This window comes from Alosa sapidissima, chromosome 20 (assembly GCF_018492685.1).
Source record: "Alosa sapidissima isolate fAloSap1 chromosome 20, fAloSap1.pri, whole genome shotgun sequence".
NCBI lineage: Eukaryota > Metazoa > Chordata > Actinopteri > Clupeiformes > Clupeidae > Alosa > Alosa sapidissima.
In genome coordinates this window covers 13,333,985-13,399,623 of record NC_055976.1, presented here as the reverse complement: position 1 = coordinate 13,399,623, position 65,639 = coordinate 13,333,985, and the positions used below count along the sequence as shown (strand labels likewise).

At 43.5% G+C, this 65,639-nt stretch overlaps 5 protein-coding genes across 7 annotated transcripts in view; 2 read left to right on the top strand and 3 right to left on the bottom strand.

The window, feature by feature from the left end:
• The first annotated feature begins 8,307 nt into the window (after window positions 1-8,307).
• LOC121693946 (integral membrane protein 2A-like) lies at window positions 8,308-15,716 on the top strand. The gene is made up of 6 exons (XM_042073820.1): window positions 8,308-8,487; window positions 9,139-9,273; window positions 9,578-9,757; window positions 10,630-10,740; window positions 12,324-12,468; window positions 13,352-15,716. Exons 1-6 carry the CDS (start codon window positions 8,416-8,418, stop codon window positions 13,438-13,440), a joined length of 732 nt encoding a protein of 243 aa, XP_041929754.1. The 5' UTR covers window positions 8,308-8,415; the 3' UTR covers window positions 13,441-15,716.
• Window positions 15,717-20,483: 4,767 nt separating this feature from the next.
• Window positions 20,484-32,796, bottom strand: gpr174 (G protein-coupled receptor 174). Its single transcript, XM_042074628.1, has 2 exons — window positions 32,307-32,796; window positions 20,484-23,090 (listed from the first exon to the last, which is right to left on the bottom strand). Exon 2 carries the CDS (start codon window positions 22,753-22,755, stop codon window positions 21,727-21,729), a length of 1,029 nt encoding a protein of 342 aa, XP_041930562.1. The 5' UTR covers window positions 22,756-23,090; window positions 32,307-32,796; the 3' UTR covers window positions 20,484-21,726.
• Window positions 28,699-49,687, bottom strand: p2ry10 (P2Y receptor family member 10). 2 transcript variants are annotated; one of them, XM_042074627.1, is made up of 4 exons: window positions 49,433-49,687; window positions 42,006-42,304; window positions 40,630-41,575; window positions 28,699-28,720 (listed from the first exon to the last, which is right to left on the bottom strand). In XM_042074627.1, exons 2-3 carry the CDS (start codon window positions 42,200-42,202, stop codon window positions 40,678-40,680), a joined length of 1,095 nt encoding a protein of 364 aa, XP_041930561.1. In that variant the 5' UTR covers window positions 42,203-42,304; window positions 49,433-49,687; the 3' UTR covers window positions 28,699-28,720; window positions 40,630-40,677. The 2 variants fall into 2 exon arrangements, with proteins under 2 accessions (XP_041930561.1, XP_041930560.1); XM_042074626.1 differs by lacking the exon at window positions 28,699-28,720 and adding an exon at window positions 28,982-29,009 and having other exon boundaries at window positions 40,631-41,575.
• Window positions 49,688-54,059: 4,372 nt separating this feature from the next.
• mccc2 (methylcrotonyl-CoA carboxylase subunit 2) lies at window positions 54,060-56,069 on the bottom strand. The gene has a single exon (XM_042074608.1). The coding sequence runs from the start codon at window positions 55,975-55,977 to the stop codon at window positions 54,277-54,279; it is 1,701 nt and encodes a 566-aa protein (XP_041930542.1). The 5' UTR covers window positions 55,978-56,069; the 3' UTR covers window positions 54,060-54,276.
• Window positions 56,070-56,115: 46 nt separating this feature from the next.
• The window catches only part of LOC121694436 (flocculation protein FLO11-like), a 12,091-nt gene continuing 2,567 nt past the window's right edge, over window positions 56,116-65,639 (top strand). The window contains exons 1-8 of one of the 2 annotated variants that reach the window (XM_042074605.1): window positions 56,116-56,244; window positions 58,522-61,275; window positions 61,607-61,655; window positions 63,264-63,386; window positions 63,958-64,083; window positions 64,316-64,369; window positions 64,643-64,765; window positions 65,056-65,103. In XM_042074605.1, coding sequence (XP_041930539.1) covers window positions 58,552-61,275; window positions 61,607-61,655; window positions 63,264-63,386; window positions 63,958-64,083; window positions 64,316-64,369; window positions 64,643-64,765; window positions 65,056-65,103 — 3,247 coding nt within the window. In that variant the 5' untranslated portion in view covers window positions 56,116-56,244; window positions 58,522-58,551. The remainder of the gene's footprint in view (window positions 56,245-58,521; window positions 61,276-61,606; window positions 61,656-63,263; window positions 63,387-63,957; window positions 64,084-64,315; window positions 64,370-64,642; window positions 64,766-65,055; window positions 65,104-65,639) is intronic. The other variant, XM_042074607.1, reaches the window with a different exon arrangement.

Genomic DNA, 65,639 nt, shown 5'->3' with positions numbered 1-65,639 from the left:
GGAGGTGTGACGCACACGTGCACTGATCACTCACACACACACACACACACACACACACACACACACACATGTATCGCACTGCACAGCTTTGATTGATCTACGATGAGGAAACACATCATTTCAAGCTCTTGGTGATGCTTTCCCCATCCATCAGTGGCAAGTGTGGCTAACAGGCCAGCTGAAGGAGGGCTGACCTCAAGAAGGATACACACATACTCTCTCTCTCTCTCTCTCTCTCTCTCTCTCTCTCTCTCTCTCTCTCTCTCACACACACACACACACACATTTCATGTTTTGAAAATAGGTTTTATTATTTTTTGAAAATATGTTTTCAATCAGTCATTGTTACACAGACACATACACATGCACATGTACAGCAGTCTCTCTCAGTCACACACACACACACACACACACACACACACACACACACACACACACACACACAGTCACACACACACACACACAGTCACACACACACACACACACACACACACACACACACACACACACACACACACACACAGTCACACACACAGTCACACACACACACACACACACACACACACACACACACACAAACTCACAAAGAACAGCAATGCAAGCAATGGATTATCAGCCTCTACAATTTTAGTCACAAACTTGCAAAAACTTTAACCTAACATATATCAACCTATTTCACAGAAACTCAACAGCAATAACAACAGAAACACCAAATGTTGCCTGAACCATGTGAGAACTAAAGAGCAGAAACCTGACGGCCATCGCCATAACTCTGTCCAGACCGGTGTTCCGAGGAATTTGATGACAGCCCCCTGCCCCTGAAATGAAGGAATTAAATTAAGGCCAATCGTGAGAGAATGGAGAATAGATTTGTCTGTTTTTCAGTCAAATTGCCACCCATCGCGACAAAGCTGGAGAGCTCTTAAGAGTGATTTGCAAGGGATTGTTAATGGGAAAAAGGCATGTGAGCGCATCTGTGAGGTTAACACTCATAAACAGAGGAGAGAAAAATAGAGAGAGAGAGAGAGAGAGAGAGAGAGAGAGATTAATTGAATGGATGCTGGCATAACTGTGATCTAAGAGAGACACATTTCCTGTCAGTGACCTAATTAAATGTTTTTGGTACTTAGTACATTATACTGTGTGTGAGCAATGCTGTAGAATAAAATCTGAAAATGATCATGATCAAAACACTATCAAACCATGAAAAATTTTCTAGCAGTCTAGCATCGGTTTAAGAGGAGAAGGCATTAATTCAGTTTAAATGGTGCATAAGTTTAAAGTTTGCATCTAACGAACAGGTGATAATCAACAAAATCAGTAAAAGCAAATGGTGAGAGCTCAGGTGGGAGCCAAGTTTTTATTATCGCCCCCTTGTGGTCATGGTGAGGCCCTACACATCAGGTTTATCAGTAGGGTGTCCACTCTCAGCTCCTGCTGTGAACCTGAACACGATGAAGTCAGCGCCTGCATCGTGGCCGAGCGTCCAGGCGAGCGAGTGGCGTCTGGAAATGATTTCGGCTGAATTGCGCAGATGGAGTTGCTCCAGCGGAGTAAAGTCAACACGCTTGTACGCGCACATGCGCGTGCGTTCGCCAGCCACGGCGGCGACCTAGAGGCTGGGATCCGTGCGGGCGATGAAGTAATTTCCCCCAGGTGTAACACTAAGAGAACGTAGGCCATCCTGCTAGGAATCCGCTCTCTTCTCCTGTTCCATTTTATGTCAGTCAGTCAATCAGTGTTTTCTTTTTTACTTTGGCTGTCTTCAGCCCATGTTTACCATTATTGGTGACATTTTATGTATCTCACGTTAATCTACTGGATGCACAGAAGTGTGTATCTCTCTCTCTCTTTCTCTCTCTCTCTCTGTGTGTGCTTATGTGTGGATTCCAATGCACTTTCTCTTCATCTCCCTCTCTCTCTCTCTTTCTCTCTCTCTATGAGTGTGTGCTTATGTGTGGATTCCAATGCACTTTCTCTTCGCCTCTCTCTCTCTCTCTCTCTCACACACACACACACACTCACTCACACAAAGAGACAAACTCATGTACACAGCTGGTGCTCCCATTATCACCCTTTATATTCAACATTCGAGGTCACTCCATCCCCTCCTCTCTAAGAGACCCGTATCCCAACGTATGGATCATTAGTTTTCATCAGCACTCATCTTTGTATCTCTCTGCTTTATGGGGCCATTTTCAAAGAATTGATTATAGTCATACTCTTAGAACTTTTATATGTATCACTTAGACAGAGCCATGTTTTTTGGATTGTTTTGCAGAGAAGACAGAGAACCTGCCAACTCTAAAGCATGACTCACACATAAACACACACACACACACACACACACAAAAAACACACACAACGAGTACACAGGATCTAACTAAACTGAGATGACAGAAACAGTGATGTCACAACCACATACACTCTTAAAAAGAATTGCTCTTCACCTTGTCCAGGAAGCCCCTACTTCAGTTCATGTTAATATTTTTATGCCACAGATTTGGATGCTTTCATGGGGGGAAAAACTTGTCCATAAAACTGACAACCAATATCATGTCTTTACTGGACCAACAGAGTTCTGTAACACAATAAGTATCCATTTGAGGTTCTCATACAAACTTGAACCAGTGTGGAACTTTTGGAACAGCACTATAAACATCCTGAACTCATGCATTCTCCAGAGTGCGCTAAGTAAGATATCAACACACACATAAATTAAGGCTTCCCCAACATGTGCGCTGCCAAAACCCATTGAGCATGCTAGGTGTGATGACAGAGCACAACAATGAAAACATACTGCAGTGCAGGAAAAAAGCAAGACTCTGAGAAAGTCATTAAGGATGATCATCGCCCTGTCTGGCCAACTATAGTAAATATGAAGAGTTGCTCATTATCACTATTTCAGAGACATTCATTTGCAGATCACTTTCACACATGCACACGTCTAAACACATGCAGTTATGAAACCATACTATTCTCCGAAGCACACACATACATGCACAGACACACACACACACACATACATGCACAGACACACACATACACACATATGCACACACGCACATACAACCACAGCTACACTCTCTCACTTTCTCATGCACACGCACACATGCACACACACACACACACACACACTCATATGCACACACACACACACACACACACACTCACACACACACACACACACAGGGACATACAACCACAGCTACACTCTCTCTCTTTCTCAGGCAAACGCACACATGCACACACACACACACACAAACACACATAACCACAGCTACACTCTTTCTCAGGCACACACACACACACACACACACACACACACTCACATGCGCGCACACACACACACACACACACACACACACACACACAGGCATATACAACCACAGCTACACTCTCTCTCTCTTTCTCAGGCACACACACACACTCACATGCACACACACACACACACTCATATGCACACACACACACACACACAGGCATATACAACCACAGCTACGCTCACTCTTTCTCTTTCTCAGGCACACACACACACTCATATGCACACACACACAGGGCAGTTGGAGGGTGCGAGCAGCTGCCTGTGGCCTCTGTAAGTCATTATGAGGTGGGGCGCTGATGGGAGGATGCTTTGCTTGGCGCGCCACTCTGCCTTCTCTCTGGCAGGCTCACTCTGGCTTCCCCAAACCAGTCAGCCAGCCTTTGATGATTCTCTCAGGACGTGCACACACACACACACCAGAGCACACATACATACCCATACATACATAGGATAAATGGCAAGACAACACACACACACACACACACACACACACACAAACACACACACACACACACACACACACACACACACACACACACACACACACATACATACACACAGATCTTCATATTCATCTTTATCCTAATTTATCCTTCTATTTTCCTTTACGAAATATTGAAATATGAGCTGTAACCCTTCCAGTAACTTAAGTTCCATCCATTGTACTACTGGTGAAATAAGGAAAACGTAAGTCATAACTTATCTATGAAATAAACATCCCTTAGAGACAAAGAATTATTTCTTGTGTTAACAAGCTGTTAACTTGTGGTTACCTCAGACTCAGCGCTGCATGTCTTGTGGCTTCACGGTTTGATATTGTCCCTCTATTTTTCAAATCCACGCCGCGGAAAGAGTGAGAATTCCTGCTTTGTAGCCTGAAGGGCAGAAGGGAGTGAGGGAGTGAGAGATCACAGGACCTGTCAGTCACGCCGGCGCCGCCCTGCAGTGGTGGAGGGTGAACCAACCGCGCTGAACCTCAGCTGCCCCAGTGCCCACCTTGCCCAGCGCGGGCCGCAGAGCTGTCAGGAGCCCTGCCCAGTCATGATGGATGACCGCGCCGGCCCAAAGTGAAGGCTAACGGGCCCAGGACTATAATCAGCTGGATCAGCAGCTGGAGGTGGTGGAGGCTGAGAGTGGACCACAGAGTACGGAGGGCAGATCGGTGCAGCTGACCGTTTTTTTTTGGAGGCTGGAAGGCCAGTGCTTTTATTTGGAGGCTTGGTTTGGTTTGGTGTCTTGGTTCGGTAAGGGGGAGCTCAGAGATCTGAGTCTGTGTTCTAACGAGCACAGGCTCAAGATGGCCTTCAGTACCGGAAAGGAAAGGCTGGGGGGCGGGGGGGGGGGTGTGTTTGTGTCTGCATTTCCTGTAAATAGTAGCATACTTTGAATGTACTGTATTTGTGTGTGTGTGTCTGTGTGTGTGTGTGTGTGTATGTGTGTGTTTGTGTCTGCATTTTCTGTAAATAGGAGCATAATTTGAATGTATTTGTGTGTGTGTGTGTATGTGTGTTTGTGTCTGCATTTCCTGTAAATAGTAGCATAATTTGAATGTATGTGTGTGTGGGTATGTGTTTGTGTGCGAGTGTATGTGTGCATGTATGCATGTGCTGTATGCATATATTGCTTGACCGTGTGCATGGTTGTGTGTGTGTGTGTGTGTGTGTGTGTGTGTGTGTGTGCAGGGTTGTGTGTGTGTGTGCTATTGGGGTCAGCAGCGGTGGACTAGAGAGAGAAAAGTTTAAAGGCAGTTTAATCAAGATTAATTTATTCCAGTTTGCCAAAATTCAAGCTTTTCCTGACATCGGTGGCACCCTCCTTAAGGATGAAATTATCAAATTTCCACAGCAATTACACACACACACACACACACAGATGTGCAGCAACATCTTATGAAAAGCCCCTATGTCAGAGGCAAAAGGAGCACATGGCGACATGAAGGATGGACAGACACAGGAACACAAAGGAGAGAAGATAAAACGAAAAGATGAGAAGAAAACAGACATGTCTGAAATACACATGACCCGTCAGAGGCCAAGCTGAGGCGAGCTTTGGTCTCGGCATACTTCGATGACATCATCCGCTTTATTTTAATACCTCTCTGTCACACAGACACACACACACACAATCCTTACATCATACATGGAACCATTGGAGGAGTCTTTGGAACTTCTGGTCATTTGGTCTGGTATACTCTTTGTATGTGTGTGTGTGAGAGAGAGAGAGAGAGAGAGAGAGAGAGAGAGAGAGAGAGAGAAAGAAGAGAGAAAGAGAGAGAGAGTGTATGTCTGTGTGTACGTGCATTTATGCATGCCTTTGTTGCTGTGTAGTTCCTGGATTGTACTTCTACCATGACAGAGTCATTTGTCACTTGTGGTTTGTGTGTATGTGTCTATGTGTGAGTGTGTACATGTGCATGAAAGTGTGTATGCATGGGTTTAAGCATATGTATGTGTGTCTGAGTGTGACTGTGTGGGTGTGTGTGTGAGACAGTTTGGTGAGCGCAGGGCAGATGTGTGTGTAGGGACAGGCGGCGACAGAGGACGTTCGCGGCCCTGACACCACTCGTGCAGGGTTTCACACACACGCTGGGTAAAGAAGGGGACTTTTTCACTGAGGAGGGATCATGAGGCATAACGCTTATAACAGTGTGTCTGTGTGTGTTTGTGTAGGCTAGAGAGAGAGTGTGTGTGAGCATGTGTCTTTCTGTGTGTGTGTGTGTGTGTGTGTGTGTGTGAGTGTGTGAGAGAGAGAGAGAAAGAGAGAGAGAGCGTGTGTATGTATGAATGTATGTGTTTGGTGCAAACCACAATGAAAAAAGACATTTCCAGACAGTGTTTAGCCAGCGTTCATTCTTGCTGTGTTGCCAGAGAACGCCAGCTCCGGAGGGTGTAGAGTTTCGCCATTGGTGGCATACAGTCATTCTCGTTAAACAGAAAGACAAAGAAAAAGCAGTGGGGGAGACAGAGAGCAATAGAGTGGCTGAGGCAGAGGGAGTGCTAGAGTGTGTGTGTGTGAGAGAGAGAGAGTGAGAGAGAGAAAGAGAGAGAGAGAGAGAGAGAGAGTGGGCCAAACATAAACAAACACAGTGCATTTTCTCAGTTTGAGCTGTAAACCAGAGTGGCAGAGAGTTTAAGCTGGCGCTAATTAACTCCATGGAAAACTAAATCAAGCATCAAAACCCACAGATTACTCGAGGTCCCCCCGGCTGGGAACGATGAGGCCTCGTGGCCCACTCAACATTATCACTGCTGACATAGCCACGGAGGGAGCCAGGATTTGTCCGTGCACTGTAGAAGAGATGATAAGGTGCTATGTACCATGGCTATTGTCTTAATTCTCTCTCTCTCTTTTCTCACCCCCCATCTCTCTAACTCTTTCCTCTCTCTCTCACCCATCCTCTTTCTAAATATATCCCTCCCTCTCTCACCCCTCATGTCTCTCTCTCTCTCTCTCTCTCTCTCTGTACCTCATTAATTTTTTTCAGGCTGTTCACCGTAACTGCTTGTTAATCCTTCCTCTGTCTGTGTATGTAAGCAGGATTATAGAGTTCAAACAAATCGTAAGATGAGCCCATACACAAGCTTTCAGGACCACTTAGGCCTGTCGGCGATGGATGCGGACGCTCTGGGAGAGCAGGGCCCCGACGGGCCGGTACAAATCAACTGTGCTGTTTATTTACAAGCCAGGAGTGATTACCGGTAACAATTTGCCTGTTAAACTTAGGAAACGTCAAAGCCAAAAGGGGCGACTGTGTGAAAAGATGGGATGGTGAATGTACAGTAGAAGGTTCTGGAACATAGCCATCCCACCAGGTTTCTTTTTTGGAACTGAAAGGGAAAAAAATGAAATAAAACGGCGAGGCACTAGGCAAGTTGTTTATTTACCTTCGGTGGAGTCAGTGAAGTCAAACCAGCAGACCACCTTGAACCTAGCAGTAACTTCATATCAATGTCTAAGAGTTTAGGACTGTTTTATGGGCACAGCCTTCCCTCGGCGCAGCTCCCACAGGAAACGGAGGGGAGTGGAGGCCAGCAGATCCCTTTACATTATTCTGGGAACAGAGAGGCACTCAATCAGATTTAAAAAGGGGAAAATCTTCATCATGTTCGGTCTCATTTCACCACAGAGTTGGCTTGGTGACGGCCGCAAAAAACTCCCAGTGTGGTAGGGCTATTTCCACAGGGGCCTGCCTTCACAGATCTGCTGCTGAAAAGAAAGGGAGGGAGGGGGGGGGTGACAACTCTGTGTGTGTGTGTGAGAGAGAGAGAGAGAGAGAGAGAGAGAGAGAGAGAGAGAGAGAGAGAGAGAGAGAGAGAGAGAGAGAGAGAGAGAGAGGCAGTGTGCACTGACTTTAATGAGAGGCAACATATGGAAGCCAATACAGTGTATTATAGGGTCCCAAGTTTTCCTGCTGAAGTTGAAGCAAACTGCCGAGGGCGTTTTGGGAAAGGCTGGCGTTACTGAAGCTTTGGCTGGACATTTCTCCCAGAGTGGTGTTACCATTTGTTTAGTTTTGGGGCTATGTAAGACTGTAAAATGTATCTGATATCTTTTTCGATACTTAAGAAAGTTCAGAGTTCATAGCAGCCTTGTTGTATTCATTGTAGCCACACAGCGGCGCCAAATTCATTCATGAATTTATAATATTTGCGTCGCATTTATCCATTAACCCATTGTAGGCTATTTGAAATCAGTTGTAGTCTTTGTCAAAAGAGTAAATATTCCAGGCACTTGTCATTATTTTAAAATAATCCCTTCTTTTGTACGAGGACTACACGTTTTGCATGCTTGAATTTACGCATTGCATTTAGGAGTAGGCCTACACGATGTTCATCGCCAGGAATATAAAGTAGGCAAATCTGTTGACATTAACCTACAAAAACATACCGTTGGATGTTTATTTTCGGCTCTCTCCGGGCTACACCTGCTTCACCGCACGCCTATCTGAAGTCACGTGACAGGAAATCCAGCGCGGTCCATGTCGGATACCAAACAAAGTGCGTCACTCATCCTCCAGTCAACTTACAGCTGGAAGGACAGGCATTTGTTTTGGAAATTTTAGCGAGCTACATTTTTATCACTGGTGAAACATGGTGAAGATCGCCTTTAACTCAGCTTTGGCGCAGAAGGCGCTGGGAAAGGATGTCCTTGTCAACGACAAAGTAAGTATTGCATGGTTTTTGTCCGTGTCTAAAGTGAAGTAGCCCGTTGCTGGCCAGTTAGCCCTGCATGCATGCTCTGGCCAATGCTAATGTCGTGAAGTTAGCCGACTAGCCAGCTAACATTAGCTGAAGGCCCTTAGGATTGTAGCCAGCCACATGATCCGCAGCTAAATCTCCCCAGTTTATGTAACATCATGTAAGCGCATTAGACACAAAGTAAAATTGGTATGCTAACGTTTGTTTGCACAAAACTAGCTAAATGAATTCTAAGATTTCACAATTGTGGCGTCGACGTATATATATATATATATATATATATATATATGGATGGGGTGATTAACTCATAGCTTGAGCTAGGATGTAAGTTAACGTTTAACGTTACATTAACCATTCTATGAATGCCATGCTAGGCTGATAGACTTATGTGTGGTATCTATTTACAACTTATGCTCACTGCATTATTGGTTTTGTTAGATAGTTGTTGAATAGACAAATAATATAATTTGTTTACCGAACTTTCCAGGATGACGTATTGCACTAGTTCTATTTTGATCTAGTTCATTTTCGTATTCTGTTCATTGTTCCTTGTTTGTGGGTGGCCAAATTTCCCTAATTCCAACCCTTCCCCTTTTTTTTATTGTCCCCGGAAAGGATCCAGAGACTGCTTCGGTGTACCGTCATGAGAGCTCCACAGGCCGCTGCCTACTCACCCTGCTCGGTCTTGCGTTCATCCTGACCGGTCTCATCGTTGGTGGAGCCTGTGTGTACCGTTACTTTACCCCAAAGGTAATGACGCGGAAAGATGCACTTTTATTTCCGCTACTAAACATGTATAAGCCCCCTCAGTTTTATTTAGCTGGACCATTCGTTATTCCTTAGTTGCATTTCTCAAAATTCACTTTAATCAGCCTGTCTCCAGCCTGTGTATAACAGAGTATTAAGGTATGATTTATTACAAACTTTTTCAGCTAATCAGTTCTGGCCTTCCTTTGTCACTTTTTCTTCTAGTCATTTAAAGGTGTTTGAAAAAAAAAAGTTAAATATGTATATCTGGCCTAACTGTGCCCACCTTCCCTATCTCAATGGCCAGAAGCTGTACCATGGAGCCATGCACTTCACCGAGATGGACAACGAAGACATCCGTGAGCCCTACTACCTGCCCCGCATTGATGAGGAGGTGGAGATCCGTGATAACGTGGCCACCATCAATGTCACCACACCCCACTTCAGCGATGGGGACCCAGCTTACATCCTGCATGACTTCCAGCGGGTAAGGGGGAACCTCAAGAAAAGAACAAGGCCAACTAGGGACCAGTGTGTTCAAAGTAGGCCAAATGGAGCATTGTGCAATCTAACTGACAAACCGGAATTGCAAATTCCAGTGTCAGCAAACACAACTTTTGTATGTGTGTGGGTGGCAGAGGAGAGGGTTGAGGACAGAATTGATAGTTAACTTTAGTAATTATAGTTAACAGTATTTGAATATATCATACGGTGGTGGCCCTGAAAGACAGCTTATCAGTTTTTTTTTTTTTTCCCTCGAAGCTGTTACCCAAAGTCTGCTGTCGTTTTAAGAGATATAAAATGGCCCCAGGAGGAATGTTGCCGTGGGTGTTCAAATGGTGGTGTGAACTGGAAGAATTGTTTATGGTTTGCCTTCTCCACCACCACGCACTGCTGACTTGCCTGCAGTTTTGTGCACAAGGCTTCTGCAGTGTGCCCTGCAAATTGAAGTGTCTGTCTGCACTCCTACAAACTGTAGCTGACGCCACAATATTGTCTTTACTCCTCACCACACCCTAATGGTAATTCACTTATTGCACCTTCCCTGTAAATGCCTGTGTGTGGGTTTTGTTCCGGTGTCAGATCTGAATCAGTGTGTACAGACAGTGTGATCAGTTTTGTTTTGCATCTGCGCTCATCTCATGATGCAGCCTAGAAATAAAATGGAGTCACTGATGCTCCTGTTTTATCAAGTATTCTCCCTTGAATTTCCCCTTGGGGATCAATAAAGTATCTATCTATCTATCTATCTATCTATCTATCTATTTATCCATAAGTAAATAGCATAGCGATAAGATTTGATTTGTTTGTGGGAGAGGAGTGAGCCTGGATGATGAGGTGTTGGTTCTCTTTGAGCAGAAGCTGACAGCGTACCTGGATCTGACCCTGCGCACCTGTTACATCATCCCGCTCAACACCTCCGTCGTCATGCCGCCTCAGGATCTCCTGGACCTCTTCATGCAGCTGATGGTGAGTGGCACAGCTGCCCTGACAGACGCCTGAATGAAACTAAACCCAGGGATGACTACATTTATGCCCCTTGATGAGAGAATATTGTGTACTAGCAGCCTTAAAGGGGACATCCGGCGATTTTTCACATAGATCTCCGTTTCTCTAGGTTACCGAGTACTGTCGGTACGAAAAAAATAAGTTGTACCTAGCTCGAGTTGCTGCACCAACAGCTAAAGTAGCCAGGCAGCTACAGCGCTACACTCTGGGGGCATGTTCCTGAGCCCCCATGTTCATGCCCCCAGAGTGCAGCTGGATTTCCCCTTTAATAGCATATTACCACAAAGTTTAGTATGTCAAATCTATGCATGCACACACAAGAAGTAAAGCTTCATTAATGCCACGGTGTGATAATAAATGACACTGGATTCTTTTCAGAAAGGGTTTGTTCAGTTTTATTTATTCTTTGTTTGTTTGTTTTGTGAACTTTCATTGAGTATCAGCTGGTAGTAGAGTATGAAGTTAAAGACTCCATGCTTGAAGGCAAGGCAAGTTTATTTATAGAGCACATTTCGTACACAGGGGTAATTCAATGTGGTTTACATAAGCAAACGCAAAGAATAACAGTAAATAAAAACATGAAGGAGCATTAGTAAAAATGTTTGAAAAGTAGCATTGATTGAAGCATTGTACTCATCACTCTTCCCTGCTAATGTGCTTCCGTGCTAATGTCCCGTTGCCATCTTATGTGTGCTGTTCTAGTGTACTGGCTGACATTACTGAGCAATGTTGCTGGCACAGAAGCTGATGGGGGTCTGTCTCGGAGGTTCTAGAGGAGCACAGCCTTAAAGGGGAACTTGGCAACTATTTCAATGTAATAAACCCGTTTAGAAATAATTTGGATGGTTAAATGACCTGTTCCGGTGAAAATGGTGACTTTCCCCGCTGCGTCTAGCGTCCCCAGGCAGAAAACCAACCTTGCAACATTGAGACTACCGTCCCGGAAAGTAAAGTGAGAAACAAGAAACTCGTTTTAAATCGTGTTTCTTACCTTGTAACATCCACATAGTTCTGCCAAACTTATGCTAACCGTTCGCTAGCTTGTAAACAAATCCATGTGCTTTAACGTTACCTTTTCCCACAGTTTGAAATGGCATAATGCACAATTTCTCCAGCAGAGGGGGAAATCCTGCCAAGTTTCCCTTTAAGAGTATCTGCTACATGTTGAAAAGTCTCTGTGATGTCATTGCCCTTTCCCTCTAGTAGGGGGCTTGAAGGATTTATTGGATCCATCTGTGTGTGTGTGTGTGTGTGTGTGTGTGTGTGTGCTTATGTCTGCTCGTAGACCTTAACTGGTCTGATCTACTTTAAATTTTTATACAAGGCAGAGGGTCATCATATGTCGGTCCTCCTACATGACCATCTGGATCCAGTTCAGAATGCAGATGCTGGAATTTAGTTTCACTTTAGCTCTATGACATTGGATGACAGGGGTGAGGGTATGCTCCACACAGTCACCTGACTGTGCTTGTTTTGTTTTGTGTTGAGCAGTCTAAAGAGTCTTGAGTGTCAAGTGATGGGTTTTTTTGTGGTGTGTTGTGCAGGCCGGCTCCTACAAGACCTACCTGGTGCACGAGGACCTGGTGGTGACGGAGCGCATCGATGACCTCACTGACCTGGGTGTCTACATCTACCGCCTGTGCGACGGCAAGGAGACCTACCGCATGCAGCGCCGCTCTGAGATCTACGGTAAGCCCGCGCTCTTCCTGTCACCAGGGAGACGAAAGCAGACATGCGTCATGTAGAATCGCACGCAGATCATTTTGAGCTGTGTCATCAACCTGAAGTTATCTTCCTCCATCACCACATCAGAGCTTATCTGTGTGGACAACAAACAAGGAAGCTGTTTTCTGTAACCGGCAATCTTATGATCAGTCGCACAACGCAACATGCAAGCGTTGTCCTTCTCACGCTCAAATTCAGCCACCCATAACCCTTGGCGATTATAATTTATTTGCCTCGGGTGTACTGTGGAGTGGGTAAGACTGTTTTTAGTGGCAGGCTAACACATACTGATGACTTACGCTAGCCTAGCACCTGCGAACTCTGCGAACTAGAAGGACTGGATGAAGCGTGTTGAAAACGGTGTCCACTGATAAATATCACACTTGCTAACTTGGAAATGAGGTCCTATGTCCAAAATCCTGAACCACCCCTTTAACCGCAGCACTAGTGGAAGATATCTTTTAATTTTTAACAGTTGCTATTGCAAAATCTGTTATCTGTCCATATTTACCACATGCTGTTGCAAAACTGTCCACTCAGTTCCAACAGCAATCAAATTAGAAAACACACACGAAAGCTAATACACCATACCACCGCATGTGTGCAAGACGTGTGGTTGAATTCAGTTGGCAACAGTTGACTAACAGACCATAGTCTTGTGTCATCACTTTTTCACACGCATTCTACATAGAAATGCAGAAAGAGATGCAGATTTGTTAATTATGGTAATTTGTTAATTAATTAATGGTATTTGTTAATCAGTGCCCGTGGAGTTGTATGGTTGGCAGTTGCTCAGCATTTCTCGTGTGTGTGTGTGTGTGTGTGTGTGTGTGTGTTGCTCTTGCAGGCATCCAGAAACGGTCGGTGGAGAACTGTCGCACCATTCGCCACTTTGAGAACAAGTTTGTGACCGTCACCAAGATCTGCCATGACTGAAGCGGTGGACACGCCTGCAGGAGGGGGTAGTGGAGGAGGGGAGGGGTGACTGCAATTACCCCCCACCCCTCTCTCCCCCACCCCTCTCAGTGGCCCTGGTGTTTGGGAAAGGGGTTGGGGGTGGGGGGGGGGGGGGGGTGTGGGAATGTGAGGGGGTGGCTGGGATGAGGAGTGTGGCTGCTGTGACCTCTGACAAGGCCAGAATCGGTCAGCTCACTCTTTGTTCTCATTTTTGTGTACATACAGCAAACTGCAAATCCTCTTGACTCTCTCTCCTATTCGCCGTTTTTGCATAGTAGTGAGAAGTGTCTATTTAATGACGCCAACAAAAGCGACAATATATATTTAAAAAAAACAGCCCCATAGTTGATCACTTCCCTCTTTACTCCCCAGTTGCTACTGTATGTAACTAAATGACCGTGCTTTCGCTTTAAGCCCCTTAGAACTAACCCCTAACTTTTGCTGCTGATCTCAAACTCTGTGCATATAGCTCTGTGTATACCATCACCGCAAGAGCATCTTTATTTAAAACAAAGTAAAATAAGTAAAACTGTGTGTGTATTCTACTAACCCTATTGGGATAGCACTGTCGCTTTGTTGGAGGAGAATACTTTTTCCCTTTATGATATATGTATTTAAGTCCGCTCATGTTTGTGATTATCACTTGTTGCTCTTGTTTTGTTGTTCATTTAGTTTTTTGTGTATGTTTCCAAGATGACAGTCCTTAACATTTCTCCTTTACTTGACAACAGTGCATGCCGTGCGTGTTAGCGCTTGTGTTAGGTAGTGCTTGTTTTTTTTTAGACTTGTTTAGAGAGAGGAGCGACTCATTTATGCGTTGTGAGCACAAGAAGGCCGCCAAGGCTGTGTCCACCAGCACCCTCTAGTGGCCAATGTGAGGTAGTGCACTGAGGTGCTCCCCGCATCACAATGGGAAATTGTTGGTGTGAGGGGGGCGGGGGAGCCCTGAGATGTAAAGTATTGTTCCCATGGGATAGTATCTATACTGTTATGCTGGAGCTGTGCAGCTAACAGCATGTACAGACATTTATTATAACACGACTGAGAAAATCGGGGCCCAATTTGGTGAGCAGGAAGTAGGTCAAGCAGAATTACTTTGCCATGTCTGATTGGTAGGAGATGAGCATCTGTATGTAAACCGTGGCATTTGACTGATTTCACTTTTGACTGATTTCACTTTTGATGCCCACACATGCACGTACACGGTGTAGGCCGCCCCAGTAGACCGACCCAGGCAGGTGCTTCTAGAAGCTTTGTAGACTTGGCGGGCCATCTACCCCGCCTTGGTCTTCAAATCGTTCTGCATGAATGAGGTTCTACCGAACACCACTGGGCTAAGATGCTTCTCAAAGATGGCAGAAACACACACACACAAACACACACACAAACACAGAGGACTGTGTATCTGCAGTACCTCTGGGCGCTGTGCATAAGCACGCTTGCGATTCCCCTCCTTGTTGCTCACCCTTCAGCTAAAGGATGCAGCAAGTCTCCTCACGTGGACCAAAGTTAAAACAAACTCGATGAGTAAAATTATAATGAAGGACGCTAAACCCACCAACCAATTCATTGGAAGATTAGCAAATGTTCCACTAGTGAAATTCCCCTGTTAACGTTTTTAGGTGGTAGGTCACAATTTGGGTAAAGGGATCTGGAGCTGTGGTAGGAACTGAAGTTACAAAGTTTCTGTCAGGGCCTTTATCTGTAGTTTGCACATAGAAAGGAAGTAGGAGGCTTGTCCAGGGAGCCTGTGGTATGCCACATTTGGGTTGATGCAAGCAGGTTTCTGTGACGAAAGGCCTCTAACTGCTGTAGATACAGCTGTGTTTTAGATGTTAACTGCTGTTGTCATTTATTGTGTGTATGAGTTTTTTTTTTTTTTTTCTACCCCTTGTGTAACCAAGACAGGCGCCAATTGTGTTTTTTGCTGTTACTTTAGCTTTCTCTGAGTCTTGTTGTCAAAATCTCCTCCATTTTGGGATGAAGTAAATTTTGAGGTGTGTGGAGAGAGGTGTTGTTACGACTGTGTTCCCAGCAGGACAATCAGGAGGCGTAATACACAGTGGGGCGGATGAAGGGATGAAAAAGTCACTGTGTTTTTTATTCGCTTACGCTCTGCATAGCCCTCAGCATTTTAAAGATGATGACGGGAGGTCTGTGAACCCAACTGACAAAATTTCACTTTGTAAGATCTGTTGTTTTTTTTTTCCTTCTTTTTTTTTGTGTTGTGGTTAAAATAAAGATTAATTTCTTTATGTAAGCAGTGGCGTGTCATGATTCTCTCTCTCTCTCTCTCTCTCTCTCTCTCTCCCTCTCCCTCTCCCTCCCTCTCTCTCTCTCCCTCTCCCTCTCCCTCTCCCTCTCCCTCTCCCTCTCCCTCTCCCTCTCTCTCGCTCTCGCTCTCTCTCTCGGAAGTGCCCCTGTTCTCATTTCCCTCGCAAAGAGAATTTTCACATGTTAAAAAAAAGCTGGTGGGCGAGTCTAACTGTTTTGCATGCGTGTTTAAGAAACCGATTGCTCCTGAACTACTTATCTGCGGTGAGTCATAGGGCTTGTGTGTCTTGGCTTGAATGCAGTATTCTCAGTCTTGCCTCATGCATGTATTCATCCTCTAGACAGGATGGAAGTCCTCAATGACACGTTTGATTAGCTGGACACACTTAGATGGACAACTGCCCTATCATTAATGGATGATCAGATCTGTTGCACAGTTGGGTTTGATTCAATTAAGGGGTTAGATTTTTTTCTTATGCCATTTAAATCAGTGTTAATCCCAATCCCAATCCCAATGTCCACAGGAAGAAAGTTTCAGTTAAAAGGGAGAAAAAAAACTGTTTGGATAATAGATAGTATCTTTTTGTTCTGATGTGATATCTCGAACATAACCTGCTTAAGACCTGAAGGATAATTCCAAGAACATAGATCAAAACCCCCCTTTATGCAGAAGCAGCGACCATTGTTCCATTGAAGTCTATGGCCATATCTCAGAATTTCGCCACATATGCTAAGATCTTGGTTCTATAGAGTAAGGATTGTACATTTTGGGCATGTGTCATGATCCTTAAACCCTTCTGACCATTTCGGGTTCATTTTTAGCATTTTTGAGCATTCCATTCTAAGTGATAAGCCATGTTAACTGAGGAAGTGATAAATCTCTTAATAGAAGAGCCACGTGGCTTTGCAGGGTGAATAAAGCCATAGGGCTCCTATTAAGAGGAATACCACTTAAGCCGGCCTTACATTGTATGATTTTCGTGTGATTTCACAGTCGGCGACTAAATTTCCAAAGTCGGACGGAAATCATGGAAGTTGTATTGGAGTCGTGTTGCGCTCCCGTCAACCAAATCGTTGAGTGTAATGGTCCATTCATGCCACCTGGGAATATCAGGGGCCGCCCCGTGATTGCGTGGTTTTTCCCACTGCGAGTGTTCGTGTGCTTTGCCGTCGGAATGTGTCAAAAGCATAGATGCCACAACAAAGGTTAAAACATACGCTTACTAATCTTAAATAAACAACTGTATTTGCTCAAAGATATGGTGTAAGATGCTTCTGAAAGAAGGATATGCAGCTTTCAAGTGACAAACGGCAAATTCCCAAGTTCACATGAAAATTGTTGGACATGAAAGTCCACATGGACTACAAATGAAGTACAACGTGACGACAAAAGTGATGATGAGCCCACAACTGGGCAACTCGGGTAGCAAAATCTTCCCCCAGTTTCCCACTTCTTATTTCCACATGAAGTGACGTGAGTGAAGATGTTTTCACTGGGAAAAAATGTTTTTTTGTTGTAACACACACACACACTTTACGTGAAGTCACTATGTTTACCACCCCTGATATCTGAATAGGGCCCCTTAGTCAAATAACACGGGTAATGTTATGTGATTATGACTTAATAGGGCCCCTCAATACTATGGGTTATGTTATTCACCCCTGATATCTGAATGGGGCCCCTCAGTCAAATAACACAGGTCACACTATGTGTGATAATCATGCTTTGTATTTGGCATTTTTTTCACAGCAAGATGCTTTAAATCTGTTGATGGTTATGTATTTGTAAGTCTACATAATTTTTTTCTTGCAGAGGTGGGCCCTTTTCATGTCTGTGCTCAGGGGCCCCAGTGGCTTATACATAGCAAAAGAATCAGGGGACAGACATTTTTAAAATTAGGTTTAGGACCGCGCAGCGAAGCGGCGGTCATATAGGTTTAGACAGATTTTTTTTTCTTTTTCGCATGGCCAATTTTCTGTCAAGGATTCCCGGGACACTGAAAGACCGGGGTGTACGAAACTTGGTGGGCATGTAACCCCACAAGGATAGCATGGAACCATTGTTTTTCGTTTTGATCTGTAGCCCCCCCGCTGGATTGGACCCCCGAAAGGAGGGTAGGGCGGACATTTTCTGTGAATATCTCGAGAACCATAGGGTTTAGGAGGACCACCTTTTTTTTGTATGTTGATCTTAAGGGGCCATGTCAATTTATTCCATAACCACTCATTTCATGTATAGCGCCACCTAGTTAAAAACGAAAAAGTAAAAAAGTAGGTGTTGTAATCACAATATCTCTGGCTGACATGGTCAAAACTGCAAGAAATTGAAAGTGTAGGATCATTATGACTGAATGCTTTCCAAGTTTCGTGGACTTTCGTTCATGGGAGCCATACAATAAATTAATTTATGTGTACATTTAGTGACCGTACACCAACAGAGTTTTCTGTGAATATCTTGAGAACCGTAGAGCCTAGGATGACCAATTTTTTGCGTATGTTTGCCTTCAGGGGTCATGTTAACCCATTCCATATGCACACATGTGCATAAGCAGATATTCACACGCACACGTACATTCACAGTAATCATACTTATGACACATACACACACAGTAGACATATGTACGCATGCATGCACATGCACACACACACAGGCACACCCACAAGCACATGCACGCACACACACACACACACACACACACACACACACACACAAACACTAACACGCACACATGCACACAATTCAAGAATTTCTCATTTTGAATTGAGTGTGCATAAATAATGCAATTCAGTGAAACAGTTAGAATCATATATGCCTTTCACCTTTTGTTTTTAGCCACCTGACTTTGCTGAATTACTGAAGCTAAGCAGGCTTAGTTAGAATACCCAATGTAGGTTAAGTTTGCAGCATAAGTAAGGATGGTGATATTTGTATTCATTTAGCAGACACTTTTATCCAAAGTGACTTAGGGTCTTAGCTGAATGCACTTACCAACTTGCTGCGTAGTCTTGTTTGTGTGTGCTACAGTATATGTTTGTGGCCAAATATGAATTTCCACAGGAGTGAACAATAACGATGACTATACCCTTAAAGCAAGAGAATAGATTTCAGCAAAGTCCTTTCAGCAAGTCCCTCCACGCGGTGGCCATATTGCAATGCACTTTGGGCACTTATTGGGCATCTATTTCGGACAGAGCTGCGCATGCACAAGGCTTCAAGACACCAACCTCACTCCAGGCATGATTGGTACGATGTATTCACACAACACACATGATTATACGATTCACACGTCGACTTTTGGCCACGGAAGGGGCGGGATATGTGTAGACAACTGCCATATTGGCGTTACAAACTAACCCCATGTGTTTCTATGGCAGATTTTTGGAGCGCTGTGTCTCCTCATTAGAAAACGCTATAGTGCTGCTTTAAGAGTAGAGTTAAAGCTGAAGGAAGGCTCTTCTTGCTCATATTACTGTTAAATATGGGATGGCTACAGTCTGAACAGGTCTTGGTGTTGAGAAACATGGTCTTAGTCAAAGTACAGTAAATCATTGGTGTTTGTCTTGTCATTGCATTTTAAAATGGTTGGTTTAGTCATTTCTGTTGCACCTGCACTGGGTAAAGAATAGGAAATCTCCTATTCTGGTGCTGTTTCCTGTGTAGACTTGTGTAACAGCTTTGCACAACACAATGCAATCACTGAGTATCCAGTAGCCTACTTTATGTTCTCGTTCATTTCAGAAAATGATTTACATGGATACTTTATTGACCTTAATGGAATTGTATGTGTGTGTGTATGTGTGTGTGTGTGTGTGTGTGTGTGTGTGTGTGTAAGAGAGAGAGAGAGAACGTGTGTGTTTAAACCTGTAACCTTGATTAGTAATTTCCTACTTCTGTACACAACAGGTACAGTCCCATGATGCTCAGTCTACAAATGGGAAGATAAACAGTTGCTGGTTTTGCCAACGGCCTGCTAGAACATGAAGTGGCTTTCCACTTCCTGTTAGAATGTGCAGTCATTTGTACTACAGAGAAAGAGAGAGAGAGTATCATGTATATGGGGCAGTTTCTGCTTGCTTCTCTTTATATCTGCGTGTGTCCTTTAACCTATTTAGTATATCACCCCAACCACCCACCACCCACCGCCTCAGTGGAACTTGTGCTTCAGTTGAAACTAGAGCGCTTCACTTCGCCTCGCTCTCCCCCGCATAGCCTAACTAACGCTGCCGATGCCTGCGCCTTACTAGCTGGAGATTGCAACACCTGCCTACCCCACTTTCCTCACACAGACTGACACAGGATATCACGTGAGGCTCTCCTCTCTCTGTGTAAAAAACAAAGGTTTTTTGTTGATACTACTACCGAAGTTAACAACAAATCCAAATTGACCTCATAATTTTTGCTATTATTCTTTGTGCATATAATCCTCAGATGTATGTATGTTTTAAAAATAAACATTACCGTAATTTCCCAACTATTAGCCGCGGCTTGATTTTTCGAAATTTCTTCAGCTACGAGGTTAATACATGAGAGCAGTTAATATGGCATTAATATGGTTTTGTTTCTTTTAACTTGCATAAAACACTGTCCTGCGACTTATACAGAATGTGGGTAATACACAGGAAATTACTGTATATAAATCATTGATTTGAGTAAGTAATGGAAGCCGGAGGTGTTAGCAGTCAGGGTGACTTCTCCATTTTCTAACAGAATCCAACACTAGACAGAACAAATGACAGTCAGTTCCTAGTACAATGTAGAAAAATAGATGATTTAATGTGCCTTCATTATGGCCAATAGCATACAGCTCTATTAATTGACTCATCACACACACACACACACATACACACAGACACACACACACACACACACACATACTGCATGTGATATTTTTTCCCTGACTCTTTGGTCATTGACTTCTTGATAAAATTAGTTTCGGTATATTTGGTCCTGTCCTGTCACATGTGCACGTGTTCTTGGAAAGACTAAACTGAACTCAACATTTCCTGATTTTTGTGTACCGCTCCTCAACTTCCCCACTGTAGGGAGTTCACGCACAGACACACGCACTGCAAAAGCAACATTCTCATCCACACAACCTGCTTTGGTCCACTTTGCTCCTCCACAGTGGCTCTGTGTTCTATCACAGTATATTGAATTAATTTAATTCAGGTGCTTCTACTGTGGCACTAATCGCTCGCCGCTCTCACATTTTCAAAATGTCTCCAATAGCACTGTGAAGACTTTTCACAGTGTTTAGCAGTAAAGGCATTCTTGTTTCCTCCACTACTGTCGACGTTCCGCAGACCAGAGTTTCTTTGGTCATGTCATTCTTCTTCGGTTCCTTTCTCAGATCTCCCCTTGCGTGAGTCTGTCCTCTGATAACCTTTCTCTGCAAAGAGTGTTACTTCAGTCCACCCTTCCCCCATCACCACATCCTCTCACGCAACATTGCGTGGGGCCTCTCTCGCCCTGCTTCTTAAGCACCACTCTACCATTCCACCATCAATACCCACTTGCGCTGATGGGGGCATTCCTCAGCTCCTCCTAAAGCCCTGACATCAGGGTCCAGAGGTGAGCTCCGTCATGCTTTATGGCTCAGGTGATACACTATGGAGCAAAATCTTAGCATCTCCTGCCAGACTGAAGGGCTGACAGTTTGCCTGGGTGCCATTCTTCCTGTGGAGTTATAGCATGATTGTTTTTTCGGCGTCTTTGCACTTTGCACTTTCACACCTCCCCAAGCCAGAGGCCTTGACAGGAAGCCAGGACCCTTGACCATGGTGGTGTTACAACTCCATGGCTCACTGGAGGTTAAAGGTCAAGGCTAGAGCTTAAAGGCCTAATGTTTGCCTGGGTGCCATCCTTCCTTTTGAACTTGTAACAACTGTTACTGAGCTCTGCAACTCCATGTTGCTCAGTTGTTCAGAGGCTTAGTTCAGAGGTCAGACCGTTGATTGCGGTGGTGTTGCAACCCCACGGCCTGTTGTCGGTCAGAGTGGTTCGGAGGTGAGGGCCTTGTCCTCGGTAGTGATGCAGGAGAGCCGTCGCTGGAGCTGCAGGCTCTCTGTGAGCTCAGGGCGCGACAGCCGGCGGCGGAACTCCTCGGTGGTGAAGTAGTACATGACGGGGTCCAGGCAGCAGTTGAGGCTGGCCAGGCAGAGCGTGACGGGGTGACAGCGCATGACGGTGGCACGGAACCCGCAGCTGACCGAGTCCCAGCGCGCCTTGGCCACGTAGTGCAGCGGGAAGGTGACGTGGTAGGGCAGGAAGCAGAGCAGGAAGACGCCGGCGCAGCTCAGCACCATGCGCAGCGCCCGGCGCTTCTCGCCGCCGTCCTGCGGCATGCGCCGCCGCCGCCCGCCGTCCTCCCGCAGGTTCCCCGCCGTCAGCAGCGTGCACGTGCCCACCACGCCGAGCGGCACCAGGAAGCCCAGCAGCTCGGCGCCCACCATCAGCGACAGCCCCGCCACCGCCGACATCGGCACCAGCGGCAGCTCGGCGAAGCACTTGTCCGCCTGGTCGCCCACGTCCCCCCCGAGGCGCAGCAGAGGGAACGGCAGGCAGCAGAAGCACACGAAGAGCCAACCGGCGGCGCACAGGCTCCGGTCCAGCCGGCGGCGGCACGAGGTGTACTGGAGCGGATGCAGGACCATCATGCACCGGCGCACGCTGATGCACACCAGGAAGAAGATGCTGGCGTACATGTTGACGTACTTCAGGTAGAAGCAGAACATGCAGAGGCCGCGACCAAACGGCCAGCTGTCGTTCAGGTAGTAGTAGATGCGCAGCGGCAGCGAAAGCACCTGCAGCAGGTCTGCCACTGCCAAGTTGATCATAAAGATGACCGCCTTCTTGGTCTCCTTGACGTACATGTGGAAGACCCAGAGCGCCAGCACGTTGCCGATCAGCCCCGGCAGCAGGATTATGGAGTAGATGATGGCGTAGGTCTGGTGCTCATACCGCTTCAGGGCATCCACTTCGGTTTGACTCCAACACGACACGTTGGCACCGCCATCCATATTCCTGTCGCCGAGGAGCGCTAGGACTCCCGGAGGTTGATTTGAATGAATGTTGTTGTTTTTTTTTTTGTTTGTTAATTATTTTTATTTGATTTTTCTTCCAAGTTGCTATGAACAACTGTGTCTCTTCTTCTGTCCAGACCTGGTCAGAGTGACGATTGGCTCGGTGGCGTCCCGTGGCAGACCCGTCGTCTTTGCCTGAGGTGCGAGGAAACGTGGTACTTGTCCATGCTGTTATTCATGATGGTGGATGGTCATAGAAGCAGTAGTCACGTGTGTGGGCTTCTTCTTCCTCCTCTTCTTCTAAAGGCAGCTTGAGGAAAACGGATCAGTCTCTGAGGAGCACAAGAGAAGACAAACGGCAAGAGTGTTAAGAGTTGGGTCTTGTTCCAGGCTACACGCACCATAACACGCCAGGCTATACACACACCATACCCTCTCTCTCTCTCACACGCACAAACACACCACACACACACACCATCATGTACCCTTGCTGCACACGCTGTGTAACCTCTAGCCATGCAGTGTGAATTTGGCTATGTAGGCGCATGCTTACTCAACCTGCTGCAGATGAAAGGTTGCCTTTGTCCAGCTGATGGGTGAAGCCATGAGTCAACATCAACACACCATTTTATTTACCAGTACTTTCTTCTTTTTTTGACGAGGTGGTTGTATCAGTTACACGCTACTGTTTTGCATCTTTTTTTCATAGCTCATAGTTTATTGGTTCCTAAGGGGAAATGCAAGTGAGAGAGGAGCTAGAGCTCAGATCAGCAGGTCACAGCTGAACCCTCTCTGCTAAGTTTCTACACTAAGTTACAGTGTTTGCTCAGTCCGTAAAAAAAACTGAACAGCTGCACCTGTGTTCATAATCAACTGGGTTACACCTGCTTTACATACAGTAGCAAAGGTGACATGCATAACATTGAGAGACTGTTAGTTATGTGAAAGCAAGTGTTCAGGTCGGCTTCTGAAGTTGGACAGTGGTATTAAGGCTTCTCTTTTTTCATTTCATCATTTCCTTTCATATTTCACCCATTTGTCTGGTACAGGATACTTTACTGTTTTGTCCATTAATTATCTCTCGGATTTGTTTCCATCGTGTCATTAAATCGTGTAAGGTGTCTTTGCCCTGACAATTTCTCTTACTCCCAAAATGTATTTACAAAACCTGATCCTCAAATGTTTTTTTTCTACACGAGCCATCGGTTAGTCATGAAACCACTTAAACTGTTCAACAAAATGCTGCATGCTATATGGTTGTTGGGCTTTGTTTTTCTAATGGCAAAAGATGTGGCCACGCACCATGCAGCGTGTTTTTGTTTTTTTTAGAAGTGGTTTAACACATTTGAGAGCACAGGATCTCTCTCTCCGTTCTCCAAAACGAAAACTTCCTACATATGTCTGAAAATGAACTTATTAATTCCCTTAAGTCTTTTTGAGACTTTTCTCATTGAGTAAACACGTTAGCCACCGTTCTACTGCATCCAAAGAACATGCAGTAGCAGTAAGACATTTTAATCTAGCTCTCTTTAAAAACCAAAAAACTTTGTTTGACAACACAAACAAACACACACACACACAAACTTTCTCTGTCTTTCTGCACATCAATCATCTACAGAAGTCATTTGTATGTCTTGGTTTGATATCACTGTTATGGGCCTATCATTTTTACATAGATAGCACAAATGGTTTGCATCTTTTCAACAGGCCCATAGCACTGAGGTCATAGTGAAATCATCCCCATCTGTGTCAATTCAATAGTTCTTCACTGTGATTCAGACTGGGCTGTATGTTTTCCGGTGTGTGTCTAATGGTCATCACAGCTTCCAGAGAGCTCCTAATGGGTGTGCCCTCGTGTGTCTGCAAGAACAGACCTTACTGAGTCAATCTTGAGCAAATCTAGAGCAGAGCAAGATGGAGTGTCTGTGCACTCACAACTTCTGTCAACTATTAAGACGTACAAAAACCTTGCTCCCTATTGTGTGCGTGTGCGTGTGCGTGTGTGTGTGTGTGTGTGCGTGCGTGTGTGTGTGTGTGCGTGTGTTTATGTGTGTGTCTGTGTATGTTTGTGTGTGTTGTGCTTCCCAATTCCATCTATCTTTGTTGACCCTTGCTCCCATCCTCCCTTCATCCTGTCGACTCCACCTCATCTTCATTACAGCCCTCATTCTCTCCTGTAACATGTTCACTAGACTCCCCCTGCAGAGAGACAGAGTGGGAGTGAAGGCCTCTCTTCTTACAGCGTGTCCTAACTGCAGCAACTGCAACTGACGAGCACTGACTGCCCTCTGTCCACATTCATTAAAGGGACACCAGGCAACGTTTTCGTGTTAATTACTCATCTTCGTAAGTCGGTATATGGTTAAATGACTCATTACAGGGCGAATGAAGACTCTCTCACCCGCCCCTACTGCCTGTAGGAAGAATATCCCGCTTGCAAGTTCAGTGTATCGTACCCGGCGACCGAAGCAGTTTCAGTTTCCATCCTGCATCCACAGCACAGAGGCAGGCTAACGAAACGCTAGCGATTGTTGCAAACGTGTGTATAATGGCAGAGCCGGCGAAGAAGCAGCGAAAACCCTTGACGGAAGATGCAAAGAAAAGGAAAAGAGCTTCAGACCGAGCGAGGGGGAGTTTCGTAGAGAAAAAGCATCAGGCTTGCCTGGTGTCCCTTTAAACAGTCATATTTGTCCTATTTCTCGTTAACAGAGCAATGTGAGCGACAGAAAAAAAATACAAGTCCGACTAGCCTGGGAATACCCACAGACCTTTCAGCAAATTTGGGATTTGCTCTGCAGGTCAGTCTGACCAAGACGCCATTGAAGCCCATTTCCTATGTCCCTAAAACACAGGCATGCAAATGCAATCGCTAATCCGGCATGGACTTGTATTTCAATTTGGTAAGAGTTTAATGCACCAATTTAAGTTTAATTTCACTGCTGGAAGTCGGGAACCTTGTTGAAGTCAATGAACCTTTTCCAGACCCACTCCCAATTGTACATTTATGAAGGTCTGGCTAGCGCCCGACAGAAGTTCAGCTCAAAACGTTCATTTTTTGTAATCAAATTGATTTTGTCGCTAACATTTGCTCGCACCGCGTGCAGTTAGGATATGATGTTAAGGCCACTTTGCTAATGACAACTATTAAGATAAACTGCAACAATAATAATAACAACAACCACAACCAACGATAACTAGGGATAACTATAACGATATGAACGTCCAAGCTGCCAAAGATAAAGACAACTATAATGATATGAAAGTCCACACCAGGGGTGTCCAACATAAGGCCATAGGATCATGCCCCCCGATGTTTTGGGTAGGAAGGGAAAATTAGAAAAAAAGATATTCACATCCAGTTGATTTCAACAATGTTTAATAAGAAATATTTCTTCTATGATAATATCTCTATAAAAAACTGAAATGGAAGTATGGCATTTCAAGAGAGAAAGAGCAGTATATGGCAACAGTACATAATGTGTACTTGTTTGCTCATAAGGAGTATCACCAAACAACACTCTGATACCCATGCAGAAAAATGATAATGACCATGATTGTGACAGCCTCCAGGAAGTCTTGTTCCAAAAAATCCAGCCCACTGCCTATTATGAGTTTGACACCCCTGGTCCACGCTGTCCACCGATAACAATACAAGACAACTACAATGACAGGACAAGACAACTACAACTATAACTATATCTATCGTGATATGACCACCCATACTGACCAATGATAAGGAAAGCCTCTCACAATATCACCCGCTCTGAAAGTGATCCTTGATGGTATCATTCCACGTGTCGTTGATGCTATCGTGTGCGGTGTGGCGAAGGTCTCATTATTAAACACAATAATGTTTAAAACTATCATTTAGCGTTTTTTTTTCCAGCGATATTGTCATCATTGCCTGTGTAGACAGGCCTTTCCGTTGGCCAGGTCCTCTCTGTTCCCTCCACTTCCTTGCAGATCTCTGGGAGTAGAGTGAACTTTGAGACACTTAGTGCCCTGGGAATGTTCCAGGGAGTCAAAAAAGCCTCCAAGCTCGTCTTCCCATCAATGTCTGGCCTCAGCTTTGTCTTGATCTGTGCAATGGAATGCAGGACGCACTGGCAAGCCAGCCGTGCACTGGTCAGGCAAGCAGAGGTATGGGCACATCTTTAAAGGAGAATTCCGGTGTGATATTGACCTAAAGTGTATCGAAACATGATACTGAGTGTGAACGTATGTCTCATAGCCCATCTCGGCTTGTCCCCTGCACTCCAAAATCTGGCGCTAGTTAGCCGATGCTACCAACATCTTTTTCAATAGTGGTGCTTCGGCATCGGGCTAGCCATGCAAATAAATCACTGTTTTACACCCATTTACGAGGCTCAATGTATCTCCACACTTCATTGGTAGACTTCCGAGGGCCCTGACATTTAAAACGAGACATTGAGAACTTTGAAAAAGCACTGGTAGTTTACTTACAAGACGATTTATACAGACAGTATCTTCACGAAGTTTAGCGTTTGCAGCCATCTTGAATTTAGTCACGATAAGTCGAGCAACGAGTAAGAATGAACAGCTATGATAAGGGATCAGATTCCAAAAATAATTCAGTGGAAATGCATGGATTCCAGTTGCTGCTACTGGAAGAAACTGGAATCCATGCATTTCCACTGAATTATTTTTTCTGTTGGACTTCTTAAAGGGGGGCTTCTCCACGCTCCCCAGGGCCTTCTCAGCCCTCTGGTGGCCCAGCCAACCCCTCCTGATCTGGGCCAGAAGGCCTGGCCTGGTCTGGGCTGCTGGGGTCGGCTGTGGAAGAGCTAGCCAAGTGTTATATCCTTTGACATGAATCTCTGTATACAACAACCCATTTGTGTACATGGAAGCTTGTCTGTGTGTGTGTGTGTGTGTGTGTGTGCGAGAAAGAGTGAGAAAGCAAAAGAGAGAGTGAGAGAGATGAGAGACATGAGAAAGCCCTTTTCTGAACCATCCTATCGATCAAAAGAGAGAGAGAGAGAGAGAAAGGAAGAGAGAGCCAGAGAGAGAGGGAGATTTTCATCTAATTATGAGATATCACACTCACTAGGAGCTGAGATACTATGTTTATCTATAGTCCAAAAGAACAGGGTTAGGGGATTTAAGTGATTGCGTTCGTAACACTCACCACTGGGCGTGTATGAGGCTGGTTTGACCTGGACAGGCTAACACTCAGAAAACTGGGTGTTAAAACGGTGGTGGACAAGAGACAAGGAAATGGCATGTCTGTAAGTTAACTGTGAAGTGGCGCGATGTGGCTGAAGAGTGATAGTGATTTAATCGTGTTATCGTCCTTATCTAAGGAACATGTCCAATTATGGAAATTAACACTTTGCTGCTTGTGGACTCGTGCAAACACACAAGACACAAGCGATAATCCGACTGTTTATGAACCCACAATAAATCTCACACGCACACACACACACACACACAGAGACAGACACACACACACACACAGACACACACACACACACAGTCACTCTTGGTCTGTCTTCGGTATGGCTGTTTTGGCTTCATTTATTCACCCATCCTCCTTTTCTGTCGCTGTTCCTCACACACAGAGACTGCTGCTCTTTGCCCCTTCCCTTGGTATGCTGTGGCTGATGGTGGTGATCTGTCCAGGTCAAACCAGCCTCATACACACCCAGTGGTGAGTGTTACGAACGCAATCACTTAACTCGCTTAAATCCCCTAACCCTGTTCTTTTGGACTATAGATAAACATAGTATCTCAGCTCCTAGTGAGTGTGATATCTCATAATTAGATGAAAATCTCCCTCTCTCTCTGGCTCTCTCTTCCTTTCTCTCTCTCTCTCTCTCTCTTTTGATCGATAGGATGGTTCAGAAAAGGGCTTTCTCATGTCTCTCATCTCTCTCACTCTCTCTTTTGCTTTCTCACTCTTTCTCGCACACACACACACACACACACACACACACACACAGACAAGCTTCCATGTACACAAATGGGTTGTTGTATACAGAGATTCATGTCAAAGGATATAACACTTGGCTAGCTCTTCCACAGCCGACCCCAGCAGCCCAGACCAGGCCAGGCCTTCTGGCCCAGATCAGGAGGGGTTGGCTGGGCCACCAGAGGGCTGAGAAGGCCCTGGGGAGCGTGGAGAAGCCCCCCTTTAAGAAGTCCAACAGGCTCTCTCTCTCTATCTCTCTCTTTCTCTCTCTCTCTCACTGTCTTTTTTGTTACACACACACACACACACACACACACACCACTACACTGCCACCTAGAATGAATGTCAATACAGTTTTGAAATTGATAGAGGCAGTTCATAGAAAGACAAATCAAATCAAAAATAAGAAAAACAAAACAAGTGAAAAGGCCTGTGTGAGACTGCTAGCACTAAAGAGTTGAGGTGAAAGGTGACAGCTGGGAGGTGGACATAGAGGAGCAGTCCTGCCAAGGGTCATCTGTCTTCCAACTGGTCAGCCTTTGTCCCTCTTTATCTGTTCAGCCTCCATCATGGACACAGCCTGTCAGGCACCCATGACAGAGGTGTCCAGAGATGGACGCACAGCATAACACTGCACCACACAGCACAGTACAAAACAGCACAACACAACACAACACCACACCACACAACACAACACCTCAAATTTGACTCCCTGTCTGTTTCACCTACCAGGACTGCAAGAAATCTAGGAGTTGTTCTCGACAACCAACTAAACTTCTCAGATCATGTTGCCTCAGTCGCCCGGTCATGCCGTTTCGCACACTACAACATACAGAAAATCAGGACTTACTTGACTCAAGATGCTACCCAACTTCTGGTTCAGGCAAAAGTCATCTCACGACTCGACTACTGCAACGCCCTCCTGACAGGTCACACACAGGTCACCACACAACACCTCAAATTTGACTCCCTGTCTGTTTCACCTACCAGGACTGCAAGAAATCTAAGAGTTGTTCTCGACAACCAACTAAACTTCTCAGATCATGTTGCCTCAGTCGCCCGGTCATGCCGTTTCGCACTCTACAACATACGGAAAATCAGGACTTACTTGACTCAAGATTCTACCCAACTTCTGGTTCAGGCAATAGTCATCTCACGACTCGACTACTGCAACGCCCTCCTGACAGGTCTCCCAGCCTGCGCAGTGAAACCACTTCAGATGATCCAGAACGCGGCGGCGCGCCTGGTCTACAACCAACCCAAAAGGGCACATGTTACCCCGCTGCTCATCCAGCTACACTGGCTACCTATGGCGGCCCGCATCAAATTCAAGGCTCTAACGCTTGCCTACAAAGTAGTCTCTGGTTCTGCTCACACCTACTTGAATGCCCTCATACAGACATACGCTACCTCCAGACCGCTGCGCTCCTCAGACGAACGACGTCTAGCTCTACCACCAGTAAGCTCAGGCCAATCCAAACTTTTCTCATCTGTTGTTCCTCATTGGTGGAACACACTGCCAGTTCCTACAAGGGCAGGGACATCCCTCTCCATTTTCAAAAAACTCTTGAAGACCCAGCTCTTTAGAGAACATCTCCTCTCATAGCAACACTTACAACAAGTCTTGCTGATCCTAGCACTCACCAGCCGTCTTAAACTGACACGTAACTGTTAAAAACAGCACTCACTGATGCACTTATTTTTACTGTACTCTAATGTTTTTTAAATTGTCCTAAAATTGTTGAGAATTGCTCTAAAACTTAAACTGTTTACCATGTTGTTAGTCGCTTTGGCTAAAAAAGCGTCAGCCAAATGTAATGTAATGTAATGTAATGTAACACAACACAACACAACACAGTGTGCTCTTTCTCTGTCTCTCTTCTAGATCACCTGACCCTGAAGGGTCCATGCCAAGCCAATTGTCAGCCTTTGTCCCTCTTTAGCTTTAGCTTTAGCCCTCTAATTTCATACAGGCCGCCTTACTGCGGCCTCTAATGCATTCACACAACTGAATGTACAGTATATAGTATATATACACAACCACATTATACAACAAACTTCATTTATTCTCGTATACATTTGAGGAATGTCACACCGTCACATCAGCATGTTCACGGTTGATAACTCCAGTGAAATGCTCACACAGGCTGCCCTGCTGGTGATGTTTCGTTTTGTCCACAAAGGTTGCTTGGTTGGTGATTTTGTTTTTGATGGTAAATAGGCTCGGTTGTTGATTGCCCACTGTGGGAAGTCCCCCACCTATAGCACAATGTATCATCTTTCCTGTTTACATGTGAATATATGGAGATACTTGACATACGCTGTATGACCTGTATGTACAGTATATGGTCTGCACCCATAAGGCAAGAACATACCAAGGGAACTCCCAGGTGAGACACATGGGTTTTCACCTTGCTCACAAGAAATGATTCATTTCTGCTTTACACTTTTTTGTTTCCCCTCTCTCTCTCTCTCTGTAAAAAGAAACTTAGAGAAATATATATATATATTTCTCTAAGTTTCTTTTTTCACCCATTAGTGGAAGGTTTGCTGTTGTGGGCAGTTTTCCCCTCTGTCCCAGTATCAGCGAGCGCCTCTGGTCTTCATGTGACCGTTGCACAGATACAGGTCGCCACATGGAAACTGACGTCACACCTCTCACTACTGACTCACCCCGAGACTTTTCTCATAGCAACATAACGTTTACACACACAGAAAACATCTCCAGCAGACCCCTAATAATGCCGTTTAGATCAGATAGATTAAAGTATTTTCATTCAAAAGAGGTCAAACGTTCAATTAGCAATCATCTTGAAACCACACCCTTATTTAGCTGTCCTCTATGCCCGTCATAACAGAAATATGTCAAACCATACCATGAAATTCTGCTGTGCTGTCACACATCTAAAGCACATGATATAGGCTACCGCTCTTGATAACTGTGCGATACAAATGTATGTTAGCAAGAGCCAGTAAACAGTAAGGGGAACAAGAAATGTCTTTCCCCCCACTAGCAACGCTGCCGAAGCGGGGCCTCCATAGATCCCCGTGGGGGAGGAGTGGGTGTGGGCAGAATGACTCTGCTCACAACTCACATGTGTAGCACCATGTGTTCATCCACAGCCAGAGAGGGGGGGGGCAGGCGAGTGGGGGTGTCTCAGGGGCCAAACATCAACATGCTCTTAGTTTCCTGGGTAACACAGACAAGAGGTGACCCCCCCACCCACCTCCCCCACCCTCTATCTCACCCCTGTTCCAGAACACACCACACACACACACAAACACGTACATACATACATTCACTCAAACATACATACATACATACATTCACTCAAACACATTCACTCAAACCTTACTCCTACATGACCACATTCGTCAGCAGAACCCCAAATGTTTCGCATTCTTCAGTCTGCCAGAGGAAGCCCAGGAGACCTCACATGGAGTGTGACTCCAGGAGAGAAGCATTTCACTCTGAGTTCACCTCCTCTCACACACTTACTTACTTATTCAGACACACTACACACAATGTTTCTCTCTCGGTGGTTCTCTATCAGGGAGATCAACGCCTGGGAGCTCCCTGATAATGATCGATAGCAGTTGAAGGAAGCTGAATTACCTGGTGCCATATGACTGTGATCTTGTCCCATCTGAACGGAGTGCGGAGAGGAGAGAGATCAGATCACACATGTTCCTCTCGTTGACAGCACTCATGCTTACAGGAACAGACGTGCTCTGCTGTCTCCTCTCTGTGCTTTCTTCTTCTTCTTCTTCTTCTCTCTCTCTCTCTCTCTCTCCCTTGACTTCTGTCCGTTTATCTCTTCTCTTCCGTTCTGTTTGTTATTCGCCTTACACGCGTGGTATCTTTATCGCTCTCTTTTCTCTCTCTCTGTCTTTCACCTTCCCTATGTCCCTCCTTCTCTCTGTCTCGCCTCCTCTCTCTTTCTCTTTCTATTCTTGTCTCTCTCTCATTTTCTCACTCTCTCTCCTCTCTTTGCTGCTGCACACTGTCTTACCTCACCCGCTGTAGTTTATCGCCTCAGATAGAGTTTCCTGTCCCACTGTGGGGGCGTGGGTGGCTCGCTCTCTCTCTCTCTCTCTCTCGCTCTCTCTCTCTCTCTTTCTCTTTCACAGCACCGCTTCTTCTATTTCCCAGTTTCATGCAGGCACACACACTCTTTGTTGCCCTCATTAACTCTCTATATGCCTCCCTCTCTCTCTCTGTCCCCCACACACACACACACACATCCTATATGACAGCTCTCTGGCTAGAATGGCATAAAGAAATGAAATGCATTCCAGTAGAAAGATGCCTTTTATGTTTCCTTCTGTTGGCAGTATGTTGTCTGTCCTCTGAAAATGATTTAATATGTCTTGGAAATCAGGGAAGGATTTGAATTATGCATAAATGAGTGAAAACACATTGTAGACTGATGTAGAAATCCATTACTCTTATATTTTAATGTTTATAGACTCCAACAGAGATACATGCTACACTTTGCATTTCAGAGGATGTGTTGAATGTGTGTCTATGTGTGTGTGTGTTAGTGTGTGTGTGTGTGCGTGTGTGTGTGTGTGTGTGTGTGTGTGTGTGTGCATGTATGTATGTATGTATGTGTGTGTGTGTGTGTGTGTGTGTGTTCGTGTGTGTACTGTATGTGTGTGTGTGTGCATGTATGTGTGAGCACGTGCCATGCATGCACGTGCGTGTGTGTGTATGTATGTGTGTGTCGGTACGTGTGTGAGAGTGAGTTTCCCTTCTGTAAGTTGTATTTGTCTGGGTGTGGGTTACAGCTTGCGTGTTTGTGCAGCATGTGCGCACACCCTTCTTTCCCTGCAGTAGCTTTGTATCACCAGCAGAGGACAGTGAAAGCAGCTCTGTATCCCTTTCTACCTCACCCTTACAGGGTAAGAGAGCAACCCTCACAGACAGACAGCTCATGTACTTCAGAATCATAACAGAGCCTTCCCCTGCCATCGGAAGAACATTTCATACATAACGGACCAAGCATAGGATGACGTGCATCACTGAGGGTAATTTTGCCCCTGTTGTATGTCCCAGCATGGCCATATGGTGTGCATGAGAGATGGTGGTTTGACTGTTGCTCTCTCTCTCTCTCTCTCTCTTTGTTTCTCTCTCTCCTCTGAGGAGTGGGCAGTTTTTCCTGTTACCTTGACGAGTGACTCATTACCTAACTGTCACCATAGAGACAGATCAGTCCGACCTGGACTGTGTGTGTGTGTGTGTGTGTGTGTGTGAGTGGGCTAGGCTAAGAAAAACAAAAGTGCTAAGAAAATAAGCACAGAAAAGTGGACTTTCAGTCGATACTAAAAAGACTGTTTTGAGGGATAACATCTCGTTAGATGTTAGATATCATTCCCTTGTGATGGCAACATATTAAATTTGACAGTAATATGCTTTCAAAACCAAGACTTTGCATACACAAATCCCCATGAAAAACTGCCACAAATCCCCTGCTGTCATAACCTGACCCTCGCCAGATGAATGTCGTTCCGCTTAGCTCCGCCTAGCTTCACTCACATCCATCTGGGACCTCTTCCATTGAGAGTGATTTCTGCAACCGACTTTATGGTTCAGCCAATCAGGACGCAGGGCGGGAGTTTCATAGATGTGACGTAGCGGAGAAGCGACCGTGAGACTGTTATCAGCGTCACGGGTTGGCTTCGATGTGAGGGGTTGAAGTAGCACGTCAATAGATGATGGACAAGTGGCTTATTCAATCATATGCAAGCAATTTTTGATTAGGCCCAGCCTTCTGAAACACCATTCCAATGGATCGGTTCCAGATGGATGAGTGGAGCTAGGCAGAGCGAAATTCATCTGGCGAGGGTCAGGTTACTGCTGTCATCCATCTAGCTAAAAGCCACCTCCGTCATATGCTACAATGTTGCCATGTTCTGAACGTCTGCATTTTACAGCTCGGATGCAATGTGGCGGTTCATTTAAACTTCACGATGAGTTTGGCGAATTAATATACAAGTGTGATACGGCCAAAAAAATGAATCTACTTCATAGGTGTGCAAATAACATACGGTTAATGGTCGTTCTAAATTACGTAGGACAATGGGAAATTCAACCAAGCAGTGGAATAAATAAATATATAGTATACAGTATATGTGCTGTTCTGTAAGTTGCTCTGGGTAAATATGTCTGCTATATTAATATAGTTTTTCATAATTGCTTAAACACATTTTTTTAAACCTGCCACCCTTTTCTCTCAAAATGATATAAACACAAATCCCAAATCTCAAAGTACATTCCCAAAACCTTTGCCAACCTCTGCAAAACTGAACAATCACCTCAAAACAGTTGTACCTGTGCTCAAAACCAAACCCTGTCTTCAGATCATCTCACACAGCAGTCAAAAATGAAAATGCAAATGAGCAGTCACTAGACACTACATCAAAAATGGAAAACAGTGTTCAGGGCAGCTCATATAGCTCCAGGAGAGATGTCCATTGTGTACAATACAGTAAATGCATTTTGCATCTAAAAAACAAAACAAAGCAAAATTATTTCATAACTCAGTGGATTCAACATTTACTGTAAATCCAGTAAACTTAAAGTTTTGAGAATGGGGGTTTGTGTTTACAGTTTTGAGAACAGGGTGGAAGGTTTAAAATAAAATGTATTTTAGCAATTGTGAAAATATGTATACCGGAAAAGACAGGCATTTCAGTACTGTAAGTGAGAAGTAGTCTACAGCCTTCTCTGAGAATTTGGTTCAGAGAATAGAGTTTAGTGTTTTAGCAGTTGTGAACAACTGTGATATGAACCTCCACTGTTCAGCAACCTGTTTACTAGCGTATATTGGTTGTCACATCATTTGAAACAAGTGTGATCAATTTTGAGTTGTGTGTTCAGGCAACTGAGATTTTTGCTCATAGTATGGAGGTCAGTGTCTTAGTGTGAAAAACTGTAAATAGTTGTAAAGGAGAATAAAAATCAACTGCTGAATCAACTTTCTGAAATGTGTGTATTACACAACAGAACTTTGCAATCACCACCCAAATGAATACTTCCTCATTTTCATACATGTTCATTTCATCATTCTCATTGTGCACCTTTAAGCATGGTATTGAGTTATGGTTGCCGTGAACAAAGAGACAAAAGATGGACAAAATTTGGCACATAAATACACAATCTAGTTATCTAACGTCTGTGTGTGAATATGTGCGCGCGCGTGTTTATGCGCGTGCATGCGTGCATTTGTGCACTCAGGAGAGAGAGAGAGAGAGAGAGAGCGCTGTATGCTAATAATTACACTCTCAGAGGAAGAGACACAGCAAGGAAGGGAAGCCATTATCCTAATGTTCAACTAAAAGTTTCACCCCTAAGTTGCATTCAAAATATATTTAGAAATGTAGAAGACAGCTACGCATTTACAGGAAATGTTTTTTTGTTCCCAGCACATTTGGCCATGATAGCGTTTACTTCCACTTCAAAACGTTTATAGACATTGTAATTGTCATTTCTATTGACATTTACATTACATTCACCCATTTGCAAGATGCTTTCATCCAAATGTCCTGGTAAGCACTAATGCAAACTCTCACCATTTCCAGAAAGCCCTAATGTGTAATACTTGTGGGCAGCTTGTGCCATCCTTTTGTAACCCTTGCAACCATGAGGTGAATATTGCATGCCTGGTGGTTAACGTTATTTTGTTGAACTGAAATTAGGTTTTTAATGTGCTGTTTGCCGGTAGGAGGGAATAACAGTCATGACATGAAAATGCTTAGAATGTGCTGGCTACTTCTCATTCCCACAGGGGCCAAACTGGGAAAGTCCAAATGGTGCACCTAATATGAGAGAGTGGCTGTTATTTTTCATCTATTCAAAGAAAGTTAGGAGTTCAGATTATGTAAGCACAATCTTTCATCTCTCTCTCTCTCTCTCCATCTGTTAATATGAGGAACGCTATTATTGCATTTACTATGTCTGTGTTCCAGGCACTTTCTCTGCAGTCAAAAGCTGCACATAAAACACATAAAACATTGTGTGTGTGTGTGTGTGTGTGTGTGTGTGTGTGTGTGTGTGTGCGGGCGTGCGTGCATGCATGTGGCAAGCCAAGAAGCGTGCAAAGCACTGTTCCGTGTCAGATGTAAATAAGTAGCATCCTCATCTCAACATAGATGCCACCTTTACCCTTAATAATGTCAACATGACACATTGAAGCTGTTGCTGTAAGAGCCTTTTCAAAACAACAATAATTTACAAATTCAAACAAATTATAATTGTGTGTGTACTGGGTCTCTGGAGGACCAAACCTCAAGCTTGACGGTTGACTTGTTGTTGGTCTGGTTGTCAGGGGACGCACTCATGTGAAATGTGTGAAAAGATTAAATATATTATTTGTCTTCAGCATCGAGTGACTATAATGTGACGGAGATCTTTGCAGTTGTCGAGATTAGCCAAAGACATAGGTTACAGACACGAGGTAGGCCAGCTCAGACCAAACAGGAAAAGTGACAGTTTAACTGTCAACCCTAAAATGTGTGACACAGACACATTTGGAGAGAGAGGAAGCATCATGACACAGACACACTTGGAGAGAGAGAGAGACCACCATGACACAGACATACTTGGCACTCTTTGAATTCTCCTCTGGCCTACTGGCCTACTGGTTAGGACTTCAGGCTTGTAACCGAAGGGTTGCCCATTCAATCCCCGACCTAGTAGGAAAAATGTGGGCGGGGGAAGTGGTTGAGCACTTCTCTCCCATGCCCACATCCACGGCTGAAGTGCCCTTGAGCAAGGCACCAAACCCCTCACTGCTCCCTGAGCGCCGCTGTAGCAGGCAGCTCACTGCTCCGGGATTAGTGTGTACTTCACCTCACTGTTAATTCACAGATTGGGATACAGTAAATTCAGAGACCAAATTTTCCTCATGGGATCAAAAGAGTATACTCATACTTATACTTATTTGGCAATGCATTGTATTATGAAGACAGGGTATTATATTTCATGCCAATGAAACACATTTGCTTTTGAATTTGAGAGAGAGAGAGAGAAGCAGGCAGAGAGGGGAGGGAGGCAGGCAGAGAGAAAGAGAGAGTTTCAGTTTGTTTGTCCTCACTCTCTGCAATAGTTTTGTTGGTGTGTGTGCAACCTAAACACCTCAACCACTCTGCTAGCACCTTCTCTGTCTTTTCTGACTCACTGATCTCTTCACTCGCCAAAGTGCCATCCGCCAATAAACCCTCCTCGAACACTGTCAAACCACAAAAACAATATTGAACCACTGCTGACAACAGTACACTGTGGTAGCCTCTACTAGGGCCAAACCTCTCCAACTGTCACATCCCACCATCCTATACCTACATGCCACATCACCATCACTGTATTTTACACTATAGCCTACTGTGATCCAGGCATGGCTGTTTCTTTTTTTTTCTCCACTTCACACGTTTGGATCATAGGTTTGGATTCAAACTGTGGGTGTGAATTGCCTTCTTACGTTTTTATAGGCCCAGTAGAGGTTTATGCTCATATTCTTTTGCATTACTGTTCATTAGAAATAATATTAACATAAAGATAACTTAGAGATAACATAAATAAACTGGGAGCTTATTTTGCTTGTTTTAATTTTCCTTTGGATTTAATACATATCTTTCTTTTTTATATATATATATATATATAAAAAGAAAGATATGTATTAAAAAACTAATATATATATATATATAAACTAATATATATATATATATATATATATATATATATATATATATATATATATATATATATATATATAAGAGATAGCTAAACATTCAGTAGTGTTGAATGAAAACCCCGACGTGGAAGTAAAGTTGACTCTTTACTTATATAAGGGCATTGATACAGGTAACCACTGAATCTGTGAAACTAAATACAAAATAATATTTAGCATTAAGCTAGTACAGCCTGTTCAAATAAAATCACTTTACAATCAGACTGTCTGACACTGTAAATATTGTAAATACAAAGTATGAAAATACGAATTAACTACAGCCTCTGCTGCATTACATAGCTAGTGACTGAGCTAAAAGACTGCATAGTAAAAGCATTGGTTGAGCTGCTTATGTTACACAGCATCACAGTGTAAGAATTCACAAAATACACACGCATATACGATCATGAAATATACGTTAACAACATTACTTACAAGCAAAGCTTCTCCATGGCTTTAAACACATAGATGAAACAGATTGCAGAAAGAAAAATCAGCAATGCTTTCTACTGTAAATGCTGGTCATAAAATGGCTGAAACCTGGGAACCTAGCAACCACCAGACTGTTTACAATCAAAAAAGGAGTGACATCACACAGACCAGAAACTAGCTATCCTGCTATATCAGAAATGGCCAGTGTGTGTCGCTAAAACACAGATTTGTTAATACATGACTATATATATATATTATGAATAGTGAAAGTCTCGTTCAGAAAACTTTGTGATAGATAGTGTGCATTCAATGAAGTGAAGAATTTACAATATACCTTAACATTTGTCTTTATTTAGTCCATACCACTGTTACCATCAATACCACTCAATACAAACACACAAATTGGTTATTTATTAGGTCTTCAGTGGAGTACTCAGGCCATCATATTTAATGCTTGGAAAGGCTTTTTTTGCAGCAGCTTATTTGAACAGCCTGTATAAGGTCATTTTACATAAAAAAAGAAGAGTGACGACATGGCAGTATAACAGACAATATCAACTTAAAAAAAATGTATATAAAACAAGATGTGATGATGAATACTGAATACAGTAGTACACCCAACCAACCTACAGAGAGAGAGAGAGAAATTTCTATTGTATCTGTTGATATGTGTGATATGCTCTATTCTTCAGGGAGATGATTTCCTTTAAAATGGTCATGCCAAGCATAATGGATTAGATTAGAGATAGAGTGTGTGAGAGAGAGAGAGGAAGAGATACTAACTCTCCAGAAGGAGAGAGAAGAGAGAGACTAAACCATAAACGGATAAGAATCAGAGTGTACTGTATGTTCAGTGAAACCGGAAGGTTTATCTGCCCCAAACAGAATGAAACGAGAAGTACTTTTCAAAATGGCAATTTATCTTGAGCCCAGAAGAGAAGTAGATTCAAAGTCATTTATACTCACACATGGTACCTGTTGCCAGTCATGACTGTACATATGATTTGATGGTCCAAGTGTGCACTTGCCTTTGCCCTATTTGGCAGTGAAAGTACGGAGATAAATAAAGGTACCAGAAGGACTTCCTACTGACTTACTTTCAGATAGTTTAGCAGATAGCAGCAGTGCTTAAAAGCTCAATTTGGAGGGTAAACATTATTTTCTGGGGTCAGCAAATGGAAAACCACAAAAAAAGTGTCGTTTTTAAAACTATTCATCTTCCAGTTTCCCCTCAATCTCGCCTCTCAACTCTAACTTTTTTTTTTAATCCAAAGCCTTTAGAAGGGGTGGATTTTTTGTAGACATTGCTTATTTATCTTAAAGGAAGTTTGTTTAGTGCAACAACACATCAAGGGAGCGTTCTCCCAGGGTTCATGTTTACAGATACTGGCTGTGTTCCTTGCATCTGTCCTTCCTCAATTAGGAAGCAGAGTTCAACCCTCCTCTTGTGGGAAGCAGACTTTCTCATCCACTTTTTGCATTCACAGTTTGACCCCCTGTCAGAGTAGGGGAGTCTTCGCTCTGTAATAATTACAGAAAATAACACCGTGGCATTTTGCTTCATTTTTGTTTGTCTTTGTTTGTCTCTATTTTAACTCACTGTATGTGTATGTGTGTGTGTGTGTGTGTGTGTGAGTGTGTGTGTGTTCGTGTTCTTTTATTATTATCATTATTATTATTATGCCACTATTTCTACATATGTCTACAAAATTGAGTATTGAATTAATTCCCCTGTGATGGGGTATGGATGGGCAAAGTCATTTGTTTCCAGAAGAGGTGCACACACACAAAGAGAGTTCAGTTTGTTTGTCTTGTGGAAACTGAAGGCTAGCCATGTGCCGTGGAGCTGCTTTCCAAGCTCAAGAGCCGGCCTCTGAGCACGGAACTGCCGTGGCGCGCCAGCTGCGCTCGGAACTCGGTGGTCAGGAAGTAGTAGACCAGTGGGTTGAGACAGCAGCTGAGACTGGCGATGCACAGAGTGACCGGGTGGCAGCGCTGCACGACCAGCACCAGGCCACAGTGCATGATCAGTTTCTGTGACACCATCATGTACAACAGGAAGTTGACGTGGTACGGCCCAAAGCACACCAGGAAGACAGCGGTGCACACGTGCACCATGCGCAGCGCCCGGCAGGTGTCGGCATCGGCGCCGGCGCTTAGGCCCTTGGCGCGGCGCAGCGAGCGGCGGATCAGACACGCACACGTCAGCACGATGGTGAGAGGCAGCACGAAGCCCACCAGCTCGGCGAACGCCATCATGGGCACAGCCACGTGCGGCTTCAGCTGACGCATGGGCAGGTCCTTGAAGCAGCTGGAGCCATTGCCCGGGTGGTGGGCGTTGTCGCCAGCGACGCCATTGGTAGATAGAACGTCAGGGGCGGGACTACTGTCGCTGGTGCTAGACCTCATGAGTATGAAAGGCATGCAACACAGTCCCACCACCAGCCAGATGATGGCGCTGATGCGCACGTCGTAGCGCCGCTTCCAGCTCTTGGCACAGAAGGGGTAGCACAGGAAGGCGCAGCGCTGGATGCTGATGCACACCAGGAAGGCGATGCCGGCGTACATGTTCAGGTACTTCAGGTAGAAGCACAGCATGCACATGCCGTGGCCGAACGGCCAGCTGTGGCTAAAGTAGTAGTAGATGCGCAGCGGCAAGGAGAGCACGTGAAGCAGGTCGGCCACCGCCAGGTTGATCATGAAGATGACCGCCTTGGTCTTCTTTCTGTTGAACATAAATGGGTACACTTTGAAACGCCTGGCCACTGGAACAAATTTGAGCTAAAATGTTATTTGTAGTACTTTAGATACAGTATATTTTCTATTTCATTTTGGTTTTGGGTTATGTCCTTGCACAATTAAATAAAGGTATATTGCAATAGCAGGTGTTCTAGGTGCATGTCAGCAATGTCATTCAGTCAGTGTATGAAGCCATTATTTTAATGTACCAGTAAACAGTTTGGTCAATATACTGTACATAAATTAACAAACTTACTTACATACTTCCTTCCTTACTTATTTATTTACTTAGACTAACTTTATAACTGTTAGTGAATTGCCATGCGTGCAGCCATTCTATTCATAGCCACATGCCTCATGCCCAGACACCAAAAAAAACACAACTAAACCCTCAGAATGGCCGGGGGTGGTCTGACCTTATGAAGCGGCACAGAACCCAGAGTGCCACGCTGTTGCCTAGCAACCCGGGCACCAGGATGATGAGATAGAGCCAGGTGTAGAGCTGCTCCATGGTGTGCCCCCACTCATGGTCGGGCACACAGTCGCCTTCGGAGGAGGAGGAGGAGGAGGAGGAGGAGGAAGAATTCCCCCCGACGGAGCCTGCAAGTTCCATCTGGACGCCAGGCGAGCATTTATCACACTAACAGGTGTCAACGAAGGTGATAACCACAGAACACAGTCACACGGTGGGCCAGGGTATGTTTAGTGCCTGAAACTGAAATAACAATATGATATTAGTTTCGCTCCTTGACTTGTGGTACATTATGAATTTAGTGCTGTACTTTTAAGTCCTAATTTCACTCATATTAGCAGGGAAAGTGCTGTACTTTTAAGTCCTAATTTCACTCATATTAGCAGGGAAAGTGCTGTACTTTTAAGTCCTAATTTCACTTATAGCAGGGACTAGTTTTGAAGGGGCGTAAGATGCAATCAAAGCAAATGTCATTCTAGCCCTGAGGTTCAAGTATGCTCCTTGATGTGGTGCGCACTTGAATGTTTTAGGGGGCGTTCATATTAACCCTTAGAACCCTAAGCTGTTTTTAGGGCATTTTCACTACCTTTATTCATAAGGATTTATTCTGGTCATTGTAAGTGCCACACACAGATATGATATATTGTTTGTTTTTTTCAGCAGTCTAGGCTATCCAGATCTGCCATCAGTTCATGTATTAGTACTGGCATTGATTTTATTTTGATTTTTAAAGAATTAAATTATAAAAAGTGTATTATAAAAAGTCTTATATTTTGTCATGTATCTCACCACAGCAAGCTCATAGCTCTACATGCATTTCATTTGTGTGTAGGGCAGACTGTCCTGAATCTGGCAATATAATTGCCATGTTGGAGGGATACTCTGGGGCTGAGTAATTTACATAAATATGTGGTGTGTGATTTACGGAAATAAATGCCATTTTTTATTTAGTGATGAAAAATGACTTTTCTGCGCTCCATATCTGTGACACGAACTGATCTGACCTGACTTGACCCGAGTTTGCGTGTTAGCCTGCGTGTGTATGCACTCATGATTCTCAACTTTATAATGCATTGCCATAAATAAAGTAAAGGCAAAAAAGGTTTTTCTTTGTTGAACAACAATTGGAACAATTGGAATACAATGTGAGCCTTGAATTGGATGCCATGCAGGAATTTGCTAGGATCTCAAAACCGGATTATGAACATGCTTTGCCATAGAGAAACACACGATAGCGTTGGATTATAAACATGCTTTGCCACAAAAACAGACAAAATGTGGGGTAAGTCCAGCTATATGAAGTTATTATTTTGCTGTCACTTCGTCTGTTTTATAACCCAGAAGGATGTACTTGGTATCAAATGATAGCTCGGTGTCTCCTCTTTCATCTGACATGCGTGGCATATCTATCCGATCACGGGTCCGCGAGTAATTCAAACGAGAGTAATGGAAGTGCAGCGTTGGTTTGTGTACATGACGTTATTATTTTGCAGTCATTTCGTTTGTTTTTATAAGCCAGAAGGATCGATATACATGATACCAATGAATAGCCCTGTGTCTCCTCTTTCATCTGATATGCTTGCCATATTTTTGCGATCACGGGTTCGCGAGTAATTCAAACGAGAGTGATGGGTGCGCAGGTGAACGCAGAGAAGTATAGGCTGTAATTTTTTTTTTTAAATGTCATACTTGATCGCACAGACAAGTGCGTGGTCTCGTTGGAAATCCCCACTTCTGCTCTGTCACGCAATAAAGATTTAATCTCGCTGCGATGAACGGTTCCGGAGCAATGTAACAGAGAAGAAAGGTAGTGTTTTTTGACGCACTCGGCAATCGGGTTCTAAGGGTTAAAGGTCAGGACTTAGGCGTTCACCACAAAGAAATTGGAGCTGGTGTCGTTTCAGAAAAGTGAGGTTTTAAATGCAGAGCATGGTTCCTTGTAGCAGTGCTTCTCAGTGTGCTGAGGCAAAGTCAGGTATGTCTTGGCACTTTGGCTTGACCTGGTGTTAGCTCTTATAGTCATTTTTAGAAAATGTGGTTTTGAATGTAGATCTTTATAACAGGCTGCCATACATCCTGTTACTTTCACTTTCTCTTGTCTGCCCCTTTACTGTAAAAAGACTTATTCTCCTCACCTCATGGGTCATTAGATGCCATGTCTGCAATTTACCTGATAACGTGTGTGTATTTTTTTTTTTTTTTTTGGGGGGGGGGTGTAGACTTTCAAAGACATGAAGGAGAGCCCATCAGAGCATTGATCATTGATATAGACCTACTATCTACCTCACAACTTCACTGTCTCTTACATAAGAAGACCCTGAGCTCATTATACACTCATTTTGATGTAGAGCACTGTGGCATCTTGAACAGTTATGCATAATGCATATCGTAGGATACGTTCATGTGTAACCTGCAAACTGTACTAAATGAACCGATTCCGTCGTCAGTTCAACTCGTTTTTCAACTCAGTTTTTCTCAATTGCTAAAGCACAATTTCTGAAACCTTGATCCATTTTCTTAAAACATTAAACCCAAAACCTTATCTTCAAGCACTATTTACAAAACCTCTGACCCCTCTAGCTTGCAAAATCAAACTCTTGCCTCAAAACAGTTTTGCTGTGCTGAAAATCAAAATAAAAACATTTGTTTTGTTCAAAACATATAGTTCTCAGGGAGAAGTACATCTTAAAACATATTTCCTTTCTGTCATTGTCTTTTGATGAACGAAAACATGTTCTGTCATAGTAGCTCAAAATTGATCAGAACTTACTACTTTGCTTTGCTCTTTGCATTTTTTTTTGTTCTTCCCCCTCCTTGTACCCCTATTTTTACAGTGCTGAGCCCTGCATCTCACAAATTTGTCCTTTGTCTCTATGATACTGTAATTCTTGTTCTTTGTTGATATGAACCAGTCAAAATCTATTGAGCAGTCAGTACTGTAAAGAAAGCACAATGTTCTGCATAATGCAGTAATGCAGTATACAATAAAAGGAACAAAAATCATCTTTCTTATTCCCACCTTCAACAACCTGTTAGCTCTCTGAACTGGCTTATATTGGACTTGTGTCACATCATTTGAAACAAGTGAAATCAATTTTGAGTGGTTGTGTTTAATCAATGACATGTCTGCTCTATTTGTATTTAATTGTTGCCACTTGTGTTTACCAGTATGGATGACATGCGCATTAGAGTGCAGACTGTGTTTTTGAGAATGAGAATGTGTTTAGAGTTTTGCTGAAAAGTGTAAGTGAGATCTGGAAATTGTGTTTTACCATGTGAAATGATTTAAGCAGACGGTATTGACAATAGACTTAACAATTAGCTAAATGAGTTCAGGCAACTGAGAACTTTCTTCAGCCAAGGGGTTTTAGTGTTTTAGCAACTGAGAAAAACTGTAATCAAATTGTAACATCACATGAGAGGAAGCCGAAACGTGTGTGGCATGATAAGGTCATGTGAGATCTGCCAAATGTGTCAATACATGACACTCACAGAGTCATACTTAAGTCGAAAAAACAGTCACTTGCCACTCTACCTCAAAAGACTTCAGACTTGACTCGGACTCGAGACTCCTGAACAACATGTATTTCATGCAATTATTTTATTTATTTATTTATTTTAAAAATCTAAATGTATTCATGTATTTCTATTTTATTCTATTGGTGCATATACTTTGGGAAAAGTCTGACGAGCTGCATGCCATAATGCATTACTAATGTGAAAGAGCACATCGCACATATTTAGCATATTGTCACAGGTAATGAGCTAACAATCGCAAATATAGTTTTATAGTTGGCCATATGATGTGGACTTAAGTTAATATTTCACCATGTCCGAGGGCTAGAGGGATGTGTTAAGTAGCAAAAGATTAGAGTATACAATGTACTAAGTTGGAGACCTAATTTAGGCCCTAATTCTGGATGTAAACAAAATGAAGCTAGCTCCAGCATGATTGATATTTTTCCTGTCACAAGTTCACATGCACCCACTCTTGGCAGCCCACATTTTATTTCAGGATAAAAAAACATGATAGAAGCGTTATTTTTATTATTATTGAAACAGAGTTATGTTAGTATGTTAGTTAGTTAGAGTTAGTTAGTACAACTGATATTGATATTGTACTGTATGGCTACAGGACTATACAGGACATACTTTGAATTCATGAAATTTAACAATAAGGACAGATCAGATGGCCAGAGACTTGACTTGGACTCGTGACAAAAGACTTGAGACTTGACTTGAACTTGCCCCTCAAAGACTTGAGACTTGACTTGGACTCGATCTTAAGACTTGAGCAGGGTTGGGTAGTAATGGATTATGTTATCAGGATTACGTAATCAGATTACAAAAATCAAGTAACTATAATCAGCCCAGATTACGGGCTTATTGACAAGCAGCCCATTTGTTTGTCCACTAGATGTCATTATCATCCAATTGCCTGTGTAGTTTCTTGACAAGAAAAAGGTTCAAATCAAAACCCAACCCTGGATTTGAGACTCAACTTGGACTTCCAAAAAATGACATCTCTGATGACACTTTAGAGCCCTAGGTACAAACTGTGTGCTTGCTGACAGCAGAGACCTGCAGAAAAAAAAAACTATTACCAGCCAGGGATATTGTACTTTCTTCCCTAATAGTTGCATTTTCACTGTCACGAACAACACAACACAGAACAGCCTCGGTCTACTTTGGTGCCCTATAGTGCACTTGGGCTAGTCCTGCCCAGATGAAAAGGGGGGTCAGTGGAGGGTAGTGGGGTCTATGGATGGTTAAATCTCAGCTGAATGCAATGGTAATCCTCGGGCGAATCTAATGACAACAGGAAGTGATCATGGGGAACGCAGCTGAACCCACTCTTATCGCCATGGCCACAGGGCTCAAGGGGTTCCTGCTATTCAGGCAAATAGCCGAGACAACAACCAAGACAACTCTCAGAAATGCCAACACCCTTCCTGTATAGATCTCTGTGTATTTGTGTGTGTGTGTGTGTGTGCGTGCTTGTGTGTGCGTGTGTGTGTGTGTGTGTGTGTGTGTGTGTGTGTGTGTGTATGTGTGTGTGTGTATGTGTGTGTGTGTGTATGTGTGTGTGTGTGTGTATGTGTGTGTGTGCGCTTGCACTTGCGCGCGCATTTGCGTCGATTTGTGGGTCTGTCCATATGTGTGTATGAGCAGAGTTGTATTAAGTATCTGAAACCCACACTTGAATAGAAGTACAGATATTTGTTCAGAAAAAAGACTTAAGTCAAAGTAAAAGTAATCTATAAGCATACCACTTAAGTAAAAGTCTTAAAGTATCTTTTATTTACAGAACTACAGTATGACAAGTAGCATTATTACACATACTTACTGTAGGTACTGAAAGTAGAAGTACAAAGTACAAGTGAAAGCTTACGAGGCCAGGTGGGGTGACCACCTCCTCCCTTCGCTATGCTTTTAATGAAAAAGAAAGCAGTCAGAACTTTGGATAAGCTATTAAGTTCATGCACACTTCATACACAATGTCTTCGAAGCCTGAACAAAGGTATAAGTATAAGTATATATACTCTTTTGATCCCATGAGGGAAATTTGGTCTCTGCATTTATCCCAATCCGTGAATTAGTGAAACACACACAGCACACAGTGAGGTGAAGCATACACTAATCCCAACGCAGTGAGCTTCCTGCTACAGCGGTGCTCGGGGAGCAGTGAGGGGTTAGGTGCCTTGCTCAAGGGCACTTCAGCTGTTCCTACTGGTCGGGGTTCGAACCGGCAACCCTCCGGTTACAAGTCTGAAGCGCTAACTAGTAGGCCACGGCTGCCGTTCCTTTTTCACTGCTGCTTCCTTTTATAAGCCTATAATGAAGTTTATCCAACATGTTTAGAAAGGCAGCTACATCACACTCCATCCAACATGTTTAGAAAGGCAGCTATACATCACACTCCATAAACACCCTTTGAAAGCCTAAACAAATTATGCCATTAATGAAAAGCAAGCAGTTAGAATTTTAATTTAATTCAGCTTCTTACAACAGCCTACGTAGGCCTTGGTGTGTATTCACCACAATTTGCTAGACCTTAACTCTATTGTCCATATGTCACTATTTCTACTTAGTTACTTTACATCTCTGTGTAGGAGTGAGTGGAAAGTATTGAGTGTGTGTGAGTGTGTGTGTGGGAGGGCGATGAAATTTGAATGCAAAATCTTGCAGAACTACGCCAATATTTAAAAGTTTTGAATAAAAAAAATTTGTTTGTTTTTATAATTTCTATGTTGTTGTTGTTATTTTGCAAAATGCTTGACTGTCAAGATAGTTATGGTAGATTAGATTTTATCAAAAATATTTGCAGACTACCAAAACATCCTCCATCCTCCATGTGAGACATCTTAACCACACAAAAAAACACACACCCAAGACACACAAACGTGCCCCCATATCCTTTTTTGCACGTGCACACGTGTACACACAACAAAAATACATACAAAAACACATTTCCCCTTTGTTTGCCTGGTTCCCTGTTTGTTGTTATATGCTCTAGATCATTCTCATTGCCACTGTATAAATTACACTCCTGAAGAAACCATTTTCTTAAGCCAGATTGCTAACCCGTAAGACATTGCTCAAATGCTGACTCCACAAACCTCCTTCCCTGAAATGCTACAGTTCTTTACAAAATTGATATTTTCCAACACAAAATGTATATCTTAACTCTTATTACTTCACATAGCTTAACTTTTAGATACAATCATATCAAACAGTGCAGTACATGCCATTCAAACATGCATTTGCTATTCATCAAAACTGGCTGGTAGTCTAGTTTGACAAACGTTGTTTTGCAATTACTAACTGCAGGGTAGTCACTGTATCAGTCTAGAGCATGAATCAGATAAGTTTGGGTAGTAAACTAAATGCATGCCTGTGCCCTTTCAAAATCGGAGACATGCAGGCATCCAGTGTTTCCCAAACATTGACTTTTTTGTGGCGGCCCACCACAATATCAACATTGACCACCACACAATGATTTTCCTGGCTGTACTAAATTATGCTTAAATCTGGTTAGAATCATAACCACACTGCACTAATTTGTTAAAAACCATTGCATTCAGGTTAATTCTGCAAACCTACCACCACAAATAGAATTCAATTCTGTGGGAAACACTGGGCATCCATTTAGCTGTTTTTTCCTGTTCATGTATCAAAGTATACTTTTCTTTTTAAACATTACATTTAATATTATTCTAGGGCCTTCACTCTTCAACTTTATACAGTTGTAACAAACCCCATCCACGCCACAAGTCAGGTCTGCAACAAGTCCACTTTCATCAAAACTAAACAGACAAAAACACACAGCCTGTCTGCACCCATGTCTGGAAATGTGCGAGAGAAGCCTACCGTCTCTAGGGTACCCATAGGGTGGTCACAGTCTCTGCAGCCTGCTATCCAGTGGTGGATAACGTATGGCATCAAGTTCTACTTGTGGCCATATGGCACAAACAAATACATGCTTTCTCTCCCTCTTTCTCTCTCTCTCTCTCTCTCTCTTTCTCTTCACACAAGATAGGCACACAAAAGAGGAAGTGGCAATAGCCCGCCTTCTATGAGCGGGATAACAGCGCTTGAGATTGTTCAACTGTTAGTGACATCCGTATAGCGCTGTGACTGCAAGACTGCATCACCACGGTGTCTTCAGAATGACTGTGCACACACCTTTTCCTCTGTGGTCGACACAGCGAGAACAAGCAGACTACAACAAGCTGTGCATCCCCTTGCCAACTGCCATAACAACAATCACAACATTCACTTGTCTCAGCCATTAGCGACATTGGCGACATTTTTATCAGACTGTAATACATGTGCCATTTCTGTGAACCTATTATTATAGGTTGACCTGTTATGTCATGTCATGTGACTTCCCAAATTAATTGTATTCTCCTACATCAGTTTCAGAGAAGGGCCAAATATGCAGCTCAGATCAACCACAAACATGTCAACCTGGGAAGAATAGTGCACTGCTAATAGAAAAAAAAAAGGAACTTATGTTTGTATGGGTATGTCGAAAGTGACAATATCCTCATTGGTGAACAACAAGAACATGTCTGCTCTGTCCTCAGGTGACCTGTAATGCTTTGGTGGTACAGTAGACATTGGACAGTCTATTTCAATTGATGAGTCTGGCTCATGCCAGCTCAAACACTATTGTTCTGGGGGCAAAATAATGAGAGATAACTTTTCGTTTCAGCTTAATAATCAGAAAATAATCTTGTAACATCTTCTAATTGTATACCAATAGTGAATGCAGAGCTGTGTATTGAAACTCACTCCTTGATATGACAGACACTAGCAAATAAGTGTGTGGCGTGGTATCATGCACACAGTGTAACAAATACCTTAATGTTGGGTTTAGTTTGATAAATCCAAGTAGGCTGTTTTGCTAAATATTCTTAAATATTTTGCAAAACAATATTGCCAATTTAAGGCTGGCATATTTCACAGATGTGAATATGTGCTTGACAGTTTAACTGTCCAATAAACACAAAACTCCAGTAGGCCTTTTCTTAAATTTACAGGTAGTTGTCTTTACTTCGCCATGTAGGGTTGGCTATGCCACACACTGGGGCTAGATTCTAAGGACAAGAAAATGATCTTGATCGAGCTATTAAGCAAGGGTGACAAAGTTATAAATATCTTTAGAGACAATGTCTCAGGTAAAAAAGCTGACTTATTCACACTGGGGACTCTAGTGGCCATGAGTCCTGGACAATCCATAATATGCATTAAAGTAGGATTACTGGGTTTCAGTTACACCATGAACCTAATCTCATCTCAGTTACACCATGAACCTAATCTCATCTCAATTACACCATGAACCTAATCTCATCTCAAAACTATCAATCTCGCGCTGCTGTTTGACCTCACTGTACACATATTTCTTAAAGGGACCTCACGCCGAACACAGTACTGTACATGCAATACATCGAATTCTCAATTTCTGACTTCTCATCACCTGGCAACATTTGTTTCAGTATCCTTGCTTGCATTCCTGCCTCTTATACCCCAGTTTCAAGTTTAAATCTACAGAACTGTGCTGTTACAATACAGCATACAAATTCAGGTCATGCAAGTTACTTGATGTTGATGCTATATTCGCTTATTTTTAATTTTTTTAAAAAGAGTACTGTATATCATCAAATATTATTGCAGCATTTATAGGCAGAATTGGCTCATTTCAGTGGTAAAAATCATGTAATTTTCTTGATCAACTGAATTAATGGTTAACTCCAAAACGAAAGGTGCCATATACATAAAATCTGATTGCTCAATTGTTTGACCCTTGATCCAGTACAAAAGGATAGAGTCCACACACCAGATATTACTCAAGAAAACATGTAATGTTTTATAGCACGTACTGTAACATTTCAGAGTCCAAGCCCTTCCTCAGACATAGAACAGATACAGCTGACATACAAATATAGTGCTACCAGAAGGCTGCAGTCAATAGACATCCTTACTCGCCAGAAGACAAGTCTGAAGTCAATAGACATCTATCTATGAAAATAGGTGATGACATAAAATTAACCATACAGAAAGGGCCTCAAGTCAAAGTCCTCCAGGGACCAGTATATATTCAGTATGTACCAGCATGAGATGTCAAGATTCTGGTGAGTGAAACTGGCAGAGGAATCCACACAGATATCTCTACTGATACATTGTATCACTAGCACAATATTCCGATTGTCAACATATTGTCCCATCCCTATGGACATTAGCAACGTGGAACTAAATCCACCCACATCCACTTGGTCAGATGGCCACATAGGTGAACATGTGTGCCCATCAACAGATGCCCTTGTGGAACTGGTCCAATGGCTAACACGTTCAAGACCAGTCGACAGGGGTGGACAGTAATTAAGTAAATTACTTAAATACTGTACTGAAGTAACTTTATTGAGTATCTGTACTTGAGTATTAATATTTTTTGAAACTTTTTTGATGGTGGCCGCAGATAACTATGCTGATTCTTTGTTAGAACATCCATGATCATGGTGTTTTGCGATTACTAACTGAAATAGGGTAGTCACTGTATCAGTCTAGAGCATGAATCAAGTTAATAGATAAGTTTGAGTAGTAAACTAAATGCATGCCTGTGCCCTTTCGTAATCGGAGACATGCAGGCATCCATTTAGCTGTTTTTTCCTGTTCATGTATTAAAGTATACTTTTTTCTTTTTAAACATTACAAATAAACTAACTTTAAATACTTGAGTAGCCTATCTGTACTCTGACTCTTTGTCCTCATCTGCCAGGTCCATACTCTCTCAGAGCAGCAATGTGGTCTGACCTAAAGCAGCACTTAAGAAGATTTGCACACAGGGTCCCCCTACAGTTGAGAAGCGCAATAATAAACTAGCTAAATTTGCGTCTTTTACAAAGGGGGTTGGGGGGGTGGTGGTGGGGGGAAATTGCCTATAGACGGCAGCTAAGAAAATAGCAGAAGTGCCGCCGTTTGTCATGTTATGAGGTGATGTGCCATCAAAATGATTTTGGAAATGTTATGTTAAGGTAAAAAACAATACAACTTATGTTTTTTTAACACATCTCTGTGTCCAGATAAGGACAACCCATTAGTTTTAAGAGTGTGGTTAATAGATCAACTGTTACTACTCCGCTCTCCAGATCTTGCAGTGTTGGCATGATGCACTGATCCCAAAATGGCCATGGTCTTTTGATTTCTCCTGTGCTTTTGAAAGCACTATCATTTGCTGTATACACTTGTTTCAAGCGCCCCCCTTTGTCCATTGTGAGAAGTTACCTGAGTGACAGGGTGCAGAGGGTGCATATAGGGAAATTAAGAGGATACAGGATGCAAGATCATGGCATATTCTCTCCCATATAAGTCAAATCTGTCATACCTTTGATATGTTGTGTATACATGTTTGCCTATGTCCTTTTGCAACTATAGGTTCACAATATTTGTAGATTATCACGTGTTGTTATTTCCATTTTACACAGCATCCCAACTTTTTTGGAAACAGGGTTGTATACTTGACTAATTGGCCCTATAAGGGTTTAGCCTATATCTTAACTTACTGTTTCTGTTGTCTACCTTTGGGCTATTGGGCTAAATGAACTTGGACTTGGGTTGGATATCATTCAAATTGTATCAATTCCAATTCTAATTCTGCTGATCAATTCTGTTTATCTTTTCCTCATTTTATGTAAACAAAATGCATTTACATATATACATGTCTTTATTTTTTTTATTCCAGGAGTATTCTATTTTCTAAGCCTAAACTGAATATTTTAAAAGTGAATATTTATTTACAAGTGATCCACAAACAAATTGTCCCCTTCGAATTATAAGGTTCTATCTGACATTTTTGTCAAAATTGAGTTATTGATATATTCTTATTCTGTGACAACTTAAGACGGTGAGGTGAAGTGTTTCTTGTAGTCATATGCATTTTGGACATTATATCTAAAAAGGTCTGTTCTGCTTAATCAGTATAACTGGAATTCTAAAACTTTGAAGTTCAATGTATCAGAACTAACCAGAACGTAGATAAAACCTTATGCAAGGGGATGAAATGCACTCAAGCCTTAATAACACATATCAATCTTTACTTTGTTTGCAATAATAACGGGATTGTGTTTAAGGATTGATAGGCAGAATGAACTTCTAAAGATCCCAACCCTGAACTGGGCTTTGGCTAGCCTTTATGAAAGGCTCAAATTGGCTACCTCAAAATAAAGCTGGTGCTGTTGATATGGCTGAAACAAGGTGGTCCTATAGCCTACAGTATAATCAATTTTATGTAATGTATTGATGAGTTTCATCAGGTCCCTTTCAGGTGTATTAATCAAATACCATGCAGTCTGCATTCATAATCAGTGCTTGATTTTATACACCTGTGGAAAGGGACCTGATGAAACCCATGAATAGGTCTAAGAATGTTTTACACTATTTCTCCATGAGTCAAATGTTCTTTGATTGCTAATCAGACACACATGAAGCTCCAAAATAGGTTATAAAGCCTTGGACTTTATTTTTTTTCCAATTTCATACTTTCCCCATCCTCCACAAAAAAAGTTAGTAAATAATGTACATATCTGTCAAATCTTTCTGACTTTTCCCCAAACATATATACGAAAAGAACAAAGAAAACAACAACACCTGTCGCGTTCCTAATGATCAACTATAACTTTGCAAAATGCCTCTATGGTCAACACTCTATATGCTCACATTCTAAAAACCCCAAATTTCGTCCTCTGAATTGGGGAGTTGAGTGCAGCACTGAGACTCAGCCCGAGAACAAGTCGTGTGTCTGCAGGGTCAATGATCCCATCATCCCAAAGCCTTGCACTAGAGAAGAATGGATTTCCTTCTTCCTCAAATCGTTTAATAATGGGTTCTTTCATCGCAACCTCCTGTTCAGCTGTGAACTCTTTCCCCTCACGTATCCTCTGGTCTTTTGTGATGGTGGCCAGGACAGTGGCGGCCTGCTCCCCTCCCATCACAGAAATCCGGGAATTAGGCCACATGTACAGGAACCTGGGGCTATATGCTCGTCCACACATTCCATAGTTTCCAGCTCCATAGGATCCCCCAATGATTACAGTGATCTTAGGCACATTGGCACAGGCTACAGCAGTGACCATCTTGGCGCCATCTTTTGCGATGCCACCTGCCTCATATTCCCTCCCCACCATGAAGCCAGTTATATTTTGAAGAAATATCAGAGGAATGTTTCTTTGACAACACAGCTCAATGAAGTGTGATCCCTTTTTTGCAGATTCTGAAAACAGAACTCCATTGTTCCCAATAATTCCAACAGGGTAGCCAAAAATTCTGGAAAAACCTGTGACTAATGTGTCTCCATAGAAGGCCTTAAACTCGTCAAACTTGCTCCCATCGACAATTCTTGCAATTACTTCTCTCACGTCAAAGTTTCTCTTCAGATTCTCTCCCACAATGCCATACAGCTCTTCAGCAGGAAACAGGGGGGGCTCACTAGGTTCTACAGTCACGTCAATGTGCTTCTTGTAATTCAGATTTCGTACTGCTTTTCTTGCCAAATGTAGTGCATGGTCATCATCCAATGCATAGTGGTCTGTTACACCTGACTTTCTGCAATGGAGATCAGCACCTCCGAGGTCCTCTGCAGAGACCTCTTCACCTGTGGCAGCTTTTACCAGTGGAGGCCCACCAAGGAAAATGGTCCCTTGCTTTCGAACAATGATGCTCTCATCAGCCATAGCAGGAACGTAGGCACCTCCTGCAGTGCACGAGCCCATCACCACAGCAATCTGTGCTATGCCCTCAGATGAGAGTCTGGCCTGGTTGAAAAAAATTCTTCCAAAGTGGTCTCTGTCAGGGAATACATCAGCCTGTCTGGGCAAATTGGCTCCACCTGAATCAACCAGGTAGATGCATGGCAGGTGGTTTTGCTGTGCGATCTCTTGAGCACGAAGATGCTTTTTCACAGTTACTGGATAATATGTCCCACCTTTGACTGTAGCATCATTTGCTACGATGACACATTCAACCCCGGAGACTCGTCCAATTCCGCTGATGATCCCTCCAGCTGGCACCTCTTCTTTACCATACAACTTGTAGGCCGCAAACTGGGAAAACTCTAGAAAAGGTGACCCTGGGTCCAAAAGTCTGTCAATTCGTTCTCGAGGTAGGAGTTTACCTCGGGATGTGTGCAGATTTCTGGCTTTCTCACCACCTCCTAATTTTATTTTTTCGGTCTTGTCCCTTAAGTCCTTCACAAGTGCTTGCATTCGTTCGAAGTTTTCTTGATACACTGCAGACTGTTCGTCTGGCTGTGAACCCACAGTTGCCACGCTGTCGGCATGGTAAAGTCTCACAGTTACTGCTGGAGAGCATCTGAACGGGGGTAACGCAACAGTCTTTCTTAAAATAAGCCGAATCATATTCAGCTTTGAGTATGTTTACAGCTGCCTAGTGCCTTCTTGTTTTTCTTGTAAAAGAAGGTCGGACAGTACGAACACCCACAAATGAACTGTTTTCTTATTGGTGGCTATCTATGGATTATGATTGGCCGACGGTGGACTACTGGCGCGTTGCATGCCGGTACTAACCAATCGTAATGTGATGCTCATTTTAAACCAAAGCGGTAGGTTGTTAAAATCTCCAGCGAAACTGCATTCCAAAGGTTCCTTGCAGTGGACCACCACATTGTGAGTAAAATTATCTGGCCTAAGTTATGTCTTAATAATGATATATATAAATATAGTTGTTGTACTCCATTTTCTATTGTAACTTCGCTTTGTCATCAAGGGAAGTGTCAGGGTTGTTGCTTAAATTACCTTTTGAACCTGACAGCTAAAGGAGGTGGCTAGTTAACTTATTATAGATCTAGCTATCATTGGGACTACACTTGAAAGTTAACATCAGATCACCAACTAAATGGTTGGCTATGCATCAGTCTTTGATGACTTGGATAGTTGTAAGTTAGGGGTAGCTTTTGGATTAGATTCGTCTCGTTGAATCAACAACCTTGTTGCTAATGTTATGTACTTAACGCAGCTTGCTAACTTGAGTAGGCTAGCTAAATGATTCCTAATGCATCGTTCATTTGTTGCCAGCTCCTTGAGCAGACTTAAAGGCCGTGTTGCAGGGTTCATTTTCCAACGAATTTGCACAATTTGCTTGTTGATAATAAACATTTAAACTGTTATCCATTGTATTTGATGTTGTTGGGTATCACAAAACGGAATATAATACGAAAAAGCAGGTAATATTTCACAGCATTTGAAGTGATTCTCCTTTCCCCCACAATGCATTGCATTACGTCACCTTGGGGAGACTACAGACCAAAGCCCACCTTGAGACCCTTGAGAATAACGAGAGAGGAGTAAAGAGAGACGAGTAAGGTATTGTTCAGCAGTAGATAGCGCAGATTATAGATAAATATATAGGCTATAGATAGCCTAGATATGTATATAGACAGATAGATAGCTAGATAGATCATGTCATTATGCTGGTCACAGGGGAGCTCCTCGACCAGCGGCCAAAATGCACTCGCTTCCCTAGTTACTGCAGCTCTCCACCACAGTTTCCATCGGGACGGCACAGCCCACACAAGCACCTGCAAAACTGCGACTTGCCCATATTATCTCCCTCTTTGGTAAGCCGTACCCTGACGATGTCAATGGCAATCAATCACGAGCAGTAGTTATCGAAAATATTCATGCTGAAGACACGACCAGCCTAATTGGCGGCGGCTAGAAGCTAAGTAACTGGGGTGGCTCACAGGTGGGACTAAAAAGTTAGCCCAGCTAGCTATCATGATGCTTCATATTCTGATCTTCTGACTAAGTTTGCCCAGTAGCCTACTTATCTGAACTAACGACATGATCACTATCACTAGATATAAAGAACATGTTGACTTTCATTCGGTGCTGTTCACTGACAGTAACAAAAAAAGTGTCGTAATGTTATAAGCATAATACATTGAACTGAATAGGTGCATTATAGCCTCATAACGAGGCCTCTCAAATTCAGAAAATTGCATTAAACTAAAATCGGAAGACATTGTTATCTTTGTTAGACCATAGGGTCGTTGTCATATAAATGCTGTAACGAAATTCGAAGTGTAAATATACAAACTTTATGTTGAAAGTGTAACCGCGACCGTTTCCCATAGGAATGAATGTAAAACATATACCCTCCAAAACGAGACCTCCCGAAATTCTGAAAAAATACTAAATTGATATCAGGCACCGTTATTACCATTGGTAGATCATAGGGTAGCTGTGATATAAATGCTGTGACGAAATTCGAAGTGTAAATATACAAACTTTATGTTGAAAGTGTAACCGCGATGTCCATTGAAATGCATTGAAATGAATGAAGCACAGATCAAGTAGTCCCCAAAGTGACGTCATCACCGAATTGCGTACAAAAAACCCGCTAATGCTAAAAACAACAAAAACTGGCATTTAACACCATTTGGAGACATTTTTAAAATGATATACATATATTGAGTGCTTTATGTACCCATTAATCAACAGTGGTGTTTAACCTGCAACACAGGCTTTAAGTTGCCATATGTGACAGTCACCGTACACGGTCTGTCCTTGTACCGGGAAGTTATGACTTTACGTCACTAACGCTTACTAAAACGTGAAGATATTTTGGCCACAGACGTTCTGTAAGCCAAAAGAAGTCATGTTTTCAAGCAGCCACTTCTGGATTGCTCTGTTGGAATATGCAAAGTAACTTTGTTTGCTATTGTATTATGTGTATAAATGTACCATTGTACATTAGAGAAACGGAAGAAAAAATGTTTTTCATAATTTACATTAGACTTGCCACTTTACTTCGTAAATGAAATATGAACGAGAAGCTGGTGGCAGGCCTCGTGCTGCTGTGATATATCAAACAGAGTTGGTCAGATTTAGTATGTTATTCATATTTTTTTTTTGTTATTGTTATCCCCCCTTCACCTGTAGGGAAATTGTAGCACTCCGGGAGTGTGCAAGATGAGCGTGAATGAAAACGTGACAAGAGCTGCCGATGTCACAACTGGAGGTGACCGCGGCGACTGTCAGAGCGATGATGCAATGGGTGAAGCTAGCACTGATCCTGCCACTGCAGAGGTGAGCAAAGGAGTCGCCTGCTTGCCTTCACCCAACAAGACCGCAGCAGGGAGCCAGCAGGCGATGTACAGCATCTTAGAGGAGACTCCACCTTGGACTAGAGAGTCATTTCTGTTTAACATTTCCTCCTTTCAAGAGGACGTGGGGGCGTCTCCGGTCACCACAGGCCGATTGACTCCCGGTCTCCGGCGCCTCTGTTTGGACGCGAGCCCCTCCTTGGCTTGGGCGAAGGCTGAAAGGTACAGTCACCTCCACCCAGCTACCTCTCCCACTCTGGAGAACGAGACGCCACCGTGGATGAAGGCGAGTTTCATGGACTACTCAGTCACCACACCCACTGAGCCGGCAAACTCAGTGGAATTGCCTGGTGGTGCTGGCACAGTCATCACTGTGCCTTTGCCGGACATTGTCACAATGAATGTCCAAAATGACACTATGGATGTGGGGTGTGAAGGCAAAAGTCCTGCTTGTACTCCTCCTAAAGTTGATTCCACCAGTGCTCAAAACGCAGTGGATTCGCCTTGTAGGGACAGTCCAGCTTTAGCTATAGCCAGTACTGATAGGCAAGCCATGCTCATAAACAGTACCATACATCTGGCAGGTGGAAGCAACACTCCTGGGTCAGCTAGCGACATCACAGTTCCTACTGAGGAAATGAACAGCACCACAAATCTGACATCTGGCTGCAGCAGCCCCAGTGTTGCTGGGAGAAATATGTCGGCGTCCGCTGATGAAATAAACAAAACTACTGATGTGGCCAACAATAGCGCTCCGAGTATTGCTCTGACGCCTGACATCAACACATCCACTGGTGAGGGAAATAACACCATGGAGTTGGTCTATAGCGGCAGACCCAACATGACTGTACCTGCCGGTGCCAGTGCTGCTCTTTCTGATGTTGTCTTGTCGAATCGTCAAATGAATGGGACGATGGAGCTGGCGGGCTGTGTTGGTAGCGCCACTGATTCGAAGCACGCCGAACATAAAGACCTCACAGTAGAGATGGGGAGTGATTGCAGCCTGATCAGTCCTGCAGTTTCTCCCAGCATCTCCAGACCCACTCAAGAGCTCAACGCCACTGTGGATAAGGAGAATAATGGCAAGTCCACCTCAGTTGAGGTCAACACCACCATGCCTGTTCACCACAACACCACCATGCCTGTTCACCACAGCACCACCATGCCTGTTCACCACAGCACCACCATGCCTGTTCACCACAGCACCACCATGCCTGTTCACCACAACACCACCATGCCTGTTCACCATAACACCACAGTGGATTTTCCACTTGGAGGCGGCACCAATAGCGCACCTATGGCTGCCTGTCACAATGGCACACTGCATTTGGCAGCTGTTGCCAAAACCCCCGTTGCCACCAAACTTGCCAGGGAGATGAACAACACCGTAGATCTGGTGCAGCGCAGAAGCATCCCATCGGCTGAACCAATGAACAGCACTGTTGAGCTGCAGGGCACCACCACCACAAATGCTTCACCTAGCGTTACTACAGAGGTGCAAGAATTAACCAGCTCAGTGGTCAGAGGGGTCGGCTCGCCTGCGGCTGTGGTTAACGGCACGGTGAACTTGACGTCCATCAATAGCCCGTGCGTTGCTGAGGCAGCGGTCGTTAACAGCACGGTGAACTTGACGTCCGTCAATAGCCCGTGCGTTGCTGAGGCGGCTGTTGGTAATGGCACGGTGAACCTGACGCCTATTGGCAGTCCGTGTGTAACTGGAGCGGCTGTGGTCAACAGCACGGTGAACCTGACATGCAGCGGCAGCCCTTCTGTATCGGGCATACAAAAACTGGACAACACAGTCGAAATGGAGGTATCAAATCCAAGCTCTAGCCCTGAAGTGGTACGTGGCCATGCAGCAGTCAGTGAAAAAGCAAATGGTGTCAATGAAGAATGCACCAGGCCTGCATCTGATACCACAGCTTCTGCTGTTGAACAGGGAAGCGTGGGAAATGCACAGGCATGTGCTGGCAACGGCAATGTGTCTGATTCAGCCACGCTGACGATGAACCTTAACCTGTCGGAGGCCGAGGTGACGGTGGAGCGCTCGGCGCCGGAGTCACGGCTGTCGGTCCAGTTCACGCTGGACGACTCTCTGGACCTGCAGGCGTACGGCCTGGTCACCTCCACGCCCATGCCCGAGCACCGCGAGTTCTCCTTCTCCCGGCCCGCCGACGTCGTCCTCGGCAGAGCCTGCGAGGCCCGCAAGCAACTAGTGCTGCCCGCCAATGCCATCATCAGCACGACAACCACCAACACCACCACGTCCTCCTCCCCCACCGCCAAGGCCACCGGTGGCAGTGACCCACCAGGTGAGGACGGAGCAGGAACCAGCCCTGCTGAATCCTCGCCCCCCAGCGAGGGCAAAACAGACGTCCATGCCAGCCTGGCGCAGAGACAGGGAATGGTGCTCAAAGCCACAGGCATCACCTTACCCAGAGCAGGAGGGGCTGCAGCGGCGGCCATGGCAGGACCAATGGTGGCCGGTGCCAAGTCCTCGGGCCTCCCAGTCACTCGCAGGACCATCCCCAAACCCATGCGCAGGACTGGTGTGCTGGGGATGGCCACAGTGGCCAACAACACGGTAGAGGTGAGTGGAGATGGAAGAGGATATTGTTCAGTTGTGATTTTGTTGCCAGAAGTAGTGCTTCTAATGTAAAAAAGAATACGTGCTAGAACAGAATTCATGCATGGGCAAGGCTAATAAAATAGATCATTATACATAGTGAATCTGACTGTTTCTGATAACTCTTGCTTTAAGCCCTGAAATAAGTTTTATTTTTATTGTGTAGTAGCCTTTTGGTTTATATTTTCCTTCAGTTGGTTTGTCCCAGTATACAAATGTAAACCAGTTTCTTGTATGGCTTTGGGGCCTTTATACTTAACAACTGACTTTTTTATTTTTTTATTTCTTGTTTCAGGACATTCCCGCACCATCTGGTATTCCCAGCACTAACAGACTCTCACTCGGTAATATGGAACTTCAACACTGTCTTTTTTTCCCCCCAATGTAAATATAGCCCTGTTTAACTGGATTGAGGTTCAATCATCGTCCGTTATCTAGTTTCTGTCTAGCCTGGGTGAACCCAGACAAAACTGTTAGCAATTTCAAATTTGACATTCAAATTCAAATTTGCTAACAGGTTCGTCTGGGCCCTCCAAATCGTCAGGCACACCCACTAATACTCAATAGCAGAACCCTTAAATATGCATATCTTTTGAACTAAGTGCCATGGAGCACTGAAAGTAGAGAGGTGTAGGCCTACTCACTAGCTTTCTGACTCACTGGTCATCAGAGGTGGCCAGGGAGCACATCATCTCCATATTCACACATAAAAACAATAGTGAAAGAGGCTCTGCTGGAACTACTGGAATTACTGGTGTAATTTCAATTTAGTCAATAAATGTAAACTATACAATGCTAAATTGGTAGCAGCATAAAACAATTACTGTATGTGTAAGAGCTAAATTACCCAGATTGTGTTAGGCCTAACTGTAATCTATAACAGTTACCCACTATACACAGGACAACTTAAACCTAACACAGAATAGATATGGAAACTTTGTTGTCTGTTGCTGTAACAGGATTCTCAAAATTATATGACGTTTCCCTGACAAAAAACCCCAGAATTTCCATGACCTACTGTATAATAAATACCTAAATTCAAATGACTAATGACTTCGCTGATCTAGGCTTTCAGAGCAGCCACATAGCGTTCTAGAATCGTTGACTTTTTGCAGGGCTGGAAATTAATAAATGGGCATTAAAAAGCAGGGTAGGGCTAACCACAACCACTCTTATCCTGATGAACATCAGTGCTTGGAAATATATTTGTTTTTATTGCTTGAGTGGTTGTGGTTAGCCCTACCTTGTTTTTTTTAATGCCCATTTATTAATTTCCAGCCCTGCAAAAAGTCAACGATTCTAGAACACTATGTGGCTGCTCTGAAAGCCTAGATCAGCGAAGTCATTAGTAATTTGAATTTAGGTACCGGTATTTATTATACAAAAAATTTCCAGCTCCCCTTCATCTACATATCCTCCTTCAAGTTCAACTTGTTGCTGACATAGGCTACATGCAATATTGGATTCTGTTGAAGCTTCTACATTGGTGTTATATTGGATTCTGTTGAAGCTTCTACATTGGTCTTATATTTTGCACAACTGGCACCACTGGCCTCTACCTGCCGCAACTTCAACATATTCAACGCTAGTCTACTACGAGTAACAATTTAGATGCGCTTACAGAATCTTTGCTCTGAGCCAAAATGGGAGGGGTGGGCCCTTACGAGCTGTTATTGGATCAAACCAGCATCAGTATGAAAATGAACCAATGGGCCACTGACTGTCCTTGCTTTGGGCCAATCGTTTGCCAATTAAATTCAATTGTATATTCTATTGGGCCAAAGCTGCATCGGCCCACCGGGAAAACGCTCGGTATGCCAGACGGCTAGTCCGACCCTGCTGGCATTGAATAACTGTGTGTATCTGTGTCTGTCTGTGTGTGTGTCTGTGTGTGTCTGTGTGTGTGTGTGTGTGTGTGTGTGTGTGTGTGTGTGTGTGTGTGTTTGTGCTAGGAATGAAGGCAGCATTGCGCAGTGCTGCCTCTATTGGTCCAGTACCTCAGCCCGCCCCGGCTCTTCAGAGACGCCTCAGCCTGGCGCCAGTCCTCTCAACACGACTCAAGAAAAAGCCCAACGGTACCAGTCCTGAACCCAGCATAACTTATAAGCTGTCATAATAACCTAATCAACAAACAGCATTACAAATAAAATGGACTATTATAATGGCATAATGTTAAAGCACAGGCTTATTATACGGGGACCTGCATATTGGCAAACTTGAACAATGTTAACAAGCATTACATGTTTTTCTACATGTTTAACAAGCATTTCTTAATTGGAAAAAAAATATTGGCATGATCCCAGCAATGCTTTGTTCTGAGTTGCTATGGTTACCAACATTATAGTTCTTTTTATACATAACAACTGAGAATCATCAGTGTCCCAAGTAATGGGAATTAGTGAACATGATGCTACAGAGCTTTCATATTTACTTGAAGTTCTCAGGCACTGGGTCTGAATTCGGGTGTTGGTCAGGTTGTTAAAGATTTGAAAATGGATCATTATATAACGCCTTTGAAAGTGGCTGGTGACTTCAGACACAGACATTTTCTTGGCTTTGATAAGCCTATGACCGTTAGGCTGGAAATGGCATTAGCTGCCTTGAATGGAATTGAAACGTGGTGCTGTTATCTCTGTTTGCCTGTAGAGGGAGCCATCCCCACTGTGAGCAAGGAGGCTGCAGCCAGCTCGGTGCGGCCTTCTCGTGCCTCTACGGGTATAAAGAGACCGGTCCCAGAGCCCAAAGGAGGCCCAGCCAAGAGGTCGAAAGAAGGTAAGGCCCACACACCCTGAAAATGATTACAAGAGCAATGTAATTTAGATTGAGATATGTATTTTGGAACTCCTGTTATTTTTAAGCTCCGTAAATGCAAGATGTTTCCCTTTTGCACATAATCAAGTAGCCCTGATAAGGAGGAACTTGAGTTCAAGTACACTTTTGCTTGAAACACATAGCCTGGGTGAACCCAGACGAAACGCTTAGGGAATTTGAATTTGCTCTGCAGGTCCATCTGGAAAGGATCTCATTGACGTCCGTTTCCGAATGACCAAAAACTCAGGAATGTATAATTTCTTTGGAATTGTTTACAAGAAAAATGTGTTAGCGGCACTTCTGAAACAATTTGGTAAGAGATGAATGCACCAATTTAAGTTTAATTTCACTGACTTACGCCCCTTGAAGTTGTAAAACTGGAAGTTCGGAGACTGGTGACAATGGGATCCTATCCAGATGGATCTGCAGAGCATATTCAAATTTGGTTTGCCTGGATTCAATCAGGCTAATTTATACAAACAGTCCCTCTAATAGTTATTATTATTATTATTACATACAGATAGTGCGCATGCCTCTGTCAGCAAGGACTCCGCATCCATTGCAGGCAGACTACCCAGAACCTCCACTGGATTAAGGAAAGCTCTGCCTGAGCCCAAGGCTGAACTCAGGAGGCCGAGTGTAGGTAAGAAGCTGCATTTACCCTGCCTTGTTTTATGTTTAATACTTTGTTTTGATTTATCTGTTTATTATCTGTGTGTATCTGTGTGTTATTCTATTCATGTTGTATTTATTAGTGCATTAGTTAGTTTTACCTGTCGAATGGCTCACTGGCACAACATCATACATATTTCTTGTTTGCTGTGATGTTTGACTTTTCTGTTTGTTATATGATCTCAGACGTGATGAATTGTGGTCCGTGGTGAATAGAGAGTTAATAGTGTTGTATTGTTTTGTTTGTTTTTCCTTTGGAAGGTCCAGCTGCCAAGCTCCGGTCTGGTCTACTCATGCAGAAAGGTCCAGGTAACAGCCTTCTGTGGTTTTTGCCATGACGTGTACTAACTCAACTCATTTGCTTGGTTTCCTGCATTGTGTTGTGTCTTGGCCCCCAGTCATCTCTGGCAATACTGTCATAATAAAAGTCTGTCTTCCTGTGTAGGTTTGCAGGCTGCAGGCAGATATACAGTGGCAAGAAAAAGTATGTGAACCCATGGCTTTATTTCAGTTAGCCTAATAGCTGGTTTGATTTGCATTGAGAGATGATCTTATGGAAAGTACTCCATGCCAATCTCTAGGTATAGTGAAGGGTATGTGATTATGTGGGGCTATTTTATTTCCAAAGGCCGTGGGCGCTTTATCAGGATGGATAGTATCCTGGATCCATGAAATAACTGTCCTTTAAAAATAAAAATCTTTCTGCCTCTATGGGAATTTAACAAAGGGGTGTGTATACTTATGTCCCCTGTATTTTAAGGAAGAACATGTATTTATTTATGATGCATCATTTTTTGGCATTAAGATCAATTTCCAAAACATTTTGTATTCCTCTTTTTAGTCAA

Excerpts from the sequence above, each read along its gene's own strand:
- mccc2 (XM_042074608.1), bottom strand. The coding sequence starts at position 55,977 with ATGATTCGGCTTATTTTAAGAAAGACTGTTGCGTTACCCCCGTTCAGA.
- p2ry10 (XM_042074627.1), bottom strand. The coding sequence starts at position 42,202 with ATGGAACTTGCAGGCTCCGTCGGGGGGAATTCTTCCTCCTCCTCCTCC. Across the intron at positions 41,576-42,005 it reads GTTCTGTGCCGCTTCATAAG|AAAGAAGACCAAGGCGGTCA; the intron begins GTCAGACCACCC and ends TATGTTCAACAG.
- gpr174 (XM_042074628.1), bottom strand. The coding sequence starts at position 22,755 with ATGGATGGCGGTGCCAACGTGTCGTGTTGGAGTCAAACCGAAGTGGAT.
- LOC121693946 (XM_042073820.1), top strand. The coding sequence starts at position 8,416 with ATGGTGAAGATCGCCTTTAACTCAGCTTTGGCGCAGAAGGCGCTGGGA. Across the intron at positions 9,274-9,577 it reads ACCGTTACTTTACCCCAAAG|AAGCTGTACCATGGAGCCAT; the intron begins GTAATGACGCGG and ends CTCAATGGCCAG. Across the intron at positions 9,758-10,629 it reads TCCTGCATGACTTCCAGCGG|AAGCTGACAGCGTACCTGGA; the intron begins GTAAGGGGGAAC and ends CTCTTTGAGCAG.